A 72,089-nucleotide genomic window follows, 5' to 3' on the forward strand; every position below is an offset into this window, starting at 1 on the left:
TCTTAAATGATCTCTAACCTACTAAGAAAGTCACTAGTGCGTTGCTGTACTCTTTCTAGTTACAACCTGTTTTTGTCCCCATCAGAACCCAAAATATAAGATGTATTACTCTGCTGTTTGTAAACAAACAGGCTATATAGCCTCAAAACATGGTTAAAGTCCCAGTGCAGTCAAAAACATCAATTATGGTGCTTTATATATTTCCACACGATAAGGTTGACATAACAAGGCAGTAAATGAGATAATAGACTAATAAGAAAGAGAGTTCCAAACCTGTCTGCCAATAACAGACCATTTTCAGCTCTCTGTATTGAACCATTTTCTAATGTGACCAACAGGCCTGAAACCCTGCTTCTTCTTTAATGCCAAATATCACTCCTCCATGTGCACTTGGTAAGATGTTATAATATATTATAAAACCTTATTCACATGATTTGGATGGCCTACTTTAAATAACAAGTTGTCTTTCACAAATGTAAATTCTAGGGGTTGGTTTTCCTCAGGTCCAGAACACTAACTTCTTCCTCAGGATACATTTAGCAGGCTGTTGGACTAGATTACCAGAACAAAATTCAAATGTTATAAGATGTATATTGGTCTTCACCGCCCTCTAGTGCAGGGATCATCAACTAGATTCAGCCACGTCTCACAATTCTTTCTTGGAGTGGATGGTCAGGGGACATAATTAAATATCATCTGTAGACTGCAAATTGACTGCAAGAAGCAGAAAATATTTGACTAAAACATAATAATTTCAAACCTTGATTACATTTATGTACGATTATACTTATCTCCTTAATATGTGTGGGAATACTTTGGAACAGATTTCCAAAATTAAAACCACTTTGAGCTAATTGTCTGGTGTTTTTGAAATGTTTATGTCCTAAAACAATTCAAAAGGAAAATGTTTTTGTTTCTCAGAAAACGTGGGGCCAAATAAAATCAGCCAAATTCCAGCCCATGGGCCACCAGTTGGGGAACCCTAGTCTAGTGGCAGTTTTATGACACAATCTTTACATTCACATATTCTGATCTTCAGATGAGTGAACTGAAATGGAGTCAGGTTATAAATAATAATTTAACCTGGCTTGGGCAGGGGGTGGTATTTTCACATCCGGATGAAAAGCGTGCCCAAATTAAACCGCCTGCTACGCAGGGCCATAAGCTAGGACTTGCATATAATTAGTAGATTTCGATGGAAACCACTCAAAGGTTTCCAAAACTGTTAAAATAATGTGAGTATAACAGAACTGATATGACAGGCGAAAACCCGAGGAATATTCAACCAGGAAGTACTATTATTTTGAAAGGCTGTTTTTCCATTAAAAGCCTATCCACCATACAAAGACTTAGGACCCAGTTCACAATCTCTATGGCTTCCTCTACATGTGACCAGTCTTTAAGCATTGTTCCAGGCTTTTGCTCTGAAAAATTAGGGAGATACACCTCTTTCAATGAGTGGACAGTGGAAATTTCCAGACATGAACCAAGCATGTGATCGGGAGCTCGCATTTCTTGTTTACCTTTTCTTTTGACAAAGCTTTTGTCAAGTTTTCAAACGACACTACAAAGGTAGGCTTGATTACCAACAATGACGAGACTGCCTACAGGGAGGAGGTGAGGGCCCTCGGAGTGTGGTGTCAGGAAAATAACCTCACAGTCAACGTCAACAAAACTAAGGAGATGATTGTGGACTTCAGGAAACAGCAGAGGGAGCACCCCCCTATCCACATCGATGGGACAGTAGTGGAGAGGGTAGTAAGTTTTAAGTTCCTTAGCGTACACATCTTAGACAAACTGAATTGGTCCACCCACACAGACAGCATCGTTAAGAAGGCGCAGCAGCGCCTTTTCAACCTCAGGAGGCTGAAGAAATTCGGCTTGTCACCAAAAAAACACAAACTCTACAGATGCACAATTGAGAGCATCCTGTCGGGCTGTACACCGCCTGGTACGGCAACTGTTCCGCCCCACAACCGTAAGGCTCTCCAGAGGGAAGTGAGGTCTGCACAACGCATCACCAGAGGCAAACTACCTGCCCTCTAGGACACCTACACCCACCCGATGTCACAGGAAGGCCATAAAGATCATCAAGGACAACAACCACCCGAGCCACTGCCTGTTCACCCCGCTATCATCCAGAAGGCGAGGTCAGTACAGGTGCATCAAAGCTGGGACCGAGAGACTGAAAACAGCTTCTATCTCAAGGCCATCAGACTGTTAAACAGCCACCACTAACATTGAGTGGCTGCTGCCAACACACTGACTCAAATCCAGCCACTTAATAATGGGAATTGATGGAAATTGATGTAAAATATATTTTGAAGTAGTGATAAAGATATCAATTCAACAAAGGTTGATGTCTATGACACGTCTTTTCTTTTCACTGTTTAACTTGGTGTGGACACCTGTTTAACTTGATGAGGACACCTGTTTAACTTGGTGTGGACACCTGTTTAACTTGATGAGGACACCTGTTTAACTTGATGAGGACACCTGTTTAACTTGTTGAGGACACCTGTTTAACTTGATGAGGATACCTGTTTAACTTGATGAGGACACCTGTTTAACTTGTTGAGGACACCTGTTTAACTTGGTGAGGACACCTGTTTAACTTGGTGAGGACACCTGTTTAACTTGATGAGGACACCTGTTTAACTTGTTGAGGACACCTGTTTAACTTGGTGAGGACACCTGTTTAACTTGGTGTGGACACCTGTTTAACTTGATGAGGACACCTGTTTAACTTGGTGAGGACACCTGTTTAACTTGGTGAGGACACCTGTTTAACTTGGTGAGGACACCTGTTTAACTTGGTGTGGACACCTGTTTAACTTGATGAGGACACCTGTTTAACTTGGTGAGGACACCTGTTTAACTTGGTGAGGACACCTGTTTAACTTGATGAGGACACCTGTTTAACTTGTTGAGGACACCTGTTTAACTTGTTGAGGACACCTGTTTAACTTGGTGAGGACACCTGTTTAACTTGATGAGGACACCTGTTTAACTTGTTGAGGACACCTGTTTAACTTGTTGAGGACACCTGTTTAACTTGGTGAGGACACCTGTTTAACTTGATGAGGACACCTGTTTAACTTGGTGAGGACACCTGTTTAACTTGGTGAGGACACCTGTTTAACTTGGTGAGGACACCTGTTTAACTTGGTGTGGACACCTGTTTAACTTGATGAGGACACCTGTTTAACTTGGTGAGGACACCTGTTTAACTTGGTGAGGACACCTGTTTAACTTGATGAGGACACCTGAGGACACCTGTTTAACTTGTTGAGGACACCTGTTTAACTTGGTGAGGACACCTGTTTAACTTGATGAGGACACCTGTTTAACTTGGTGAGGACACCTGTTTAACTTGGTGTGGACACCTGTTTAACTTGATGAGGACACCTGTTTAACTTGGTGAGGACACCTGTTTAACTTGGTGAGGACACCTGTTTAACTTGATGAGGACACCTGTTTAACTTGTTGAGGACACCTGTTTAACTTGTTGAGGACACCTGTTTAACTTGGTGAGGACACCTGTTTAACTTGATGAGGACACCTGTTTAACTTGGTGAGGACACCTGTTTAACTTGGTGAGGACACCTGTTTTACTTGGTGAGGACACCTGTTTAACTTGGTGTGGACACCTGTTTAACTTGATGAGGACACCTGTTTAACTTGGTGAGGACACCTGTTTAACTTGGTGAGGACACATGTTTAACTTGGTGTGGACACCTGTTTAACTTGGTGAGGACAACTGTTTAACTTGGTGAGGACACCTGTTTTAATTGGTGAGGACACCTGTTTTACTTGGTGAGGACAACTGTTTTACTTGGTGAGGACATCTGTTTATCTTGGTGTGGACACCTGTTTAACTTGGTGTGGACACCTGTTTACTTGGTGAGGACACCTGTTTAACTTGGTGTGGACAACTGTTTTACTTGGTGAGGACATCTGTTTATCTTGGTGTGGACAACTGTTTTACTTGGTGAGGACATCTGTTTATCTTGGTGTGGACAACTGTTTTACTTGGTGAGGACAACTGTTTTACTTGGTGAGGACATCTGTTTATCTTGGTGTGGACAACTGTTTTACTTGGTGAGGACATCTGTTTATCTTGGTTTGGACAACTGTTTAACTTGGTGAGGACACCTGTTTTAATTGGTGAGGACACCTGTTTTACTTTGAGGACAACTGTTTTACTTGGTGAGGACATCTGTTTATCTTGTTGGACACCTGTTTAACTTGGTGTGGACACCTGTTTTACTTTGGTGAGGACACCTGTTTAACTTGGTGTGGACACCTGTTTATCTTGGTGAGGACACCTGTTTTACTTGGTGAGGACACTTGTTTTACTTGGTGAGGACACCTGTTTAACTTGGTGAGGACATCTGTTTATCTTGGTGTGGACACCTGTTTACTTGGTGAGGACATCTGTTTATCTTGGTGTGGACACATGTTTTTTGAGGACATCTGTTTATCTTGGTGTGGACACATGTTTTACTTGGTGAGGACATCTGTTTATCTTGGTGTGGACACATGTTTAACTTGGTGAGGAAACATGTTTAACTTGGTGAGAAACCTGTTTAACTTGTTGAGGACACCTGTTTAACTTGTTGAGGACACCTGTTTAACTTGGTGAGGACACCTGTTTAACTTGATGAGGACACCTGTTTAACTTGGTGAGGACACCTGTTTTTGAGGACACCTGTTTAACTTGTTGAGGACACCTGTTTAACTTGTTGAGGACACCTGTTTAACTTGGTGAGGACACCTGTTTAACTTGATGAGGACACCTGTTTAACTTGGTGAGGACACCTGTTTAACTTGGTGAGGACACCTGTTTAACTTGGTGAGGACACCTGTTTAACTTGGTGTGGACACCTGTTTAACTTGATGAGGACACCTGTTTAACTTGGTGAGGACACCTGTTTAACTTGGTGAGGACACCTGTTTAACTTGATGAGGACACCTGTTTAACTTGTTGAGGACACCTGTTTAACTTGTTGAGGACACCTGTTTAACTTGGTGAGGACACCTGTTTAACTTGATGAGGACACCTGTTTAACTTGGTGAGGACACCTGTTTAACTTGGTGAGGACACCTGTTTTACTTGGTGAGGACACCTGTTTAACTTGTTGTGGACACCTGTTTAACTTGATGAGGACACCTGTTTAACTTGATGAGGACACCTGTTTAACTAGGTGAGGACACATGTTTAACTTGGTGTGGACACCTGTTTAACTTGGTGAGGACACCTGTTTTACTTGGTGAGGACACCTGTTTAACTTGGTGAGGACACCTGTTTTACTTGGTGAGGACAACTGTTTTACTTGGTGAGGACACCTGTTTAACTTGGTGTGGACACCTGTTTTACTTGGTGAGGACAACTGTTTTACTTGGTGAGGACACCTGTTTTACTTGGTGAGGACAACTGTTTTACTTGGTGAGGACACCTGTTTAACTTGGTGAGGACAACTGTTTAACTTGGTGAGGACACCTGTTTTACTTGGTGAGGACAACTGTTTTACTTGGTGAGGACGCCTGTTTAACTTGGTGAGGACAACTGTTTAACTTGGTGAGGACATCTGTTTATCTTGGTGTGGACAACTGTTTTACTTGGTGAGGACATCTGTTTATCTTGGTGTGGACAACTGTTTTACTTGGTGAGGACATCTGTTTATCTTGGTGTGGACAACTGTTTTACTTGGTGAGGACAACTGTTTTACTTGGTGAGGACATCTGTTTATCTTGGTGTGGACAACTGTTTTACTTGGTGAGGACATCTGTTTATCTTGGTGTGGACAACTGTTTAACTTGGTGAGGACACCTGTTTTAATTGGTGAGGACACCTGTTTTACTTGGTGAGGACAACTGTTTTACTTGGTGAGGACATCTGTTTATCTTGGTGTGGACACCTGTTTAACTTGGTGTGGACACCTGTTTTACTTGGTGAGGACACCTGTTTAACTTGGTGTGGACACCTGTTTATCTTGGTGAGGACACCTGTTTTACTTGGTGAGGACACCTGTTTTACTTGGTGAGGACACCTGTTTAACTTGGTGAGGACATCTGTTTATCTTGGTGTGGACACCTGTTTTACTTGGTGAGGACATCTGTTTATCTTGGTGTGGACACATGTTTTACTTGGTGAGGACATCTGTTTATCTTGGTGTGGACACATGTTTTACTTGGTGTGGACACATGTTTAACTTGGTGAGGAAACATGTTTAACTTGGTGAGGAAACCTGTTTAACTTGGTGAGGCACCTGTTTAACTTGGTGAGGACACCTGTTTAACTTGGTGTGGACACCTGTTTATCTTGGTGAGGACAACTGTTTTACTTGGTGAGGACACCTGTTTTACTTGGTGCGGACACCTGTTTAACTTGGTGAGGACATCTGTTTATCTTGGTGTGGACACTTGTTTTACTTGGTGAGGACATCTGTTTATCTTGGTGTGGACACCTGTTTAACTTGGTGAGGACATCTGTTTATCTTGGTGTGGACACATGTTTTACTTGGTGAGGACATCTGTTTATCTTGGTGTGGACACATGTTTAACTTGGTGAGGAAACATGTTTAACTTGGTGAGGAAACCTGTTTAACTTGGTGAGGACACCTGTTTAACTTGATGAGGACACCTGTTTAACTTGGTGTGGACACCTGTTTAACTTGGTGTGGACAGCTGTTTAACTTGGTGTGGACACCTGTTTAACTTGGTGTGGACACCTGTTTAACTTGGTGTGGACACCTGTTTAACTTGGTGTGGACAGCTGTTTAGCATAGCGTGCTACAGACTCAGATGCATGGATTACAGGCAGCACCACTACTGGCAAGAAACTCTGCTGCAGGTAAAGGTGATAAATGAAGTAGTCTGTAACATTATTTAGAAGGAAGGCTGTCGGCTAAAGTCATTTGGAATGTCAACGGGAAGAGCTGGTGGCTATGGTAAACTAGGCCTTCTACTGCTTCAAATTCTTTATTTTGTCATAGAAATTCTGAGTAGGCTTTCAGAAAAAGGACAGATAAATCTATATTTTCTGCTAACTAGAAGAAGGTTGTAAATTAAATAGGGACAATGCATTCATGCTTTACCTTACATTGTGGAAGCGTAGCCTGAAAAAACCTGTAAGAGACAAGTTGGAAGTACTGTATTTTTATTAGTTTATTTAAAAACAGTTTTAGTAATTAATATACATTTTAGAATAAGCATTGTGCTCATTTTAAGTCTGCTTAGGACACAACTTATTAATTAAACAAAACCAAGGAATTTCTCCATGCTGACGTCATTCACAATGGACAGCAAAAATGTAAAACATCAACCAAGGTTTGCTGATATTTGAATCCCTACTACATAAAGGTCTTTAAAAGATACTAAAATAAGAGAACACAACTACAAATTAATACATCTTCCACACTATGCACTAAAATAGATGAACATCAGCTTTAAAAACATGTATAATGTCCTCTGTTACTGAATCAATAAAGCTATAGACAGTTTGAAAGTCTTAGTCCAGCACAGGGAGAAGAGTGAGGAACAGGGGGTCATTCCTCCAGGACATGAATCTCAATACCAGAGGCTTCTTCTATACAGAGAACAAAACAACACATTAGACAACATGTCTCACCATTCATTCTATAGCAGATCATAAAGATGAACTAGTTAATAGAGGATTAGATGGACAAGATGACTACGTCAAAGGACTATTCATGACCTGATTCCATTTCAGTTCACACGTCTGAAGATCAGAATATGTGAATGTAATGTGTTGTTTGCTCCATGTGTTCTATGGAGGATGGTAGGTTGGTGGTTGAAGATATCCCTCTAGTGGTGTGGGGGCTGTGCCTTGGCAAAGTGGGTGGGGTTATATCCTTCCTGTTTGGCCCTGTCCGGGGGTGTCCTCGGATGGGGTCACAGTGTCTCCTGACCCCTCCTGTCTCAGCCTCCAGTATTTATGCTGCAGTAGTTTATGTGTCGGGGCTAGGGTCAGTTTGTAATATCTGGAGTACTTCTCCTGTCCCTTTCGGTGTCCTGTGTGAATTTAAGTATGCTTTCTCTAATTCTCTCTTTCTCTCTTTCTTTCTCTCTCTCGGAGGACCTGAGCCCTAGGACCATGCCCCAGGACTACCTGACATGATGACTCCTTGCTGTCCCCAGTCCACCTGGCCGTGCTGCTGCTCCAGTTTCAACTGTTCTGCCTCATTATTATTCGACCATGCTGGTCATTTATGAACATTTGAACATCTTGGCCATGTTCTGTTATAATCTCCACCCGGCACAGCCAGAAGAGGACTGGCCACCCCACATAGCCTGGTTCCTCTCTAGGTTTCTTCCTAGGTTTTTGGCCTTTCTAGGGAGTTTTTCCTAGCCACCATGCTTCTACACCTGCATTGCTTGCTGTTTGGGGTTTTAGGCTGGGTTTCTGTACGGCACTTTGAGATATCAGCTGATGTACGAAGGGCTATATAAAATACATTTGATTTGATGGAACCATTCATAATGTTTAGGTCTATACAGTCCTTTCAGATCTGTGAACTCTGATGTTGTGGGAGGAGTTAGGAACCTAAATGGAACTGGACCAATGCCTGTGACTCTCACCTGCTTGTGGGGGCAGAGCCTTGGGTGGGCGGATCCTCCTTGTGTGAATAGTGACTATGGCAGCCATGATGGTCAGTGTCACAAAGAGCATGATGTGACTGATGGGCAACTTAACAGCATTACTGGTACCTGGACAATGAGACAGACAGTGATTAAACACAGTCAATCATTTAGATTGATTTAAATGAAAGTAAAGTTTGTATCACACACCGGTCAATAGAGGATGCTGAGGACCAATATCCATCAGCCAAACAACTTCACCTCTGTCTGAACACCATCGATCTAGCTGAGTGTTTTAATTTGTGTGTAATGGATTATGATTGTTCACACCATCCACTAAATAATTGAAAGGTTATATAACACCTTCAACCTGGAGTATCGGTATTTGGCTTCACAGAGAAGCAGGAATTCACACAGGAAGAGAGAAGTGTGAACGGCACCACAGCCAAGTAGAAGAGGCTGTACTTCCTGGATAGTAGTGTCGTGGACAGACATATTTGAATAGTGTATATACAGTTTATTATATATACATCACATTCAACTTGTAAAAAGACCATGGAATTAGCCTATTATAATGTAGATCTGACTCCATAAGATAAATAGTAACATGCAAGAGAAAATGGTTGAACATTATGCAACAATTATTAGTTGTTTAGCTGACTAAGATGAAATAGTTGTCATGAGATTGGAATTCTAACTAGAATTATGTTTAATTACTTTGTAAAATTACTGGTTTCACATACAAGGCACCAAGCTGAAGTTTCAAAGCATTAAGTAGCATTACAATACATTATTCTAAGCATGGAGAGAGAGAGAGAGAGAAAGGGAGGGAGAAAGAGGGCGAGAGAAAGGGAGGGGGAGAGGGGGAGAGAGTGTGAGAGAGAGGGAGAGAGACAGAGAGAGAGAGACACAGAGAGAGGGGAGAGAGAGAGGGAGAGAGAGGGAGAGAGAGAGAGAGAGAGAGAGAGAGAGAGACACAGAGAGAGGGAGAGAGAGGGATAGAGACACAGAGAGAGGGAGAGAGAGGAGGGAGAGAGACACAGAGAGGCGGAGAGAGAGAGGGAGAGAGACAGAGAGAGGGGGAGAGAGAGAGAGAGGGAGAGAGACACAGAGAGAGGGAGAGAGAGAGGGAGAGAGACACAGAGAGAGGGAGAGAGAGAGGGAGAGAGACACAGAGAGAGGAGAGAGACAGAGGGAGAGAGACACAGAGAGAGGGAGAGAGGGAGGGAGAGAGACAGAGGGAGAGAGACACGGAGAGAGGGAGAAAGAGGGCGAGAGAAAGAGAGAGGAAGAGAGGGAGGGAGAGAGAGAGGGAGAAAGAGGATGAGAGAGAGCGAGAGAAAGAGAGAGGAAGAGAGGGAGGGAGAGAGAGAGGGAGAGAGACAGAGAAAGATAGAGGAAGAGAGGGAGGGAGAGAAAAAGGTAGAGAGACAAAGATAGAGCAAGAGAAAGATAGAGGGAAAGAGAGAGGGAGAGAGACAGAGAGAGAGCAGAGAGAGAGGGAGAGAGATAGGGAGAAAGAGAGACACAGAGAGAGGGAGAAAGAGGGCGAGAGAAAGAGAGAGGAAGAGAGGGAGGGAGAGAGAGAGAGCAAGAGAAATAGAGGGGGAGAGAAACACAGAGAGAGGGAGAGAGAGAGGGAGAGAGACAGAGAGAGAGAGGGAGAAGGAGGGCGAGAGAAAGGGAGAGGGACAGAGGGAGGGTGAGAGAGAAAGAGAGAAAGAGAGAGGGAGAGAGAGAAAGAGAGAGAGAGAGAGGGAGAGAGAGAAATCATAGCCTGAAAGGCCATTTCCCAAAAGTCCATGGGGTGGAGAGAGAGAGAAAATATCCTCCGTGTACAACGTAGAACACCAAATAATGCATGCAGAGCAGAATTCGGCCGATACCCACTAATTATCAAAATCCAGAAAAGAGACGTTAAATTCGATAACCACCTAAAAGGAAGCGATTCCCAAACCTTCCACAACAAAGCCATCACCTACAGAGAGATGAACCTGGAGAAGAGTCCCCTAAGCAAGCTGGTCCTGGGGCTCTGTTCACAAACACACCCTACAGAGCCCCAGGACAGCAGCACAATTAGACCCAACCAAATCATGAGAAAACAAAAAGATAATTACTTGACACATTGGATAGAATTAACAAAAAAACAGAGCAAACTAGAATGCTATTTGGCCCTACACAGAGAGTACACCGCGGCAGAATACCTGACCACTGTGACTGACCCAAAATTAAGGAAAGCTTTGACTATGTACAGACTCAGCGAGCATAGCCTTGCTATTGAGAAAGGCCACCGTAGGCAGACATGGCTCTCAAGAGAAGACAGGCTATGTGCTCACTGCCCACAAAATGAGGTGGAAACTGAGCTGCACTTCCTAACCTCCTGCCCAATGTATGACCATATTAGAGAGACATATTTCCCACAGATTACACAGATCTACAAAGAATTCGAAAACAAATCCAATTTTGAAAAACTCCCATATCTACTGGCTGAAATTCCACAGTGTGCCATCAGAGCAGCAAGATTTGTGACCTGTTGCCACGAGAAAAGGGCAACCAGTGAAGAACACGCACCATTGTAAATACAACCCATATCTATGCTTATTTATTTTATCTTGCGTCCTTTACCATTTGTACATTGTTAAAACACTGTATATATATATAATATGACATTTGTAATGTCTTTATTGTTTTGAAACTTCTGTATGTGTGATGTCTACTGTTAATTTTTATTGTTTATTTCACTTTATATATTATCTACCTTACTTGCTTTGGCAATGTTAACACATGTTTCCCATGCCAATAAAGCCCTTGAATTGAATTGAATTGAGAGAGAGGGAGAGAGACACAGAGAGAGGGAGACAGAGGGCGAGAGAGAGAGAGAGAGGAAGAGAGGGAGGGAGAGAGAGAGGGAGAAAGAGGATGAGAGAGAGCGAGAGACAGAGAGAGGAAGAGAGGGAGGGAGAGAGAGAGGGAGAGAGACAGAGAAAGAGAGAGGGAAAGAGAGAGGGAGAGAGACAGAGAGAGCAAGAGAGAGAGGGAGAGAAAGGGGAGAAAGAGAGCGAGAGAGAGCAAGAGAAAGACTAAGGAAGAGAGGGAGGGAGAGAGAGAGAGGGAGGGAGAGAGAGAGGGAGAGAGAGAGAGAGTGAGAGAGAAAGAGAGAGAGAGAAAGAGAGAGAGAGAAATCATAGCCTGAAAGACCATGCCCATGGGGTGGAGAGAGAGAGACAGAGGGAGAGAGACACAGAGAGAAGGAGAGAGTGAGATAGAGAGGGAGGGAGAGAGAGAGTCTCACCACAGCAGTTCAGGATCAAAAAAGAGAATAAACAGTGAAACCTTTTTAAAAGCATCTGAGATGTTGACCAATGGCATTAACGGCCGTTCCACAGGTGCATGTTCATTAATTGTTTATGGTTCATTGAACAAGCATGGGATACAGTGTTTTAGCAGATGAGATGTAGTCGTTGTTTGTGTTGTTCGTATGTTTATATCTCATGTGTAAAATGTGTAATATATATATATATTTATTACTATTATTATTATTATTATTGTTTGGTGGGATACTTTTAGCCTTCCATAATGACATCACCATGCTGTAAAATAGTTAATAGACAGAGTTCCAAACCTTTCTGCTAATATTAGACGTTTTCAAATTTATAGAGCATAAAAGTCAGGTGAACAAGTATGTGTGTGTAATTTTATATTTATTTCATTCAAGTAGCGATAATGTAGTTCTGTTGTGATAATGACGTTAGTTGTGTTGTGTCAGAGTTAAGGCCTGGGCCGTCCACCAAGACAATACCTGTAACGATTATGATAAAATATAGGCTACATAACTATAAAACGTTGGTGAGCATCCACACGAGATGAAAGTTGATCATGTATCGTTCTACAGTCCTACTCCTGTCAGTCGACTGATCAACGCATCCTACTGCAGAGCTGCCTATATAAACAGGACCTTTCACAAGGTTTCTTAACACACAGATACTGGTTCAGACCATTCAGTGCTTTCATGGTGTGTTCATTGTCATAGTGACAACTGCAAATAATACTTCAATGTACATGTAGGACTAATGAAAAATAATATAGTAACTTGTATTTAAATGTAGCAATTCAACAACAAATGCCATTTAGCCTGCTCATCTATTACAGCATGTCATTGCATCGTTGTTCAAGTGGTTTGCAAGTGATTTCCATTTTTCTAATGGTTGTCAATTCCTTTGGTTCTTCTTTTTCACTGTGAACATTTCTGTATGTCCTGTGAAACTATTTGCAATTCATCAGTGCAACAATGTTATCATGGCTGGCGAGTTTTACATTCAGTAATTAGCAAGAGCAAGCCTGCTTTATAGTATAAACAATGATACAAGTAAATATCATATAGCTTTTGTAGCCTATAGCTTTTCCTGGGATTTCACGAGAAGAGGAATGGCCTATTCTGGAGAGGCTTGAGTAGCCTGTTGCCTATGGAAACAGCTGGAAGAGAGAGGCAAGTGATGTGTAGCTGAAGTAAAAGCGAAATATTAGCTAGATATTAGGCCATTCACTAGCTAAATATTAGGACTACAGGCTAAATATTTACCTGTCAGAGTGCAAGAAAAATAATGTAACAGATTATGAAATGGCAGCTCTTCGCTCGGTTGTCCGCTTCGTGGGCGTAGAAGTGAACCAATTCAAATAAGTAAATACATTTTGAAATGTTAAACTGTCTATTATTAGCTAGCAGGCCACTGTGTGTAGGTTAATGGGATACCAGCAGGTCTGCAATCTCCCTGGAAGATGGAAGCTTGGAGAGGGGAATGAAGTGAGCTGCTTGGAAAATCTGTTGATGATGGTGAGGATGACTGAGTTATGCTGAGCCTGGCGAATATGGGACTCGATCTCCCAGGAGACAGCGGCAACGATGCAGGTGGATGGCATAATGTTCTCTGGCATGGAACCTGTGTTGTCGTCATTGAACTGACGGGAGAGGACGTCAGGCTTGGTATTCTTAGATCCGGGGTGATAAGTGAGTATAAAGTTGAATCTTCCAAAGAACAATGCCCACCTGGCCTGCCGGGAGCTCAAACGTTTGGCAGTCTGGATGTATGACAGGTTTTTGTGATCCGTCCACCCAATAAAGGGGAGAACCTGAGCCCTCCGACTAGTGACGCCACTCCTCAAGACCCAGCTTCACAGCCAGAAGTTCCTGGTTACCTTTGTCAAAATGTCCTGCTGCAGGTGAGAGTTTGCAGGACAAGAAGGCACATGGGTGGAGCTTCTGATCAGAGGAGGGACGTTGAGACAGAACCTACCCTATTGTGTTGAGGCATCCACCTCGACGACGAACTGGAGTTCTGGGTTCGGATCGGAGCAGAAGTGAAGCTTGAGTTCCCGGAACGCTGCCTCTTCCTCAGGTGTCCAGTGGAACTGAGTGGAGGTGAGAGTGGTGAGGGTCTGCCATACGGCTGTAGTTACAGATGAATCGTTTAAAAAAAATGGCAAACCCCAGCTGTTGGAAATCTTGGTGAATGTGTTGCTGGTCCTTAGAAAATGTCTATATCATCCACATAGACAAAAACGAAGCGTCCAGTCACATCCCACATAACATCATTAACCAGGCTCTGGAAAACAGCAGGAGCGTTAGTGAGACCAAAACGGCATGAACACCGTTGAACGCCGTTTTGAACGCCATGTTCCACTTGTCACCCTCTCTGATGCAGACAAGGTGGTAGGCATTCCGGAGGTCCAGTTTAGTGAACACCGTGGCACCATGGAGGGGGGCAAAAGCAGAACTGGTGCGTGGCAAGGCATACTTGTTCCTAACAGTGAAACTATTCAGCACACGGAAGCCTATGCACGACCTCAGTGACCCAAAAAAACAGCCCCTACCTGAGAGGAAGAAGGCCCACAATGTCCTGCAGCCAGGGAATCCTGGATGTACCCCTCCATAACCTCTTGCCCAGGGTGAGGGAGGTTATACAACCGGCTACAGGGGAGAGGAGCTCCAGGCTGGAGGTCAATAGCGCAGTCGTACGGCCGATGAGGCGGCAGAGACAGGGTGTGGAGCTTGCTGAACACGAGCTAGATCGTGATACTCTAGAGGAATTGATGACAGGTCCGAGGGTACTGGAATAGACTGGGACAAGGCAGAGGGAAGGGCAGAATGTAGACACTTAGAGTGACAAAATGTACGCCTAGTGGTTACCCTTCCAGCAGTCCAGTCGATCTCTGGGATGTGCAGCTTTAACCAAGGATGGCCAAGAACCAGGAGAGAGTGAGTGCAGTCGATTATGTGGAGACTAATCCTTTCCTGGTGATTCCCAGAGAGAAGCAGGATGACCGGCACAGTCCTCCCACTGACACGGACGAGGAGCTGTGCATTGAGAGCGTTGGCATCGAGGGTGAATTGAGTGGAACAGTGTCCAGACCCAACTGGGCAACACCTCGGGCCAGGTAACTCTCATCAGCACCCGAGTCGATGAGGGCAGGTAGAGAAAAGGCCTGGCTTTGCCATACAAGAGTGCTGTCGAGCAAGGGTCTGGGGAATGATGGACCGGCGCTTTGACTCAGCAGTATATCCCCCACAACTTCCGAGCCACCCCCTTTAGCTGGCCGCAGCGAACAAGTGGAGACAAAGTGACCAACCTGGCCTCAGTATAGGCAGCTCCTGGTGCTGACTCGCCTCTGCCTCTCCTCAGGAGAGAGACGTGCCCGGTCGAGCCGTGTGGGTTTAGGTTATGCCTTCTCTCCGACGCTCAAGGAGATGGTTGTGGAAGCAGATGGCGAGAGAGATGAGCTCTTCAAGTCCATCAGGCTTTTGCAAACAAGTTAGATTATTTGTACGTTGTTTAATTATATTTTGATTAATTCAATGTTGATTTATTGAAGAGTTTAAATGTGTTTTAATTGTTAACTTAAAAACATTATTCAAGTTGAAGTAGTGTCAATGTTCATTCATCACAGATCATAAATCAGTCTCATAATTCAGTCTCTAAAGCTTGTCTGTGTTTGTAGCTTTCTCATAATTCAGTCTCTAAAGCTTGTCTGTGTTTGTAGCTTTTTCAAATGACATGACCTTTTGTCCAGTTGTGAGGTCACCAGTCAGTTGTATTTGACTGTCACTGTCTCAGGATATCAGCCATGTGAACCCATCTTGCAGCTTATCATACAGTTATGCATCACCAAGGCAGCCACAGACCTACAGTATGATAACTGGCCTAATGGGCATGTGCACCTTGTCATTGTACATCTGAATCAGAAAATAGCTAAACTCACACATCATTTGCATATTGATGAGCTAGCTATATGTTCTCAATAGTATATGAGATTAACCATAAATCCAATTTTAGACACTATTTTTCAGACATGAAATTGTTTAGTGCAAATGCAACCCTTGTATTCTAGGTACTGTATTGTACATGAAAATAAGGAGCAGGCAATTTGTAGGCTAATTAAAAATGTCGAAGGAAAATAATATGGCTTGGGGAGTGTGGGTATTCTACCTTGTTTATTTGATGAGGATGATTTTAGAACACAAAGATAAATGGATTCGGCTAATGGATTCGGCTATTTCAGACAGACCCGTTGCTGACCCGTTGCTGACAGGTGTATAAAATCGAGCACACAGCCATGCAATCTCCAACGTAAAACATTGGCAGTAGAATGGCCCGACTGAAGAGCTCAGGGACTTTCAACGTGGCACCGTCATAGGATGCCACTTTTCCAACAAGTCAGTTGGTCAAATTTATGCCCTGCTAGAGCTGCCCTGGTCAACTGTGCTGTTATTGTGAATTGGAAACCTCTAGGAGCAACAACGGCTCAGCATGAAGTGGTAGGCCACACAAGCTCACAGAACGGGACCGCCGAGTGTTGAAGTGCGCAGTGGGTAAAAATCGAACACTCGCTACCGAGTTCCATACTGCCTCTGGAAGAAACATCAGCACAATAACTATTCACCGGGAGCTTAATGGAATGGGTTTCCATGACCGAGCAGCCGCACACAAGCCTAACATCACAATTCACATTGCCAAGCTTCGATTGGAATGGTGTAAAGCTTGCCACAATTGGACTCTGGAGCAGTGGAAACGCGTTCTCTGGAGTGATGAATCATGCTTCACCATCTGGCAGTCCAACAGACAAATCTGGGTTTGGTGGATGCCAGGAGAACCCTACCTGCCCCAATGCATAGTGCCAACTGTAAAATTTGGTGGAGGAGGAATAAAAGTCTGGGGCTGTTTTTCATGGTTTGGGCTAGGCCCCTTAGTTCCAGTGAAGGGAAATGTAAACGGGACAGCATACAATGACATTCTAGATTATTCCGTGCTTCCAACTTTGTGGCAACAGTTTGGGAAGGCCATTTCCTGTTTCAGCATGACAAAGCCCCGTGCACACATGGATATTGGTTTTTGGTGGGGAAATTTCACAATTCAATTTGCTCAACACATTCACAAAAGGTGGCTACAGTATGATCACAGTTATGAGGTTTAGGATGCTTGATGTTGATAGTTAGCTCGCAGCACAACCAAACATTGTTGTGCAAATCTCTCTTCACCCACCATCATCAACAACAATCTCTGCACTCCTCCTCCATGCCATTGACTATGATTTTGTATCTGTATTCCAGCAAAGCAAAATCATATAGAATTGGAAAACCAGACACAGCGAAAATTGGCTTTCCTCCATCTCTTTTGGCTGCAATGACAGGCAGAACTACAGTAGCCTACCCAAAGACACTTTTTACATCATGCAGGTTTCTCTGACCAAATAGCCTACCCAAAGACACTTTTTACATCATGCAGGTTTCTCTGACCAAATAGCCTACCCAAAGACACTTTTTACATCATGCAGGTTTCTCTGACCAAATAGCCTACCCAAAGACACTTTTTACATCATGCAGGTTTCTTTGACCAAATAGCCTACCCAAAGACACTTTTTACATCATGCAGGTTTCTCTGACCAAATAGCCTACCCTAAGACACTTTTTACATCATGCAGGTTTCTCTGACCAAATAGCCTACCCAAAGACACTTTTTACATCATGCAGGTTTCTTTGACCAAATAGCCTACCCAAAGACACTTTTTACATCATGCAGGTTTCTCTGACCAAATAGCCTACCCTAAGACACTTTTTACATCATGCAGGTTTCTCTGACCAAATAGCCTACCCAAAGACACTTTTTACATCATGCAGGTTTCTCTGACCAAATAGCCTACCCTAAGACACTTTTTACGTCATGCAGGTTTCTCCTATCAAATATTCTAACCTAAATGGCACCCAATCAAATAAAAAATGTACTGTCAAACAATATTTTCTAAAAACAGGACAGGTCAAAGTAAAATGGACAATACGGAATTGACAATCACCCCATTGTCACCCCATTGTTTCACCCCATTGTTATCATCAGTGGTGTCAAGTTTGTATCCGTCAATTTTTCACAAGCTGATTATAGCGAAAAATAAAATACTTCTGCCTTTCCCACTGTGTAAACACATTGTAAATAGTGTCATGATAACTTGATAAAGTTGGGTAGCTGATATTCGGGGCTTAAATAGCCAAACTGATTAGTCTCAGGAATCAGGACTAATAATGCCAATGCAACAGCCTGTTTTACAAATTGTGGGCCTCCCACATGGATGGATGGGCATGCTTAAAATTCCATTTAGGGCCAACATGGTAGACTGCACCCCAGTAAGCACGAGCCAATATCTTTTTCTGGTTCTTTCCAGACTGGACATTTTTTGGGGTGTTTTACATACAGTAGGCTAAAATTCAATTTCAGGCAACACTGTAGGCTACACATCAGTAAGCACGAAGTGACACAGAGGGCCTTTTGAACATTAAAAAAAAAATGTTGCAGTCTGGACCGGCCTTGATTTCCACATCCATGGACATTAGTTTTTGGTCCAGATCTGACCAGTCATAGTTTGACTGGTTTGATTGTATGTTTGATTAAGATTTTTTCCGGTCTGGCCTTGATTACATCTTTTCAACTTTCATTCATAACAAAAAATGTCCTTGATTTCAACAGCAGGAAAAAAAATACATATTTTCAACATCTGTAAACTTCAACGTCCTAACGTCAACGTCTGGTAAATACGTCTTTAAGACGTCTTTTCAACCTCATTTTGAATACTGGGACTCTAACAGTTTTGCTGGGAGCCATTTTTTGGTCTTGCCTGAATGGCAAGGACCTGCCTGCTTTTCTCCAGGCTGCTCTCTGTAGTCCCTGGAATGCAAAGCCAATAACTTGACAATCATAATGTTAGGCCTACGTTTTTAGACAAGAAAATGATTGGGCTGCAACAACACAGTGCAATGAGGAATGTATTATTGAGAATACACAGTTATTGTCCATCGGCTGTAAAATGCAGTAATATATAGGCTAATTTGAAAAAACACTCATATCCTGTTTTGTTTCTGTCTACGTGTCACGCCCTGGTCGAAATATATTGTGTTTGTCTTTATTTATTTGGTCAGGCCAGGGTGTGACATGGGTTTATTGTGGTGTGTTTTGTCTTGTTTTTTTTAGGTATTGGGTGTGTGGTTTAGTGGGGGTGTCTAGCATAGTCTATGGCTGTCTGGAGTGGTTCTCAATCAGAGGCAGGTGTTTATCGTGGTCTCTGATTGGGAACCATATTTAGGCAGCCATATTCTTTGAGTATTTCGTGGGTGATTGTTCCTGTGTCTGTGTTTGTTGTCACCAGATAGGCTGTATAGTTTTTCACGGTCCGTTTGTTGTTTTTGTTTGTTTTCTTCGTCATTAAACATGTCTCAAAAATACCACGCTGCATTTTGGTCCGCTTCTCCTTCGACAGACGAGAACCGTTACACTACGCCCGATTATGCAACTATTTGGATCAGTTTGGGTCTATTGTAGACCGTTTAGAAGGTTCAGAAAGGTACATTAGCAGGCCAGTAATGTTTTAGGCCTATTTTGTCAGGATGTAGGCCGGTGTTAAGATAGGCCTACTATAGGAAAACTCTCTGCCCGTTAATGCTGTAGCCTACTTTATATTCAGCAAGGAAGAGCAAGCCTATATCTCTCCTCCTATTAGTAGGCTAAAGAAAATTAATTGAAGTAAGTGTCCATCAAGCTTTTGTAGTCTGGATTTTCCTGGCCTGGGACTCCACTAGACTTAAAAGGAATAGTTGTGGCAGCGGAGAGGTGCATAATAGCACTGCAGAACAATGAAGACAGACAAGATTGAGATGTAGCCTATAGCCAAACTTAGAAGGGTAAGAATATTAGCCTATAATTCATTAAAAACCTCTTGGGGATAGGCATCCCGTGAACGGGACAGTTGTAAATCATGCAGCGCCGTGTGTCACGATCGCAGATTTTTAGAAAAACAACAAATGTTGGTACATATAAGAGTGTTATATTGGCTGAAAGCTTAAATTCTTGTTAATATAACTGCGTGTCCAATTTACAATAGCTACTACTGCGAAAAAATGCCATGCTATTGTTTGAGGAGAGCTCCTAACAACAAAACACTTTTTTTCACTGCGATAGGTTTGATAAATTCACCTCTGAAGATAGAATGTGGACTTACATTCTGAAATCTTGCTCTGATTTATCGTCCAAAGGGTTCCAGAGATAGCATGAACTTTTGTTTTGTTAGATAAAATCCTTTTTCATATCCTAAAATGGTTCATATAGCATGCACGATCGATTTTGTATTTCCACTCGTTCAATTATCAAATAAAGGAATCTGTGAAAATCTAACTCTAAATGGTGTTTCAACCAATCAAACCACATTCACATTCATTCCTCAGAGATCCTAGACTGTAACCAGACTTCACTATATCATTTGGAGTGCAGTATATCCTATAGGACACCAAATTTGGTCAGAGAGCGACGCCTCCACGGCACGCCGATGACGCGGATGTTCTTCACTTGATTGACTGTAACTTTGTGAAATAAGCACCAATCGGGGTCAAACAAAGCTAGCTAGATAGACAATGAGCTGGGCTTTATGGGAACCCCTGTTTTTGTCGCAAAATGTAGCTGCTAACCTTGTGCGACAGCAAGTCTTTTCCTTTTGGACAAAAATCAGAAGAATGTGGAGAGTTATGAAGTTGTGAAAACTGGGTGTTTTGCAAATGTTGAACTTACAATATGGCTACTAATACTGGAAAGCTAAATGAAAGTCCAAGTATACAGATTTGACAATATTCTTGTAGAAAAATGTAATGTGAATGTAAATATCTCCTTCACAATTTGCCTAAATGTACCTGGGTGACTTCACACTAAATGTCATGTAGTTTGATCATACTTTAAAACGTCTTGGTGACAGGGGGCAGTAACACAGATCATCCCGTCTTCAATTTTATCGATAATTTACGTAAAAAATACCTACAGTTGTATTACAAAAGTAGTTTGAAATGTTTTGGCAAAGTTTACAGGTAACTTTTGAGATATTTTGTAGTTACGTTGTGTCTTTCTGGATCAAACGCGCCAAATAAATGGACATTTTGGATATATATCGACGGAATTAATCGAACAAAAGGACCATTTGTGATGTTTATGGGACATATTGGAGTGCCAACAAAAGAATCTCGTCAAAGGTAAGGCATGAATTATATTTTTATTTCTGCGTTTTGTGTCGTGCCTGCAGGGTTGAAATATGTTTTCTCTCTTTGTTTACGGAGGTGTTATCCTTAGTTAATAGCATCGTTTGCTTTCGCCGAAAAGCATTTTTGAAATCTGACATGTTGGCTGGATTCACAACAAGTGTAGCTTTAATTTGTTATCTTGCATGTGTGATTTCATGAAAGTTTGATTTTTATAGTAATTTATTTGAATTTGGCACCCTGCATTTTCCCTGGCTTTTGGCCAGGTGGGATGCTAGAGTCCCAAATATCCCAGAGAGGTTTTAAATCTGAAACTTTGCACATACACTGCTGTCATCGGAATTACAACCAGAGTGATGGCTAGATTTGGAACCTTTCTGTTGCATTTCAAAGATGGTGGTAGAAAACAAACGGTTGTTGTTTTCTTCTTTGTATTATCTTTTACCAGATCCATTGTGTTATATTCTACTACATTCAATTCACGTTTCCACAAACTTCAAAGTGTTACGCGGGACTAGGTGTGTGTGCAGGAATCAGACGCAGAGAGAGAGTAAAAAAAGTGCTTTACTATTGCACACCTATCTGATAAGCCCAATACAATGCAGGGCACTATACCAGACAACCCAAAACCACAGGGTGTCCAGTATAGAAAATAAAATACACTATGACCTAATATGTACACACGTAACAAAAGACAAACACGCACAAAACAAGGGCGGGTCAAACTACTACATATAGGGAAGCTAATTAAACCAAAATACACACAGGTGAAACTAATAAGACCAAACCAACAGACAAACGAAAAAGGGATCGGTAGCGGCTAGTAGGACGGTGACGACGACAGCCGAGCACCGCCCGAACAGGCAGGGGAGCCAACTTCGGCGGAAGTCGTGACAGTTACCTTTCAAATGGTGCCAACAATATGCATATCTTTGCTTTAGTGCCTGAGCTACAGGCAGTTAGATTTGAATATGTCATTTAGGCAAAAATTGAAAAACGAAGTTTTTAACTCAATGTTAGGCTTCATACTGCAGTGAATTTATCCAGTCAATTTACACAGTGAAAGAAAAAAAAGTGTACCATTTACACTATGTGCACTACGGGAGCTGCGCTGAGTGAGCTCACTCACAATCCCTGGGTATGCCGTTCAAAAAGATACCTGCCTGACTGGGCAACCATTTGGATCAGTTTTTTTTCCTCTACAAGGTCCATGCACATTAGCAGAACAGTAATATCACTGATACACCCATATTTAGTAATATGGTATATTCTAGTGGCATGCATATGAATTATGATTATGCGCAAGCGCAGAGGAAGTTGTATCCATAGTGGATAGAGCCCCACCACTAAAATAATCTTTGGGCCCGCAGTGGAACACTATAAGACCCATACAACATAGCAGTCAAACATGTAAATTGTTCAAATCGTTTATTCACCATTCATTTTTTTACCATAGGGGATTCCAGAAACAGGTCTTTCACTTTCACGTCGTCCTTCAATCTCACACAAATTATCAAGGAACCTACCAGGTACAACCCTAAATCCGTAAACACGGGCACCCTCATAGATATCATCCTGACCAACCTGCCCTTCAAATACACCTCGGTTGTCTTCAACCAGGATCTCAGCGATCACTGCCTCATTGCCTGCGTCCGTAATGGGTCCGTAGTCAAACGACCACCCCTCATCACTGTCAAACGCTCCCTAAAACACTACAGCGAGCAGGTCTTCCTAATCGACCTGGTCCGGGTATCCTGGAAGAATATTGACCTCCTCTCGTCAGTAGAGGATTCCTGGTTGTCCTTTAAAAGTGCTTTCCTCACCATCTTAAATAAGCATGCCCTATGCTAAAAAGGTAGAATTAAGAACAGATATAGCCCTTGGTTCACTCCAGACTTGACTGCCCTTGACCAGCACAAAAACACATTGTGGCGTACTGCATTAGCATCGAATAGTCCCTGTGAAATGCAGCTTTTCAGGGAAGTTAGGATCCAATATACACAGGCAGTTATGAAAGCAAAGGCTAGCTTTTTCAAACAGACATTTGCATCCTGTAGCACAAATTCCAAAAGATTTGGGACAAAGTAAAGTCCATGGAGAATAAGAGCACCTCCTCCCAGCTGCCCACTGCACTGAGGCTAGGAAACACTGTCACCACCGATAAATCCACGATAATCGAGAATTTCTAGAAACATTTTTGAAACAGTTTTCCCCAGGCTGGCCATGCTTTCCACCTGGTTACCCCTACCCCAGCCAACAGTTCTGCACCCCCCGCAGAAACTTTCCCAAGCCCCCCTTGCTTCTCATTCACCCATTTCCAGATAGCTAATGTTCTGAAAGAGCTGCAAAATCTGGACCTCTTCAAATCAGCTGGGCTAGACAATCAGGACCCTCTCTTTCTAAAGTGAACCACCGTAATTGTTGCAACCCCTATTACCAGCCTGTTCAACCTCTCTTTCGTATAATCTGAAATCCCTAAAGATTGGAAAGCTGCCGCGGTCATCCCCCTCTTCAAAGGGGGGGAGACATTCCAGACCCAAACTGTTACAGACCTATATCTATCCTACCCTGCCTTTCTAAGGTCTTTGAAAGCCAAGTTAACAAACAGATCACCGACCATTTCAAATCCCACCGTACCTTCTCCGCTATGTAATCTGGTTTCCGAGCTGGTCATGGGTGCACCTCAGCCACGCTCAAGGTCCTAAACGATATAATAATCGCCATCGATAAAAGACAATACTGTGCAAACGTATTCATCAACCTGGCCAAGGCTTTCGACTCTGTTATTCGCCACATTCTTATAGGCAGAGTCAGCAGCCTTGGTTTCTCAAATGACTGCCACGCCTGGTTTACCAACTACTTCTCAGACAGAGTGTGTCAAATCGGATGGCCTGTTGTCCAGACCTCTGGCAGTCTCTATGGGGGTTCAGGGTTCAATTCTCAGGCCGACTCTTTTCTATGTATACATCAATGATGTCGCTCTTGATGCTGGGGATTCTCTGATCCACCTCTACGCAGACGACACCATTCTGTATACTTCAGGCCCTTCTTTGGACACTGTGCTAACTAACCTCCAGACAAGCTTCAATGCCATACAACTCTCCTTCCATGGCCTCCAACTGTTCTTAAATGCAAGTAAAACTAAATACATGCTCTTCAACCAATCGCTGCCCACACCTGCCCACCTGTCCAGCATCACTACTCTGGACGGTTCTGACTTAGAATATGTGGACAACTACAAATACCTAGGTGTCTGGTTAGACTGTAAACTATCCTTCCAGACTCCAATCCAAAATTACATCTAGAATCGGCTTCTTACTTCGCAACAAAGCATCCTTCACTCATGCTGCCAAACATACCCTCGTAAAACTGACTATCCTACCGATCCTTGACTTCGGTGATGTCATTTACAAAATAGCCTCAAACACTCTCCTCAGCAAATTGGACGCAATCTATCACAGTGCCATCTTTTTTCTCACCAAAGCCCCATATACTACCCACCACTGCGACCTGTATGCTCTCATTGGCTGGCCATCGCTTTATATTCATTGCCAAACCCACTGGCTCCAGGTAATTTATAAGGCTTTGCTTGGTGAAGCCCCGCCTTATCTCAGCTCACTGGTCACTATAGGAGCACCCACCCGTAGCATGCGCTCCAGCAGGTATATTTCACTGGTCACACCCAATTCCAATTCCTTTGGTTGCCTTTCCTTCCAATTCTCTGCTGCCAATGACTGGAATGAATTGCAAAAATCACTGAAGCTGGAGACTCATATCTCCCTCACTAACTTTAAGCACCAGTTGTCAGAGCAACTCACAGATCATTGCACCTGTACACAGTGTAACGGCTTTCTTTATGTGAAGGAGTTTCGGACCAAAATGCGGCGTGGCTATTGAGATTCATGTTTAATAAAACAAAGGAAACACGAATCAATACAAAAACAATAAACGTAACGTGAAAACCGAAACAGCCTAAACTGGTGCAAACTAACACAAGAACAGGAACAATCACCCACACTAAAGAATATGGCTGCCTAAATATGGTTCCCAATCAGAGACAATGATAAACACCTGCCTCTGATTGAGAACCACTTCAGGCAACCATAGACTTTTCTAGATAACCCTACTAATTCACAATCCCAACACCTACAAAAAAACAGACAAAACACACCACATAATAAACCCATGTCACACCCTGGCCGGACCAAAATAATAAAGAAAACATAAAATACTCAGACCAGGGTGTGACACACAGCCCATCTGTAAATCGGCATTCATTCAACTACCTCATCCTCATATTGTTATATTTTTTGTTGTTGCTCATTTGCACCAGTATCTCTACTTGCACATTCATCTTCTGCATATCTATCACTCCAGTGTTTAATTGCTAAATTGTAATTATTTCGCCACTCTGGCCTATTTATTGCCTAACCTCCCTAATCTTACTACATTTGCACACACTGTATATAGATGTTTCTATTGTGTTATTGCCTGTGTTTGTTTATCCCAGGTGTAACTCTGTGTTGTTTGTGTCACACTGCTTTGCTTTATCTTGGCCAGGTAGCAGTTGTAAATGAGAACTTGTTCTCAACTGGCTTAACTGGTTAACTAAAGGTCAAAATAATAAATAAAAAAACAGGAACAGTACTCATTTATGTATCTAGATGGCACATGGAAGATGTACTATTTCTGATTTAATTTTTCCTGAGGCGTTGAAGGTGACGTCACCACCATCTTCTGTGCCCTTTAATATTTAGTTCAGGAGGAGAAAAACATCCTCTTTTAAATAACTCTTCATCATCAGACACATACAGTAGAGTGCAGGGTGCTTGTTCACTCATCACTGATATCAGGAGTTTACTTTGGCGTGGGATGTTACATAGACAAGCAGGGATTCATATGGGAACAGAGAAGTGTGAAATGCACCACAGCAAATGTGAAGAACAAAACATAAGTTGGACTGCATATACTGTATATGCTTTGTGTTGACCAAGGTAATACATCTGACTTTGGCCCCATGCTGTACCACTCATACAATCTACAATACAACTGAGAAGGGATATAGTATGAAATACAATACCAGCAGAAGATGGGGAGGTGGTTGACAAGGCTGGTCTTGCAGTAGAGGCTGTACTTCCTGGATAGTAGTTGAAAAAAGAGTGACCACTTTTCATTGGTGAGTAATGGTGACATCACAGTACAGAATGCATCCACATCCAGTGACTCTGTGTTGCCTGTTGAGTTTTCTCTACTCAATCTGTTAAATCTTTCTCCAATCTCTAGAGCACTAGACAAGCAGTATTTCCTATAAATATGTTTGGGGCTGTTTTTAAATCAAATCAAATCAAATTTTATTTGTCACATACACATGGTTAGCAGATGTTAATGCGAGTGTAGCGAAATGCTTGTGATTCTAGTTCCGACAATGCAGTGATAACCAACAAGTAATCTAACTAACAATTCCTAAACTACTGTCATATAAACAGTGTAAGGGGATAAAGAATATGTACATAAAGATATATGAATGAGTGATGGTACAGAGCAGCATAGGCAAGATACAGTAGATGGTATCGAGTACAGTATATACATATGAGATGAGTATGTAAACAAAGTGGCATAGTTAAATTGGCTAGTGATACATGTATTACATAAAAATGCAGTAGATGATATAGAGTACAGTATATATGTATACATATGAGATGAATAATGTATGGTATGGAAACATTATATTAGGTAGCATTGTTTAAAGTGGCTAGTGATATATTTTACATCATTTCCCATCAACTCCCATTATTAAAGTGGCTGGAGTTGAGTCAGTGTGTTGGCAGCAGGCCTTCAATGTTAGTGGTTGCTGTTTAATAATAGTCTGATGGCCTTGAGATAGAAGCTGTTTTTCAGTCTCTCGGTCCCAGCTTTGATGCACCTGTACTGACCTCGCCTTCTGGATGATAGCGGGGTGAACAGGCAGTGGCTCGGGTGGTTGCTGTCCTTGATGATCTTTATGGCCTTCCTGTAACATCGGGTGGTGTAGGTGTCCTGGAGGGCAGGTAGTTTGCACCCGGTGATGCGTTGTGCAGACCTCACTACCCTCTGGAGAGCCTTACGGTTGTGGGCGGAGCAGTTGCCGTACCAGGCGGTGATAAAGCCCGCCAGGATGCTCTCGATTGTGCATCTGTAGAAGTTTGTGAGTGCTTTTGGTGAAAAGCCGAATTTCTTCAGCCTCCTGAGGTTGAAGAGGCGCTGCTGCGCCTTCTTCACGATGTTGCGCCTTCTTCAGGATGCTGTCTGTGTGAGTGTACCAATTCAGTTTGTCTGTGATGTGTATGCCGAGGAACTTAAAACTTACTACCCTCTCCACTACTGTTCCATCAATGTGGATAGGGGGTGCTCCCTCTGCTGTTTCCTGAAGTCCACAATCATCTCCTTAGTTTTGTTGATGTTGAGTGTGAGGTTATTTTCCTGACACCACACTCCGAGGGCCCTCACCTCCTCCCTGTAGGCCGTCTCGTCGTTGTTGGTAATCAAGCCTACCACTGTTGTGTCGTCCGCAAACTTGATGATTGAGTTGGAGGCGTGCGTGGCCACGCAGTCGTGGGTGAACAGGGAGTACAGGAGAGGGCTCAGAACGCACCCTTGTGGGGCCCCAGTGTTGAGGATCAGCGGGGTGGAAATGTTGTTGCCTACCCTCACCACCTGGGGGCGGCCCGTCAGGAAGTCCAGTACCCAGTTGCACAGGGCGGGGTCGAGACCTAGGGTCTAAAGCTTGATGACGAGCTTGGAGGGTACTATGGTGTTAAATGCCGAGCTGTGGTCGATGAACAGCATTCTCACATTGGTATTCCTCTTGTCCAGATGGGTTAGGGCAGTGTGCAGTGTGGTTGAGATTGCATCGTCTGTGGACCTATTTGGGCGTTAAGCAAATTGGAGTGAGTCTAGGGTGTCAGGTAGGGTGGAGGTGATATGGTCCTTGATGACGGAAGTGAGTGCTACGGGGCGGTAGTCGTTTAGCTCAGTTACCTTAGCTTTCTTGGGAAAAGGAACAATGGTGGCCCTCTTGAAGCATGTGGGAACAGCAGACTGGTATAGGGATTGATTGAATATGTCCGTAAACACACCAGCCAGCTGGTCTGCGCATGCTCTGAGGGCGCGGCTGGGGATGCCGTCTGGGCCTGCAGCCTTGCGAGGGTTAACACGTTTAAATGTTTTACTCACCTTGGCTGCAGTGAAGGAGAGTCCGCATGTTTTCGTTGCAGGCCGTGTCAGTGGCACTGTATTATCCTCAAAGCGGGAAAAAAAGTTATTTAGTCTGCCTGGGAGCAAGACATCCTGGTCCGTGACTGGGCTGGTTTTCTTTTTGTAGTCCGTGATTGACTGAAGACCCTACCACATACCTCTTGTGTCTGAGCCGTTGAATTGAGATTCTACTTTGTCTGTATACTGACGCTTAGCTTGTTTGATAGCCTTGCGGAGGGAATAGCTGCACTGTTTGTATTCGCTCATGTTACCAGTCACACCTTGCCCTGATTAAAAGCAGTGGTTCGCGCTTTCAGTTTCACGCGAATGCTGCCATCAATCCACGGTTTCTGGTTAGGGAATGTTTTAATCGTTGCTATGGGAACAACATCGTCAACGCACGTTCTAATGAACTCGCACACCGAATCAGCGTATTCGTCAATGTTGTTGTCTGACGCAATACGAAACATATCCCAGTACACGTGATGGAAGCAGTCTTGGAGTGTGGAATCAGCTTGGTCGGACCAGCGTTTGACAGACCTCAGCGTGGGAGCTTCTTGTTTTAGTTTCTGTCTGTAGGCAGGGATCAGCAAAATGGAGTCATGGTCAGCTTTTCCAAAAGGAGGACGGGGCAGGGCCTTATATGCGTCGCGGAAGTTAGAATAACAATGATCCAAGGTTTTGCCAGCCCTGGTTGCTCAATCGATATGCTGATACAATTTAGGGAGTCTTGTTTTCAGATTAGCCTTGTTAAAATCCCCAGCTACAATGAATGCAGCCTCAGGATGTATGGATTCCAGTTTGCAAAGAGTCAAATAAAGTTTGTTCAGAGCCATCGATGTGTCTGCTTGGGGGGGAATATATACGGCTGTGATTATAATCGAAGAGAATTCTCTTGGTAGATAATGCGGTTGTCACGCCCTCGCCATAGTTTACTTTGTATGTTTCTATGTTTTGGTTGGTCAGGGTGTGATCTGAGTGGGCATTCTATGTTGGATGTCTTGTTTGTCTATTTCTGTGTTTGGCCTGATATAGTTCTCAATCAGGGGCAGGTGTTAGTCATTGTCTCTGATTGGGAACCATATTTATGTAGCCTGGGTTTCACTGTGTGTTTGTGGGTGATTGTTCCTGTCTCTGTGTTTTGCACCAGATAGGGCTGTTTAGGTTTTCGCACGTTTGTTATTTTGTTAGTTTATTCGTGTATAGTCCCTCGTCTCTTGATTTAAATAAAATGAATCACAACCACGCTGCATTTTGGTCCGCTCCTCCTTCCCACAAGGAAAACCTTGACAGAATCACCCACCACAACAGGACCAAGTGGCGTGGTAACAGGTAAAAGCAACAGCAGGAGCAACAAAAAAAAGGAATGGACATGGGAGGACGAATTTGACGAAGGACCCTGGGCTCAGCCTGGAGAAAATCGCCGCCACAAGGAAGAACTGGAGGCGATGAAAGCGGAGAGGCGCCGGTATGAGGAGGCAGCACCGCGACGCGGATGGAAGCCCGAGAGTCAGCCCCAAAAATTTCTTGGGGGGGGCTCAGGGAGAGTGTGGCAGAGTCAGACCTGAGTCCACTCTCCCTGTTTATCGTGAGGAGCCAAGGAGGAGACCAGAACCAGAGCCGGTGTTGGAGGTGAGCGAAACAGAGACTGTGAAGGAGTTAATGGGGAAATTGGAGGAGAGAGTAATGAGGGAGTTGCTGTGTTGGTGCTTTAAATATGGTATTCGCCCGAATGAGCGTGTCGGGGATTTGATGGCACCTGGGTCAGCGCTCCATACTCGTCCTGAGGTGCGTGCTAGTCGGCTGGTGAAATTGGTGCCAGCCTCACGCACCAGGCCTCCTGTGCACCTCCCTAGCCTTGCATGTCCTGTGCCAGCACTGCTCTCAAGATCTCCAGTACGCCTTCACGGTCTAGCCCATCCTGTGCCACCTCCACACACCAGCCCTCCGATGGCAGCTCCCCGCACCAGGCTTCCTGTGCATGTCCTCGGCCCAGTACCACCAGTGCCAGCACCACTTATCAGGCCAAGAGTGCGCCTCGCCTCTCCAGCGCTGCCGGAGCCTTCCTCCTCTCCTGCGCTGCCGGAGTCTCCCGCCTGTTCAGCGCAGCCAGAGACTTCCTCCTCTCCTGCGCTGCTGGAGTCTCCCGCCTGTTTAGCGCTGCCAGAGCCTTCCGCCTCTACAGCGTTGCCGGAGTCTCCTACCTGTTTAGCGCATCCAGAGCTGCCAGCCTGCATGGAGCAGCCAGAGCTGCCATGCTGCATGGAGCAGCCAGAGCTGTCAGTCTGCATGGAGCAGCCAGAGCTGTCAGTCTGCATGGAGCAGCCAGAGCTGTCAGTCTGCATGGAACAGCCAGAGCTGACAGTCTGCATTGAGCAGCCGGAGATGCCAGTCTGCATGGAGCTGCCAGTCTGCATGGAGCAGCCAGAGCTCTCAGTCTGCATGGAGCAGCCAGAGCTGTCAGTCTGCATGGAGTAGCCAGAGCTGTCAGTCTTCATGGAACAGCCAGAGCTGTCAGTCTGCATGGAGCTGCCAGTCTGCAAGGAGCTGCCAGCTTGCAAGGAGCTGCCAGTCTGCAAGGAGCTGCGAGTCTGCAAGGAGCTGTGAGTCTGCAAGGAGCTGTCAATCTGCAAGGAGCTGTCAGTCTGCAAGGAGCTGCCAGTCTGCAAGGAGCTGCCAGTTTGCAAGGAGCTGCCAGACCTCCAGTCTGCATGGAGCAGCCAGAGCTGCCAGTCTGCAAGAAGCCGCCAGAGCTGCCAATCTGCATGGAGCAGCCAGAGTCGCCAGTCTCTGGAAGCCTGGTGCGGGGAGCTGCCACCGGAGGACTGGTGTGTGAAGGTGGCACAGGATGGACTAGACCGTGAAGGAGTACTGGAGAGCCTGAATGCAGGACTGGCACAGGACATGCAAGGCTAGGTAGGTACACAGGAGGCCTAGTGCGTGAGGCTGGCACATTTTTCACCAGCCGACTAACACGCACCTCAGGACTAGTATGGAGCGCTGACCCAGGTGCCATTAAATCCACGACACGCTCCGTCGGACGAATCTTGTACCTAAAGCACCAAACTAGCAACTCCCTCATTACTCTCTCCTCCAATTTCCCCATTAACTCCTTCACAGTCTCTGCTTCGCTCACCTCCAACACCGGTTTGGTCTCCTCCTTGGCTCCTCACGATAAACAGGGAGAGTTGGCTCAGGTCTGTCTCCTGACTCAGCCACTCTCCCTCTGAGCCCCCCCCAATAATTTTTTGGGGCTGACTCACAGGCTTTCCTCTGCACCGTCGTGATTGCCTCTCCAACTCCATTCTCCTATAGCCCTCTTCGCACTGCTCCAGCGAATCCCAGGCGGGCTCCTGCACTCTCTCTGGGTCGACCGCCCCCCTGCCTATTTCATCCCACGTCGTATACTCCATGCTTCTGCTGTCCATAACGACCTCCCTTCGCTGCTCCTGCTGTCGCTGCCTGTTAACACGCTGCTCGGTCTGTGTGTGGTGGGTGATTCTGTAACGGCGTTCTTCGTTTGTAGAAAGAGAGTCGGACCGAAATGCAGCGTGTTAGTTACTCATGTTTTTTAATGAAACAAATGACGATTACATGAAAATACTGAGACAAATACAAAACAACAAAACGGAACGTGAAACCTATGTACAGCCTATCTGGTGAAACTACACAGAGACAGGAACAATCACCCACGAAATACACAGTGAAACCCAGGCTACCTAAATACGGTTCCCCATCAGAGACAACAAGAATCACCTGACTGATTGAGAACCGCCTCAGGCAGCCAAACCTAAACTAAACACACCCCTAATCAACCACAATCCCAATGCCTACAAAAACCCCAATACGACAACACAATAACATAAACCCTTGTCACACCCTGGCCTGACCAACTAATTAACTAAAACACAAAATACTAAGACCAAGGCGTGACAATCAAATTCATCATCAATCACTAATATCGCTAATATCAGGAGAAAGGATCAGGTATGATATTCAACTTTAATATCATCACAGATCTTGTGAACTCATTCAGATTATAGCATAACAAGAACACATACCTGAGAACGTGGAGGTGAAGTCAATGGAGATCTTCACGTTTCCCTTTTCAGTCAGCGTGCAAGTCCACTTCCTGTTGTTGTCCTTCTTCTGGAGTGGCACAGTCAGAGTGATGTCACAGGAAGAATACTGTGTGACCTGGGCATTAGTACCTGTTTTAAGGACCCAGCTGAGACTAAATACTGACGAGCACGTTCCATTTCCCCTTTCGGTGAGCAGAGAACACCGTAAACTCATATTTACATTAGGCTTCAGATCTGTCAACGGTGTGGTAGAGGAGACTGAGAAAGAGAAAACGGTATACAGAATTTGTTGTTTGTTTTCACATTACATATGATTATTAACACCACACTTATACACAGTGACATTTAAACTCTGATTTAAACAGTAATACTCACTAGTTAGAACAGACAGATCAACAGCAGCATCACCTCCATGTTGTGGTCCTGTCTCTGTAACGTATTGTCGACAGGTGTAGAGTCCAACATCCTCAGCTCTGACATCACTAACATGTAGAGAACAGTTAGACCCCACACTCAGTCTGTCTGCTCTCTCTGTCTGGTCACTTTTGCTCTCCCCCAATGTGACCTTTCGAATACTACCATAGGATCCTTTTATGCTATACATCCATGTAGTAGAGGAGCAGTTTGGATAAACCACATTGTTACACGGCAGACTGACATCATCTCCCTCTCTGGAGAACATAGAGAGAGTTTCTCCACTGACACCTGGAAGGAGCATGACATCAGATAATTATTAACTGGTAATACAGATGACATTATATTTCATAGGTATTCTTATTGATATTCTTCAGTGTGCATAATAGTGTAATATACTGTCTATTATACAATAGTGAAGATAAGAGTAAACAGATACACAACAGAAATGTCATCATAATGTTAGTCAAATGTAAACTGAACTAGTTTGGCCGTGTGAAATAAATGTGTTCTATGATCTCTAATGACATATTCTTACTCTCTCTCCCCTGTCTTACCTGATAGCAGGTACAAAACGGTCACAAGCAATCCCAAAAATGACTGAGGGACATCAGCCATGATCCTCTCTCTCTCTCTCTCTCTCTCTCTCTCTCTCTGTCTCTCTCTCTCTCTCCTTTGTCTCTGTGTCTGTCTGTCTCTCTCTCTGTCTCTCTCTGTCTCTGTGTGTGTGTGTTTCTCTGTCTCTTTCCTCTTTCAGAGTGTCTCAGCACTATGAGTTTCTCACCATACAGCAGCATCTCTATTCACCACTATAGCATCACTTCCTCAAAGTGGTCATGGTTTTAATCTAGTTTCTGACACCTTGGTGAGAATCCTCCAGCTCACCAGCAGTTGAAGGCCTTCTACACATGTATGTGAGTCTGTATTAGTGATGCAGGGATTTGGCATTAATGTGGTCATTTTCAAGTGGTGGTCGGTGCTGTTAATTGGATGATTCATTCATATTCCAGTCACCCAGCTCAGTGTAACATCGATAAGTTTATGCTACTACATGATACCAGAATGAATACACCCCTGATCACATGCAAATTAACAAAATACATATTGTTAATTCCTTCTCGCATCTACACTCTCATCCTTTCACCTTGTGGGATCCAGTGCAAAACATCTCCGCTGTCTGTGTCTAGGTGACTAAACCTTTCCAAGCTGACCGTGTCAGCCTGCATTGCTCCCGGTTTGCCACTGGAGTCGCTAGAGTACGATGAGATGAGGACAACCAGGCAAACCTAACCCAAATAAGTCAAATGACATAGTCAAGTGACATAGTCAACACGTCAACATGACATATCAGTGTAATCAAGTCTCTTGTCTCTCCAGGATTGGAAGTCATTCAGAGATGCTGCTGCCACATCATTGGCACTTCCTACAACTCCCTCCCAAGGCCTTCAAAGTGCTCCTGCACAACCACCAGTCCTCTGAACAAGTTTATGTTAGGAAAATTATGATTAAATGACTGAACAAATCATTTTAAATGGAACTGTAACTAAGTAAACTTATACTCTGTTTTATTATATCTGATTAACAATATGAGTTCATAAGAAGGGATTGTGTGACACGGACAAGGAGTAATTAAAGTTAATGAACACCATTCCAACTAGGCAGAAACTAATGGGTTGTGGATTAAGTAAGCAGATAAGATAGTTAACCTATGGTTGAACCGACGAAACTGAGCTCTGGGGTGTTTTAGATAAGGCTGTGAGTGCATTTCTAGGTTTTCTGTTAATTAGAACTGTCAGCTAAGTGGTGATAAATAATGTTGAGGGGTCAACAGTTAATTCAGTTATGTTGTGTGACCTGTGAGTGTGTTAGTGAGTTAGAATGAACTTTTAACCTCACTTGATTCTAGGTCGGGAGGAGGGGATTCATTTTAGGAGCAATGAAATGACGTCATGTTATTATATTTAAACTGTTGCTCGTGGTAACGTGGCAGCGCGCTCCGAGAATAAATTCTGTTACCTATTATTGATAAGACTGGTCTCCGTCTATTTTATGCAAACAAGAATCTTACAAATTCTCATAAAATAGATTATAAAGGGAATTCAATTAATGAAAACACATTGGTATATTTAAATTACAGTAACAGTTTCTAACCCTTACACAGCAACAGTATGATCTGAGGAGTTCAATGTAACAAGCGGTACTACCAAACACCACAGATCATTCTTGACAAGAGCTCTCAAACTATGCAAATGGTTTTCTCCATCACTAAAGACATTTAATATGACTATTTATTGATTTGGTGGTGTGTCTATTTGTTGTGTGACTTTGATGACCCACTGTCCTCGTATATTAGGACAGATTCTACCTGTTTGTGTATGACATCACATGTTATGTTTCTACATATGTACCAATATGTTCTAAACCTGTCAAGGGCTGAAGTGAACATCCAATCACGTTCCTGTAATACCAGGGTATATTCCTCTTACCAGATTATTGAAGCAGCACATAACTGTGGTTGTAAAGAATCAGTATAAAAAAGGACAGATGAGTGAATTTCAAATGTTAGAGAGGTGAATGTAACTGCAACCAATGATGTAGATATACACAGGAGAATGAAAATGAATGTCTATATCTGCGACTGCTCCTTCTTTTAGTGGTTATTTCAGCTCAGACCACTTCTGTTTTTCTGAGGCTGAGCAGAGAGTGAGAGAAATAAGTCATAGTGATGGGTTGTCTTTTCATTTTACCACAGAATATTACTTCACCCTAAAAATAACACAGCTGGTCATTTCACACCTTCAAAAGAAGAAGAAAACAACACAAAGATACCGTGGGAACAGTGGACTGTACTGTTTGTATGGGAGTTGACAGAAACACTGTTTTGGGGTTTTTACTCGATGGTACTACTAGATGGTATACAGCTATGGATGGAAATATATTTCTCGTAGCAGGTTAGGAGAACGTACAAAGCAGGTTAGGAGAATTAGGATACGTTTGGGAAAAGGGTTAGGTTAATCTTAAATAATATCCTAACCTGCTAAGAAAAGTCACTTCCCTCAATTGCTGTACTCCTTCTAGTTACAACCTGTTTTTGGCTGTTGGGTTTGATGTAAATGTAAATATTTCAATTGTTATAAACATGAATGTAACTGCAGTAAATTATGTACATGAACAGAATAATACGTATGTCTATGTCTGCAACTGGTCCTTTTTTCAGTGGTTATTTCAGCTCAGACCACTTCTGTTTTTCTGTTGCTGAGCAGAGAGAGAAATTGATAATGAGAGGAGAGGAGAGAGGAGAGGAAAAGAGAGGAGAGTAGAGAGAAGAGAGCGGAGGAGATGAGGAGAGAGGAGGAGAGGAGAGAGGAGAGGGGAGAGCAGAGGAGATGAAAGGAGGGGAGAGAGGAGGAGAGTAGAGTAGAAGAGAGAGTAGAGTAGAGTAGAGTAGAGTAGAGTAGAGTAGAGAAGAGTAGAGAAGAGAAGAGAAGAGAAGAGAGTAGAGTGGTTGAGACAGAAGTGTAGAAGAGAGAGGAGAGCAGAGCAGATGAGAGTCGAGTCGAGTAGTGGAGAGGAGAGCAGAGAGGAAGGGAGAGAGGAGGAGAGGAGAGGGCAGAAGAGAGAGGAGACTAGAGTAGAGGACAGTATAGGAGAGTAGAGAGTACAGCAGAGTGGAGTAGCGAGGGCAGCAGAGTAGAGGAGAGTAGATGAGAGTAGAGGAGAGTAGAGGAGAGGAGGGGAGAGGAGATTAGAGCGGAGTAGAGGAGAGTAGAGGAGAGAGAAGAGGAGGGTAGTGGAGTGAGGAGACGAGAGAAGAGGGCAGAGGAGAGAGGAGGGTAGAGGAGAGAGGAGATGACAGTAGAGGAGAGTAGAGGAGAGAGGAGAGAAGAGAGCAGAGGAGATGAAAGGAGGGGAGAGAGGAGGAGAGGAGAGTACAGTAGAAGAGAGAGTAGAGTAGAGTATAGAATAGAGTAGAGAATAGAAGAAAGTACAGTGGTGGAGAGAGAAGTGTAGAAGAGAGAGGAGAGCAGGGAGCAGGGAGAGAGGAGAGCAGATGATAGTCGAGTAGAGGAGAGGAGAGCAATGTAGAGGAGAGTAGAGAGGACAGCAGAGGAGAGTAGAGGAGGAGAGCAGAGAGGAAGGGAGAGAGGTGGAGAGGAGAGGACAGAGGGGAGAGAAGACGAGGGTAGTGGAGAGGAGATTAGACACTGAGAGGAAAGGAGAGAGGAGAGGACACGAGAGGAGAGAGGAGATTAGAGCAAAGTAGAGGAGAGTAGAGAGGACAACAGAGGAGAGGACAGGGGCGAAGAGGAGAGGAGAGTAGAGGAGAGCAGAGAGGAAGGGAGAGAGGAGGGAGAGGAGAGGGCAGAGGAGAGAGGAGATTAGAGTAGAGGAGAGTAGAGAGTACAGCAGAGTGGAGTAGCGAGGGCAGCAGAGTAGAGGAGAGTAGAGGAGAGTAGAGGAGAGGAGAGGAGATTATAGCGGAGTAGAGGAGAGTAGAGGAGAGAGAAGAGGAGGGGAGAGAGGAGATTAGAGGAGAGAGGAGATGACAGTAGAGGAGAGTAGAGGATAGAGGAAATGACAGTAGTGTAGAGAAGGAGAGCAGAGTAAAAGAGAAAGGAGAGGAGAGTGCAGTGACAGGAGAGTAGAAGAGATGGAAGAGGAGGGGATAGATTAGATCAGAGGAGAGGAGAGTAGAGAAGAGTAGAGGAGATTAGAGAGAGGAGAGGAGATGACAGTAGAGGAGAGGAGAGAAGAGCAGTGGAGAGAGGAGAGTAGTGGAGAGAGGAGAGTAGTGGAGAGAGGAGAGTAGAGCAGCATAGAAGAGAGAAGAGGAGAGCGAAGGAAGGGAGAGTAGTTTAGAGGAGAGGGAAGAGGAGAGAGGAGATGAGAGTAGAGCAGAGTAGAGTAGAGAGGACAGCAGAGCAGAGGAGAGGGCAGAGGAGAGAGGAGAGTAGAGGAGAGTAGAGAGGACAGCAGAGTAGAGGAGAGGACAGAGGAGAGAGGAGAATAGAGGAGACTAGAGAGGACAGCAGAGTAGAGTGGACAGCAGATTAGAGGAGAGAGGAGAGAGGCGCGAGGAGAGAAGAGGAGACCAGAGAGGAGGGGAGAGTAGTGGAAATAGGAGACAAGAGGAGAGAGGAGAGAACAACAGAGTAGTGGAGAGAGGAGAGAAGAGCAGCATAGAAGAGAGGAGAGGAGTGTTGGGGAGTGTATATGAGAGTTGAGCAGAGTTGAGCAGAGGAGAGTAGAGCAGGGTATAGCAGAGAGGAGATGAGATGAGAAGAGATGGAAGAGGAGAGATGAGATTAGAGGTTTGTAGAGGAGAGGAGAGGAGAGGAGAGGAGAGGGAGAGGAGAGGAGAGGAGAGGAGAGGAGAGGAGAGGAGAAAAGAGGGAAGAGCAGAGGCTTGTAGAAAAAGAGTGGAGGAAAGAGTATATGAGAGGACAGTAGAGGAGAGTAAAGAAGAGTTGACTAGAGGAGAGAAGAGAAGAGGAGAGGAGAAGGAGAGGAGAGGAGAGCGGAGAGGAGGTGAGAGTAGAGAATAGTGGAGAGAAGGAGAGAAAGATGAGAGAGGAGAGTATAGTAGAGGAGATAGGAGAGAGGAAGAGGGAGGATAGAAGAGAGTAGAGGAGAGAGGAAAGTAGAGGAGAGAGGAGTGAAGAAAGTAGAGAGGAGAGGAGAGGAGAGGAGAGGAGAGGAGAGGAGAGGAGAGGAGAGGGAGAGGAGAGGAGAGGAGAGGAGAGGGAGGAGAGGGAGAGGAGAGAGGAGGAGAGGAGAGTATAGTAGAGGAGATAGGAGAGAGGAAGAGGGAGGATAGAAGAGAGTAGAGGAGAGAGGAAAGTAGAGGAGAGTGGATGAGAAGAGAGAAGAGAAGAGGAGAGAGGAGTGAAGAGAGTAGAGAGGAGAGGAGAGGAGAGGAGAGGAAAGTAGAAGAGAGGAGAGGAGAGAGGAGAGTATAGTAGAGGAGATAGGAGAGAGGAAGAGGGAGGATAGAAGAGAGTAGAGGAGAGAGGAAAGTAGAGGAGAGTGGATGAGAAGAGAGAAGAGAAGGGGAGAGGAGAGAGGAGTGAAGAGAGTAGAGAGGAGAGGAGAGGAGAGGAGACGAGACGAGAACAGAGAGGATATTAGAGGAAAGAGGAGAGGAGAGGAGAGATTAGAGGTTAGTAGAGGTTAGTAGAGGAGAGTAGAGGAGACAAGATGGGACAGCAGAATAGACATCAGGAGATGAATGGAGAGGAGAGGAGAGGAGAGGAGAGGGGGAGGGGAGGGGAGGGGAGAGGAGAGGAGAGGAGAGGAGAGCAGAGGAGAGGAGAGGAGAGGAGAGGAGAGGAGAGCAGAGGAGAGGAGAGGAGAGGAGAGGAGAGGAGAGAGGAGAGTAGAGCTGTGTAGAATGGAGAGGAGTGGAGAGTAGAGGAGAGTAGAGGAGCGGAGAGGAAGAGAGAGTATAGGAGAGTAGAGAGGAGAGGAGAGTGTCCTCATCCAGGGCAGATAATAGTCTTGCTGGAACAGACTCATCATGGCTGGTTTCCCCTATGTGGGCGAGTGAGTAGTCAAACTGTGTGTGACTCTGGGAAGAACTGCAGGTGGGACTACAGGTAAGACTACAAGTGGGACTACTGGTGGGACTACAGGTGGGACTACAGGTGGGACTACAGGTGGGATTACTGGTAAGACTACAAGTGGGACTACTAGTGGGACTACAGGTGGAATCAAAGGTGGACTATTTATGGGACTACAGGTGGGATTACTGGTGGGACTCTATGTGGGACTACAATAGGGACTATAGGTGGGACTACTGGTGGGACTACAGGTGGGACTACTGGTGGGACTACAAGTGGGACTAGAGGTGGGACTATAGGTGAGACTACTGGTTGGACCATAGGTAAGACTACAGGTGGGACTACAGGTGGGACTAGAGATGGGACTACTGGTTGGACTAAAGGTAAGACTAAAGTGGGACTACTGGTGGGACTACAGCTGGGACTAGAGGTAAGACTACAGGTGGGACTACAGGTAAGACTACAGGTGGGACAACAGGTGGGACTACATGTAAAACTACTGGTGGGACAACAGGTGGGACTACTGGTGGGACAACAGGTGGGACTACAGGTAAAACTACTGGTGGGACTACAAGTGGGACTACTGGTGAGACTACAGGTGGTACAACAGGTAAGACTACTGGTGGGACTACAGGTGGGACTTCAGGTGGGACTACAGGTGGGACTACAGTTGGGACTACAGGTAAGACTACTGGTGGGACTACTGGTGGGACTTCAGGTGGGACTACAGGTGGGACTACAGGTTGGACTACAGGTGGGATTACAGGTGGAACTACAGGTGGGACTACTGGTGGGACTTCAGGTGGGACCACAGGTGGGACTCTAGTTGGGACTACAGGTGGGACACAGGTGGGACTACAGGTGGGAGTACTGGTTAGACTACAGGTGGGACTACAGGTAAGACTACCGGTGTGACTTCAGGTGGGACTACTGGTGGGACTACAGGTAAAACTACTGGTGGGACTACCGGTGGGATTACTGGTGGGTCTACAGGTGGGACTCCAGGTGGGACTACAGGTTGGACTACAGGTGGGATTACAGTTGGAACTACAGGTGGGACTACTGGTGGGACCACAGTTTGGACCACAGGTGGGACTCTAGTTGGGACTACAGGTGGGACCACAGGTGGGACTAGTTGGGACTACAGGTGGGGCCACAGGTGGGACTCTAGTTGGGACTACAGGTGGGACTACAGGTGGGACTACATTTGGGACTACTGGTTAGACTACAGGTGGGACTACTGGTGGGACTTCAGGTGGGACCACAGGTGGGACTCTAGTTGGGACTACAGGTGGGACCACAGGTGGGACTCTAGTTGGGACTACAGGTGGGACTACAGGTGGGACTACAGGTAAGACTACCAGTGTGACTTCAGGTGGGACTACTGGTGGGACTACCGGTGGGATTACTGGTGGGTCTACAGGTGGGACTCCAGGTGGGACTACAGGTGGGACTCAAGGTGGGACTACAGGTTGGACTACAGGTAGGATTACAGTTGGAACTACAGGTGGGACTACTGGTGGGACTTCAGGTGGGACTACTGGTGGGACCACAGGTGGGACCACAGGTGGGACTCTAGTTGGGACTACAGGTGGGACCACAGGTGGGACTCTAGTTGGGACTACAGGTGGGGTCAAAGGTGGGACTCTAGTTGGGACTACAGGTGGGACTACATTTGGGACTACTGGTTAGACTACAGGTGGGACTACAGGTGGGACTACTGGTTAGACTACAGGTGGGACTACTGGTTAGACTACAGGTGTGACTACAGGTGGGACTACTGGTTAGATTACAGGTGGGACTACAGGTGGGACTACAGGTGAGACTACAGGTGGGACTGCAGGTGGGACTACAGGTGAGACTACAGGTGAGACTACAGGTGGGACTACAGGTGGGACTACAGGTGAGACTACAGGTGGGACAACAGGTGGGACAACAGGTGGTACTACAGGTGAGACTACAGGTGGGACTACAGGTGAGACTACAGGTGGGACTACAGGTGAGACTACAGGTGGGACTTCAGGTGGGACTGCAGGTGGGACTCCAGGTGGGACTACAGGTGGGACTTCAGGTGGGACTACTAACTTTCATACCATTATTATTCATATTACACTCACACACCAGCTGACCTTGCTAGTAGTACCCAAGAACAAGTCATCAATCAGAGCTTAAATTTCACTGCACAAAAGTGTAGTTTTTACGGTCATATGCAATATAAGCAGTACATTAAGATATTTCTCTTTTTCAGTCTCCTCTTCAACACCAGTGAAGCCTGACAGACCAGTAACATTAAGGTGCTCTCTGCTCACATTTGACAGAACTAGAACATGTTCCCCAGGTATTAACCAAGATGTTAGTCTGAGCTGGCTGTGACTGGATGATGCAGATTGAGGCAGGTGGTGAGCTTCAGTATATGGTAGCCCTACCATTTGTAAAACACCAAAAAAAGACGTCCTAGAGACATCAGCGCCAGTCCGTGCTTACTGGGGTGTAGTCTACTGTGTCGGCCCACAGTGGAATGTTATGAATGCTCTTCCATGAGGTCGACACACCGTTGCATTGGCTTTATTAGTCCTGATTCCTGTGACTAATCATTTAGTCTATTTAAGCCCTGAATATCAGCTACCCAACTTTATCAGGAGTTCTTCTGAGCCGTTTGCAATATGTTTACACAGCGGGAAATGCAGAAATATTGAATTGTTTACTATAATCAGCTCGTCAAACTTCTGTTCAGCAGATGTCAGTAGCCTGATTGTCAATTCCATATTGTCCATTTTACTTAAACCTGTCCTGTTGTTAGGATATGTTATTTGTTAAAAAGTCAGTGGATTTTTTATTTGATTGGGTGACATTTAGTTTAGGCTTTTTGATCTGAGAAACCTGCATGATATAAAAAGTGTCCATCTCATTATATTGTCATACATTTAGTCTCCAGTCTGTAAGTTACAGAAAAGGCCACCTACTCTCTTTCTACCATATGTTATATCTGCTACATGATTGATGTTAGATATTTTTTTTGGACTGAAATTTGGTCGAGTGCCGCAGCGTTATGTCTCTCCAACAACACACTGGAGGGGCATGCTGGGAATGGACAAGCAACATATTTGGCGCCCCTGCCTTTACCAAAGAGGGCACCGCTTATCACAGTGTGTCATCAGTGCTCACCTAAAATACCCATAAGTCACTGGTTGAGAGAAAATGTTGTTGTTTTGGGGCAGAATTATGTGAGGTTTTATGTGTTGTTGTTGTTGGTTTGTCTGGGTCAGTTTAGCTCAGAAAATTCCTCTCTCGTCATTCTGCCACCATAGGTGGACACCTAATCCTGCATAATGAGGGGCCGGCCCTGGCTGCAGAGAAACTCCAAACATCAGATCACACAGACGTCTGGCTGTGACATCACTCTGACTGTGACACTCCCGAGGGAGGAAGTGGAGGTGTCAGTTTACTGACAATGAGGGAGCAGTGAAGACCTTCATCAATTTCCCCTTCATGGTACCAGGTTAAATAAAACACTCCCATCTGTATGATGTGTGCACTGCAGACATAGTACATCTTCCATGTTCTGAGCCCTCTCCTGTACTCCCTGTTCTCCCACGACTGCGTGGCCACGCACGCCTCAAACTCAATCATCAAGTTTGCGGACGACACAACAGTGGTAGGCTTGATTACCAACAACGACGAGACGGCCTACAGGGAGGAGGTGAGGGCCCTCGGAGTGTGGTGTCAGGAAAATAACCTCACACTCAACGTCAACAAAACTAAGGAGATGATTGTGGACTTCAGGAAACAGCAGAGGGAGCACCCCCCTATCCACATCGACGGGACAGTAGTGGAGAGGGTAGTATGTTTTAAGTTCCTCGGCTTACACATCACAGACAAACTGAATTGGTCCACCCACACAGACAGCATTGTGAAGAAGGCGCAGCAGTGCCTCTTCAACCTCAGGAGGCTGAAGAAATTCGTCTTGTCACCAAAAGCACTCACAAACTTCTACAGATGTACAATCGAGAGCATCCTGTCGGGCTGCATCACCGCCTGGTACGGCAACTGCTCCGCCCACGACCGTAAGGCCTTCCAGAGGGTAGTGATGTCTGCACAACGCATCACCGGGGGCAAACTTCCTGCCCACCAGGACACCTACACCACCCGATGTCACAGGAAGGCCATAAAGATCATCAAGAACAACAACCACCCTAGCCACTGCCTGTTCACCCCGCTATCATCCAGAAGGCGAGGTCAGTACAGGTGCATCAAAGCTGGGACCGAGAGACTGAAAAACAGCTTCTATCTCAAGGCCATCAGACTGTTAAACAGCCATCACTAACAGTGAGTGGCTGCTGCCAACACACTGACTCAACTCCAGCCACTTTAATAATGGGAATTGATGTAAAATATATCACTAGCCACTTTAAACAATGCTACTTAATATAATGTTTACATACCCTACATTATTCATCTCATATGTATATGTATATACTGTACTCTATATCATCTGCTGCATCTTTATGTAATACATGTATCACTAGCCACTTTGAACTATGCCACTTTGTTTACATACTCATCTCATATGTATATACTGTACTCAATACCATCTACTGCATCTTGCCTATGCCGCTCTATACCATCACTCATTCATATATCTTTATGTACATATTCTTTATCCCTTTACACTTGTGTGTATAAGGTAGTAGTTTTGGAATTGTTAGTTAGATTACTTGTTGGTTATTACTGCATGGTCGGAACTAGAAGCACAAGCATTTCGCTACTCTCGCATTAACATCTGCTAACCGTGTGTATGTGACAAATACAATTTGATTTGATTTAGATTTGATTTGATGTGCCGTCTGGATACATAGAAATGAGTACTGTTCCTGTAAAGTAGTGTTTCCTAAATGTTGGGTGAGGGCTGGTCCCTCTAATGGATTCAGACTGGGTTGTGACATTTTGCCACACTGAAGTCAAGACACTTGAAATGATGTTTTTCAGACAGTTCTGATGGAACTATTCTGATTCCTGTCAGGACAACCATCAGCAGCCTTAGACTGGTAACGTCAAAACAGCCCCATACATATTAATAGGAAGTATTGTAGACAAGTTTATAGACATATTTATAGACAAGCCTTTTAGAGATTACAGTGGAGGAAAACTTTACAGGCTTTTCACTCTATAACTTTACAGAGTTAGTTAGTAAATATGATGTGTACTGTTCTGTCATGCTGGACTCACCTCTGCTAATCTTGTATGTTTTCTATTACTATCCAGGGAGGAAGGCCTCAACTGCAGGACCATCTTTCCCACCTTATTCTAGTATTGGTTAATATTCAATTTCAGTTCTATGGTAGATTATATGAGTGGTACAGCATTGGGCCAAAGTCAGATGTATTACCTTGGTCAATACACAGTGCATGTATTTCTACAGTGCCTTCACAATACTACCTGTCCTCCAGGACACCTACACCACCCGATGTCACAGGAAGGCCAAAAAGATCATCAAGAACAACAACCACCTGAGCCACTGCCTGTTCACCCCGCTACCATCCAGAAGGGGATGACAGACCCAATGTCTTGCCACTTTAATAATTAATAATTGGATGTAATAAATGTATCACTAGTCACTTAAACAATGCAACTTTATATAATGTTTACATACCCTACATTACTCATCTCATATGTATGTACTCTACTCTATACCATCTACTGCATCTTGCCTGTGCCGCATGGCCTTCGCTCATCCATATATTTATATGTACATATTCTTAATCATTCCTTTACACTTGTGTGTATAAGGTAGTTGTTGTGAAATTGTTAGATTACTTGTTAGATATTGCTGCATGGTCGGAACTAGAAGCACAAGCATTTCACTACACTCGTATTAACATCTGCTAACCATGTGTCAATAAAAGTTGATTTGATATATTCGTACCCCTTGACATTTTCCACATTTTGTTTTGTTACAGCCTGAATTCAAAATGGATTAAAAATAATAATAATTCTCAACCATCTACACACAACAATTTTTATTTTATTTTATTTTAGCATGTGCATGTTTAATGAAATACAGAAACATCTCATTCACATGAGTATTCAAATGAAAAACAGAAATGTCTCATTCACATGAGTATTCACACCCCTTAGATATGATCATCCTTGATGTCGCTACAGCTTGATTTGAGTCCTCCTGTGATCAATTAAATTGTTTGGACATGATTTAGAAAGAAACACACCTGTCTATATAAGGTCCTCTATTGACAGTTCATATCAGAACAGGAACTATACCATGAAGTCCAATGAACTGTCTGTAGATCTCTGAGATATAATTGTAATGAGGCATATACTGCATCTGAAGAACAGAATAAAAACATTTCTAGAGTGTTAAAAGTCTCCAAGTGCACAGTGGTCTCAATAATTGGTAAACTGAAAAAATATGGAACTACCCAGACTCTGCCTACAGCAACCGTCAGACCAAACTGAGCAACCGGGCAAGCAGGACCTTGGTCAGGGAGGAGACCAATACCCAATGACCACCCTGACAGAAATACAGAGTTCCTTGGCTGAGATGGGAGAACCTTCCAGAAAGACAACCGTCTCTACAACACTTCACCAGTCTGTGCATTATGGAGTAAGTGGCCAGTAGGAAGCCACTCCTTAGAAAAAGGCACATGACAGCAAGCCTGGAGTTTGAGAACGAATCAGAACATAAGGAAAAATATTCTGTGGTCTGATGAAAAAAAAATGTTACTATTTGGCCTGACCCAGACTTGAATCACATTGAAAATCTGTGCTGTTTAGTGCAACTCCCCATGTAACTTAACAGAGCTTTGAGAAAATATGCAAGCATACCCAAGACCACTCAAAGCTGATACAGACATACCCAAGACCACTCAAAGCTGATACAGACATACCCAAGACCACTCAAAGCTGATACAGACATACCCACGACCACTCAAAGCTGATACAGACATACCCAAGACCACTCAAAGCTGATACAGACATACCCAAGACCACTCAAAGCTGATACAGACATACCCAAGACCACTCAAAGCTGACACAGACATACCCAAGACCACTCAAAGCTGACGCAGACATACCCAAGAGCACTCAAAGCTGACGCAGACATACCCAAGACCACTCAAAGCTGACACAGACATACCCAAGACCACTCAAAGCTGACACAGACATACCCAAGACCACTCAAAGCTGACGCAGACATACCCAAGACCACTCAAAGCTGACGCAGACATACCCAAGACCACTCAAAGCTGACGCAGACATACCCAAGACCACTCAAAGCTGACGCAGACATACCCACGACCACTCAATGCTGTAATCACCACCATCGGTGCTTCTATAAACTATTGACTCAGGTGTGTGAATACTTACGTAAATGAGAGATTTATGTATTTTTAATAATTTTGAAAAAAAATCACAAAACATGTTATCACTTTGTCATTATGGGGTATTGTGTGTAGATGGTTGAGAAAAAAATTAATATTGTATCCATTTGAATTCAGGCTGTAACACAACAAAACGTGGGAAAAAGGTAAAAGTGTAAAGACACTTTCTGAAGGAACTGTACATTCATGACAATGTTTTTAACTTTTCTGTGGTGGAGAATTGAACACAGCATTTCACTACAACCTCAGTAACATCTGCTAAATATGTGTATATGACCAGTGCAATTTGATTTGGTCCACAGCACACTTTTTTCTTCCAATGTGAATTTCTGCTTGTCTAGGAAACATTGTCTTTTCTGATAAACAATGTGAGTAAACACTCTGCATCCTCTCTCTGTTCCTGTCAGGTCCTCCACTAAACCAGCCCCCATCCTCGCTCTGGTCCTGGCTGGTTCTCCTCCACTAAACCAGACCCTCATCCTCGTTCTGGTCCTGGCTGGTTCTCCTCACTTAACCAGAGCCCCAAACTCTCTCTGGTCCTGGCTGGTTCTCCTCCACTAAACCAAACTCCCATCCTCTCTCTAATCCTGGCTGGTTCTCCTCCACTAAACCAGACCCCCATCCTCTCTATGGTCCTGGCTGGTTCTCCTCCACTAAACTAGACCCCATCCTCTCTCTGATCCTGGCTGGTTCTCCTCCACTAAACCAGACCCCCATCCTCTCTATGGTCCTGGCTGGCTCTCCTCCACTAAACCAGACCCCCATCCTATCTCTGGTCCTGGCTGGTTCTCCTCCACTAAACCAGACCCCCATCCTCTCACTGGTCCTGGCTGGTTCTCCTCCACTAAACCAGACCCCCATTCTATCTCTGGTCCTGGCTGGTTCTCCTCCACTAAACCAGACCCCCATCCTCTTCCTGGTCCTTTCAGGTTCTCCACTTAACCAGAACCTTCCTGTGACTGTAGGAGTGGCTGTGGGAGCTGATGTGTGTTGTTTTTATAGTATGCAGAAGGAGAACATGCACATACTGACATTCATCATTTTCCTTTGATTTTAATCAAGTGCAATAATAACACAGTAATACACATGGACAGTTGTTCCATTGTATAAATTATTCAGTTGTTTGTTATTTTCAGAGAAATCAAGTGCCAACTGACAAAAACATGTCATTGATGCACTGTGGTTAAACAGTGTTTAATAATGTTGTTGTAAAATAACTAAGACTCCACTATATTTCTGTTAATTGAGTACCATTGTTACTCATTTATGTAACGTCTGAATGCAGTAAACCACTCCACCCCTAGTGAAAAATAATGTTGATCCTTGTTGAGTCAACCTGCTGACAGAGTCACCTGTACCTCAATTGACCTGTCACGTCCTGACCTTAGTTCCTTTTTTATGTTTCTATTTTAGTTTGGTCAGGGTGTGAGTTGGGGTGTGCATTCTATGTTTTGTTCTGTGTGTTAGATTTCTATGTGTTTGGCCTGGTATGGTTCCCAATCAGAGGCAGCTGTCAATCGTTGTCTCTAATTGAGAACCATATTTAGGCAGCCTGTTTTCCCACTATGGGTTGTGGGTTGTTGTTTTCTGTTTTGTGTTGCTGCACCTTACAGGACTGTTTCGTTTTCGTTTCACTCTCTTTGGTATTTTGTTTAGTGTTTCTGTTCCAATAAAATAACATGAACACTTACCACGCTGCTCATTGGTCCGATCCTTCCTCCTCCTCGTCAGAAGAGGAAGAAAACCGTTACATGACCCCTTCACTCAAAATCCTCCTCAGAGAGTTGATCTAAGTTAAGTTATAGTGAACATATTGTAATGGTATGACTCTCCCTCTTATACAGGGTTTAAAGCCTTTACTTGTTGTGTGTGTGTGGGTCCAGGGGGAAGATGCAGTGACATATTCCTCAGTTAAGCCCTCTACTACCAGAGGGAGAGAGACAGAGAACCCTGCTGACCCCAGCTCCATCTACTACACTGTCACCTAACCTCTCCAACAGCCAGTGAAAGTGCAGGGCGCCAAATTCAAAACAACAAATATCTCATCATTAAAATTCCTCCAGCATACAAGTATCTTACACCATTTTAAAGATAAAATTCTCCTTTATCCAGCCAGTGTCTGACTTCAAAAATGCTTTACAGCGAAAGCACCACAAACGATTATGTCGGTCACCACCAAGTCACAGAAAAATCCAGCCATTTTTCCAGCCAAAGAGAGGAGTCACAAAAAGTACAAATATAAATTAAATTAATCAATATCCTTTGATGATCTTCATCAGATGACACTCATAGGACTTCATGTTACACAATACATGTATGTTTTGTTCGCTAAAGTGCATATTTATATCACAATATCTAATTTTACATTGGCGCGTTACGTTCAGTAGTTCTAAAACATGCATTGATTTTGCAGAGAGCCACATCAAGTTACAGAAATACTCATCAAAAATGTTTACAAATTCAAGTGTTACACATGGAATTAGAGATATTCTTCTCCTTAATGCAACCGCTGTGTCAGATTTCAAAAATACTTTACGGAAAAAGCAAACCATGCAATAATCTGAGTACAGCTGTCAGACAACAAAGCAGCCAAAAAGATATCTGCCATATTGGGTAGTCAACATTAGTCAGAAAAAGCATTATAAATATTCACTTACCTTTGATGATCTTCTTCAGAATGCACTCTCAGGAATCCAAGTTCCACCATAAATGTTGGATTTGTTCGATAATGTCCATCATATATGTCCAAAAACCTTCTCTTGGTGTTTGGTAAACAAATCCAAATGCGTGTTCAGGCCCAGCCGAACGTCGGACGAAAAGTTCTAAAACTTATATTACAGGTCGTAGAAACATGCCAAACTAAGTACAGAATCAATCTTTAGGATGTTTTTAACATAATTCCTTTGTCTGTAGAAAAGCAATGGAACGAGAGCTAACTCTCTCGTGACCGCGCGTCATAAGCCCAAGGCACTCTGCCAGACCAAATCAAATCAAATTGTATTTGTCACATACACATGGTTAGCAGTTGTTAATGCGAGTGTAGCGAAATGCTTGTGCTTCTAGTTCCAACAATGCAGTAATAACTGACGAGTCATCTAACCTAACAATTACACAACTACTACCTTATACACACAAGTGTAAAGGGATAAGGAATATGTACATAAAGATATATGAATGAGTGATGGTACAGAACGGCATAGGCAAGATGCAGTAGATGGTATCGAGTACAGTATATACATATGAGATGAGTAATGTAGGGTATGTAAACATAAAAGTGGCATAGTTTAAAGTGGCTAGTGATACATGTATTACATAAAGATGGCAAGATGCAGTAGTTGATAGAGTACAGTATATACATATACATATGAGATGAGTAATGTAGGGTATGTAAACATTATATTAAGTGGCATTGTTTAAAGTGGCTAGTGATAAAAAAAATGTACATCAATTTCCATCAATATGTCGGCAGCAGCCACTCAATGTTAGTGGTGGCTGTTTAACAGTCTGATGGCCTTGAGATAGAAGTTGTTTTTCAGTCTCTCGGTCCCTGCTTTGATGCACGTGTACTGACCTCGCCTTCTGAATGATAGCGGGGTAAACAGGCAGTGGCTTGGGTGGATGTTGTCCTTGATGATCTTTATGGCCTTCCTGTAACATCGGGTGGTGTAGGTGTCCTAGAGGGCAGGTAGTTTTCCTCCGGTGATGCGTTGTGCAGACCTCACTACCCTCTGGAGAGCCTTACGGTTGTTGGGCGGAACAGTTGCCGTACCAGGCGGTGATACAGCCCGACAGGATGCTCTCGATTGTGCATCTGTAGAAGTTTGTGAGTGCTTTTGGTGACAAGCCGAATTTCTTCAGCCTCCTGAGGTTGAAGAGGCGCTGCTGCGCCTTCTTCACAACGCTCTCTGTGTGGGTGGACCAATTCAGTTTGTCCGTGATATGTATGCCGAGGAACTTAAAACTTACTACCTTCTCCACTACTGTCCCGTCGATGTGGATAGGGGGGTGCTCCCTCTGCTGTTTCCTGAAGTCCACAATCATCTCCTTTGTTTTGTTGACGTTGAGTGTGAGGTTACTTTCCTGACACCACACTCCGAGGGCCCTGACATCCTCCCTGTAGGCCGTCTCGTCGTTGTTGACCACTGACTCAAACAGCTCTATAATCCTCAAACCTGTTTCTAAAGACGGTTGACATCTAGTGGAAGCCTTAGGAAGTGCAACATAACCAATATCCCACTATATCTAACAAAGGGGATGAGTTTAAAAAAACTACACGCCTCAGATTTCCCACTTCCTGATTGGATTTGTCTCAGGTTTTCATCTGCCATGTGAGTTCTGTTATACTCACAGACATCATTCAAACAGTTTTAGAGACTTCGTAGTGTTTTCTATCCAATACTACCAGTAATATGCATATATTATCATCTGGGACAGAGTAGCAGGCAGTTTACTCTGGGCTCCTTATTCATCCAAGCTACTCAATACTGCCCCCATGTCACCAAGAGGTTGATGCTGCCACAGTGAAAGTCACAAACAGTAGTTACAATGGCCAAAATAAGACAAAGGGGCAGGGAGGGAAACGGAATGGAAGAAGATCAACAGAGGCCTGTTTTAGGTGTGGTGTTGAGGGTCATTGGAAAAGGGATTGTCACAACTTCAGTGGTGACAATTTTGGATTATTACTCAGAACTGTGTCCTTTTACCAACGGCCTCACAGGGATTGTAGGGTGGTACTGGAACCTGCTACTTTGGGAGGAAATGCGGCTGTAAAGCATTTGCATCTTTGTCAAAAGAGCAGCAGCAAACCCTCTTAAAAGCAGCAGGACAGTAACATTTTGTGTAGGAGTGCATGGCCTCCGGTCGATTAATAGTGGTTCATAGAGATGACAGTTTTTATGTGAACGGAGACGTAGGTCACGTCTCACACAACTTTCTAATAGATACAGGCGCTCAAATATCACTAATTCCATACAATGAAAAATTGGCTGAATTTTCAACTGAAAAGTTTCATGTTCAGCGGGGTAACAGGGGCACAATCTGTGGTGATACAGCTATGACCTATGTCATTAAACCTAGGACCAGTGACAATACCAGGATCATTTTACATGGCTACGGGAATAGAACCGAATTTGGGGTTGGATCATTTCTGAGAGATGCCGGGGAATGGATTCTGAAAGGTAACCAATTACAATTGGCAGTAAGAACGGCGAAAGCCGACCAATTGTTGTTTCAGGACCATCCATTGTGCGCAAAAGACGTATTAGATTGTGGGCTAATCAAAGGTTGCAAGCCTGTTGTGGTTGAGGGAGAACCACCGCCCCCAATGTAGCGATACCCTATTAAACCAGAGGCTGAGAAATCGGTGGCGGTGGACCTTCCAATATTACTTGAATGTGGCATAATGATCCGTGTCTCGATGCAACAGCCCTTTATACCCAGTAAAAAAGGACTAAAATGGTGTATTACTTTGGATTTCTGTGGCATAAACAAAGATGTAGTGAAAATCACACCAGTGTCAGCAGGTTTGGCAGACCTACTGGCATCTATTCCCTCAGACTATTTTGGTCTGTTCCGGTGGCTGAGGAGTCACGACACTGGTTCGGGTTTCCTTGCCAGGGGCTCAATTTACATGGGCTAGAGTACCAATGGGATTTACAAATAGTCCCACTTGGTATCATTCTGCATTGAAACAATCGTTAAAAGGGTGTACATTTGAAGGTCCTGTGTTGGTACAGTACGTGGATGATTTGTTATTAGCGTCAAAAGACAAAGAAACTCATAAGCGAGACCTCACCACATTGGTTGACTATTTGGCGGACCAGGGTCATAAAGTATCTTATGAGAAAGCACAACTTGCAAAGAAAGAGGTAACCTATTTGGGGGTGTCGATTTCTAAGGGAACGAAACACATTACTCGGGATCGGGTAGAAACCATGCATTCTTTGGCACGGCCAAACTCCTTGCACGCTCAGGAAAACGTTAGGAGTTTTCAATTATGTTAGACATTTTATTTTGTCATTCTCTGAAATCACTGAGCCACTTACAGAGTTGACGAAAGGGGGGAAGGGTCCCCATGAGTCGATAGAGTGGAATCAAGAGTGTGAGGAAGCGTTTGTCGAAAGAAGAAATTGTGTCAAGCGCCAGCATTGGGATTGCCAAACCTAAAATTACCCTTTAAAAGTTTTGTTCATAAACAAGAAGGACATTGTAGCGTGGTGGTTACGCAAAATCATGGGGGTAGAGAGAGACCAGTAATGTACTGGAGGAAATCGCTAGACTCGCAAAAGGAATGTCACCGTGCCTTAGGGGGGTACAGACGACTGAAATGGTGTTGCATAACATGGCTTCCATTACAATGGGTCAAAAATGTAGATTTGTATGTTCCACACTCAGTAACAACCATAGTGAACAGAATGAAAGCACAACATGTTACTAGTGCGAGATGGACAAAATGGGAGTTAACATAAAATGGGGAAAATCTACAATTTCATAAGATCGGTGCTTTGAATCCTGCGTCGTTAATGCCGTTACCTGGGAAGGTGAATCACATACATGTAACCCAGATCAGATTACTCCAAAACTTAGGCCTGATTTGCAAGAGACAGCACTAGAATCGGTTATTGTATACAGATGGCTCTAGTTACATGACAACAGCAGGGAAGAGAGTTACAGGTTACGCTGTGTGTGGCGACAGAGGAGTAGTCAAGGCTGGCCCAATGTCAGCCTCGGTGTCAGCCTCTGTGTCAGCCCAGGGGGTGGAGAAACATGCACTCGGTGTCAGCCCAGGGGGCGGAGATACATGCACTGGCCGAGGTGTAGGTTGTCGGAAGGGGAAAATGTAACAATACACACAGATTGTCGGTATGCATTTGGAGTAGTTCATGATTTTGGTACATTGTGGTCACAACGGGGCATGTTAACAGCGACAAGAACACCAATTAAAAATGGACTAGATGTAGAGGCATTATTAGAAGCATGTCAGTTGAAATGTGAAGCTCATTACTCGCACAGATAAAATAGCCATAGGTAATCGTAGAGCAGACTAAATGGCTGAAGCGGCTGTCTTGGTGAGAGAAAGTGTTAGAGAACCATATGTAAATATTGTGAATACAAAGGCTGGGATTGTGAGTCTAATAGATTTAGAGCAGCAAACTAACAAGAAAGTAGACAGTGAAGGGTTATAACCCTACCACTGGAAGGCCTGTGGCGCCAAGTGGGATACATGTTACTCTTTCTGAAATGTATCATGGACCAACTCATCAATCGGCTGTGAACATGTACTCTCAGTTCAAGACGACGTGGTGGGAAATGAGGGTGTAAGGAACAGTTTGGGACTGGGTTAAAAGGTGTGTGATATGTGCCCAACATAATATTGCACCAACAATGCCTACTCCTGCCCGACAGCAACCCTTGCAGGAAGGACCATTCACATCATTGCAGATTGACTTTATAGGGCCACTACCTCGAAGCAGGGAGAAGACCCATGCATTGGTGGTGGTGGACAGATTTTCAAGAATCCACAGAGTCAGCAAACTTTGTGGCACAAACTTTGATGAGGGAAGTGATACCGAGATGGGGCTTATTTCGGACATTAGATTCTGATCAAGGAAAGCATTTCACTTCTAAAGTGCTACAAGAGGTATGTAAGGCTTTGGGATTCTCCCATGCTTTTCATTGTCCATATAGATCGCAAGTGGCAGAATCGGAGCGTCAGAATCGTTCGATTAATGACAAATTGGCCAAGACTTTAGGAAAGACTGGGTTACGAATTTACCCAGTGTACTGATGTCAATCAGAGTGTCAACTAACACCACTGCTGGACTCACCACACGAAGTGGTGACTTGCAGACCGATGAGGGTTCCAGGGGCTATTATTTACATGTCACAAATGAGTGATTTGGCAATAATGGGAGAATCTATATTGTCATATTGTCAGAAAATGACCCAAGCATTGCAGTGTGTATATTCCCAGGTGAAAGCAGCACATGAGGAGCAGGCGCCAGGGGATAACCGAGAGAACGGGCTGACTCCTGGAGATCGAGTGTACATCAAAATCCACCAGGTGCGGGTGTTGGGGCGGCATTGGTCGGGACCACACACCGTACTACTAACTGCACCCGCAGCGGTGAAGACCACAGCCTCTCCTCGGTGGGTTCACACTTCTCACGTGAAGCGAGATCCCGCAGCATAATGGGTGAGCTAGAAGTCACCATGATAGCTGAAGCGGAGTTAAAAAGAGAGAGTCCACTGTAGACAAGCAGTTGGGGTGGGTCTGGGAGCGATTTTAATCATCACTATTTTAGTGTTGGTTGCTCTGATGGTTAATGAAAAGATGATAGATTGACTATTAACTTCTTGGATATAGGGGGCGCTATTTTAATTTTTGGATGAAAAACGTTCCCGTTTTAAACAAGTTATTTTGTCATGAAAAGATGCTCGACTATGCATATAATTGACAGTTTTGGAAAGAAAACACTCTGACGTTTCCAAAACTGCAAAGATATTGTCTGTGAGTGCCACAGAACTGATGTTACAGACAAAACCCAGATAAAAATCCAATCGGGAAGTGCCGCATTTTTAAAACCGCCTCATGGCAATGACTCCTTATATGGCTGTGAAGGAACTAGGAGTCAGCTTAAGTTTTCCACGATTTCTCCAAGGTGTCTGCAGCATTGTGACGTATTTGTAGGCATATCATTGGAAGATTGACCATAAGAGACTACATCTACCAGGTGGTCGCTTGGTGTCCTCCATCGCAATTATTGCGTAATCTCTCTTCGTAATCTCTCTTCTGATGAGAAGGCAACTGTCACCACTGATAGATTATCGAATAGATATGTGAAAAACACCTTGAGGATTGATTCTAAACAACGTTTTCCATGTTTCTGTCGATATTATGGAGCTAATTTGGAAAAAAAGTTTGGCGTTGTAAGTGACTGCATTTCCTGTGTTTTTCTTAGCCAAACGTGATGAACAAAACGGAGCTATTTCGTCTACACAAATAATCTTTTTGGAAAAAATGAACATTTGCTATCTAACTAAGAGTCTCGTCATTGAAAACATCCGAAGTTCTTCAAAGGTAAATGATTTTATTTGAATGCTTTTCTTGTTTTTGTGAAAATGTTGCCTGCTGAATGCTAGGCTTAATGCTATGCTAGGCTATCAATACTCTTACACAAATGCTTGTGTAGCTTTGGTTGAAAAGCATATTTTGAAAATCTGAGATGACAGTGTTGTTAACAAAAGGCTAAGCTTGTGTTTGAATATATTTATTTCATTTCATTTGCGATTTGAGGCTATGATTCCGCTCCCGGATACGGGATTGCTCGACGCTAGAGGTTAACATAGAATGGGTTGCCAATATGAAGACACGAGAATGCATTGGGGTAAAGTCGATACATTTACATTTAAGTCATTTAGCAGACGCTCTTATCCAGAGCGACTTACAAATTGGTGAATTCACCTTCTGACATCATACTAACGCTACGACTACTAGACAGGTCACTGATCATGATGACAGAGTGATATGGATGGAGCCGCCTTGATAACAGAACTAGCACATTGGACGTAGGTTGTTCTAAACAACGTGTGGTTTTATTACAGACAGGAGTGTGGAAGGAATGTAATAATACTGAGAGTTTACAAAACAAATCTAGATTTTCTCTGTTGCCACAGATAGACGTCATGTGCCAGGGTTCCAGATCAGCTGAAGCTCAGTTGATAACTTTCAGATTAATGTTACCCAAACTTAAAACATTTCAGAAGGTTGGTAGCGTGGACACAACCATTGCTGACGATGAAGCAGCAAAGGATAGTGTGGGGGAAGTATCTATCTCATAAAAGGAGGTTGTATTCACCAGTAATGTCCTTTAGTACTGCAACTAAGGAAGTGAAGTGGCCAGGGAATGTTTTGGACACCAGTAGACCACGAACCTGGGTAAAGTTAGCTTGTTGGAGTAATTATACTCTGGACAATATCCTAAGGGGGGAATATGGGAACCGGAATATTCTTACTGTCAAGTGACAGGGGGAAGACGATGCATATGAGCAGATGAAAGCATACTTACAGACTCATTTAGGGCCTGAACTAGTGACAGAGACAGACATACATCAATGTAGATGGTATGATGGAGGGGTTAAGGGTCAATCCTACAGAGTTTTTGTTGCAGATTCTGGTAGGACCGATATCAGTGCATTCTATGGGGTCCCAAAAACCAAACCATTAATGTTACAGGGAATTGGGAGAGCAGAATTTAATGACTGGGGCTGAAGTTTGTTTGGGTAGTAAGTTAAGGAAGTGGTTACTAGAGTCTCTGGGGAACGATACCACTCCTCTATGTATATTGGTACAGGAAATAGCTCGTAGGAAAGGGAGGACGGTGTGGTAGCAAAATCAGAATTCTTTAGGTAACATTGATAAATAAGATGTTTTTTTTTTAGTTTTTTTAGTATGCTTATGTGGGAAAGTCACTTGGGCCCAGAGAGGGGAGAGGTCGGGTTAGTCTTATCTGTGAATGTTGTGACGACCCTCCCACTCTGTCTGCCGTATTCTGTCTTTGTTCTTGTTTCCTTATTAGGATGCCGGTGGGCGGAGTTGGGGAGGGTCGTCAGCTACATGGGAAACACCTGGGCCAGGTGTGTCCCAGGATAAATAGACCTCTTCCACATTCATGGAGGAGACTCTCTCCATGCAGACACCTTTGTAGATTGTGTTGTGGTTCTTGGTGGCCTTTTGTTTGTTTGCATTAGCACCTTTCAACACCCTGCATTATCACATTCATGCAAAACACTCACTTACACTACTGATTACTGATTACACACACCATTGTATATTTTCCTTAGTTGCTTTGGTTAATAAATATATATTTTGTTACTCCTTATCTCCACGTTGTCTCCCTTTGTTACGGGCTTTGAGCCGGTTCGTGACAATGTGTCTGTAACTATTCCTAAACCATGTGAAGGGATGGTGTGATTAATGGGGAACCAGTTAGGTGGCTCCACAATGTCTGTGTGCCAGTCACTCCTCTCTGTAAGCTTGTCCAGGAGGGGTTGTATTTTTTATGGGATTATCTAGAAATTGACAATTTATATATGCCATTGGATAAGGTAATGTTTTGGTCCTAAATGGTACCAAGAACGAGATAGAAACTTTGCCTAAGAGGGCAAACTGAAGGATAATTTATAGCTAATGCTGTCTGGCTGTAGGATACAATTTTTTTTCTGGTAAAAGTTTCTTTGTTTAATGTTTCTAAGATTTGTTATTTGTCATGTGAGTTTAGATGGGTGTGTCTTTGCTATAAAGGATCTGTTGTCATTATGTTGACACTCTCAGATAATTAATTTAAAGACACTGAATTGATCTGAGAGTCACAGGGTTGTGGTGAAGCTCATATAATTAAAGATGGACTTTATGATAACTCTGACTTGTGTGTGGTTTGCTCTCTCATGATTTGGTAATACTGGAAATTTCCACGACAATGGCTAGTTGTGTACAATATAGGGAATATTATGAAGAGGAAGTGAACGTTACACATACTCAGATCATGCTGAAATTAGCAGAGAAAATGTTGTCAACTTTCAGAAATGAGTTTGTCACAGAAGGCATAAGACTTGAAAGAATAGCAACTGATCCCTGGATACAGGAGGCAACATCGCCAGAAGGACTAGCTACAGATCCCTGTATACAGGAGGCCATATCGCCAGAAGGACTAGCTACAGATCCCTGTATACAGGAGGCCACATCGCCAGAAGGACTAGCTACAGATCCCTGTATACAGGAGGCCACATCGCCAGAAGGGAAGTTTGCTGTGATAATAGCATCACATCTCCTGCAGAGTGTGATTAAGAAACATGTGACTCAGAGTTTTGTACGGTTGGAAACTCTTCCGATGCCACTAATCTCTCCCACATTTCTGAGAGCTAGTAAACACTTGACATACCTCCCAGTAGATTTAGGACCGACCCACAGTAAACGGAAAGTGTCAGAAGGTGGCTGCTTAACAACCATTGGGACCCAAAGTCTACACTGTAACAAGAGTGTTTACAAACGGGTGGGGGTAGATCGGCCTTGGGATGAGAGATGTGTACCTAACTTGAGCACAGGGATGTATTATCCGCAGGTACCCACTGTAGCAGAACACAGGGGGTCATTGAAGATGTTGGTGGCTAGAGACCAAGGGATAAACTGGGAAACAGGTAGGGGGTACCTGAAAGGTTCAGTCCTAGAACTGTCAGTAAACCACGAAGACAATAGGAGAGCAGGAGACAAATTCCGAGCAATAGTTATTCTCACGGCAGTCGTTGTAGGGACAGTAACTGAAGGAGCTGTAGGGACAGTAACTGAAGGAGCTGTAAGGACAGTAACAGATGGAGCTGTAGGGACAGTAACTGAAGGAGCTGTAGGGACAGTAAATGAAGGAGCTGTAGGGACAGTAACAGATGGAGCTGTAGGGACAGTAACTGAAGGAGCTGTAGGGACAGTAAATGAAGGAGCTGTAGGGACAGTGACCGAATGAGCTGTAGGGACAGTGACCGAAGGATCTGTAGGGACAGTAACTGAGGAGCTGTAGGGACAGTGACAGAAGGAGCTGTAGGGACAATAACTGAGGAGCTGTAGGGACAGTAACTGAAGGAGCTGTAGTGACAGTAACAGAAGGAGCTGTAGGGACAGTAACTGAGGAGCTGTAGGGACAGTAACTGAAGGAGCTGTAGGGACAGTAACTGAAGGAGCTGTAGGGGCAGTAACAGAAGGAGCTGTAGGGACAGTAACTGAAGGAGCTGTAGGGACAGTGACAGAAGGAGCTGTAGGGACAGTGACAGATGGAGCTGTAGGGACAGTGACCGAAGGAGCTGTAGGGACAGTGACCGAAGGAGCTGTAGGGACAGTAACTGAAGGAGCTGTAAGGACAGCGACAGAAGGAGCTGTAGGGACAGTAACAGAAGGAGCTGTAAGGGTAGTAACTGAAGGCGCTCTAGGGACAGTAACTGAAGGAGCTGTAGGGACAGTGACCGAAGGAGCTGTAGTGACAGTGACATAAGGAGCTGTAGGGACAGTAACTGAAGGAGCTGTAGGGACAGTGACATAAGGAGCTGTAGGGATAGTAACTGAAGGAGCTGTAGGGACAGTGACCGAAGGAGCTGTAGGGACAGTAACTGAAGGAGCTGTAAGGACAGTAACAGATGGAGCTGTAGGGACAGTAACTGAAGGAGCTGTAGGGACAGTAAATGAAGGAGCTGTAGGGACAGTAACTGAAGGAGCTGTAGGGACAGTAACTGAAGGAGCTGTAGGGACAGTAAATGAAGGAGCTGTAGGGACAGTGACCGAATGAGCTGTAGGGACAGTGACCGAAGGATCTGTAGGGACAGTAACTGAGGAGCTGTAGGGACAGTGACAGAAGGAGCTGTAGGGACAATAACTGAGGAGCTGTAGGGACAGTAACTGAAGGAGCTGTAGTGACAGTAACAGAAGGAGCTGTAGGGACAGTAACTGAGGAGCTGTAGGGACAGTAACTGAAGGAGCTGTAGGGACAGTAACTGAAGGAGCTGTAGGGGCAGTAACAGAAGGAGCTGTAGGGACAGTAACTGAAGGAGCTGTAGGGACAGTGACAGAAGGAGCTGTAGGGACAGTGACAGATGGAGCTGTAGGGACAGTGACCGAAGGAGCTGTAGGGACAGTGACCGAAGGAGCTGTAGGGACAGTAACTGAAGGAGCTGTAAGGACAGCGACAGAAGGAGCTGTAGGGACAGTAACAGAAGGAGCTGTAGGGGTAGTAACTGAAGGCGCTCTAGGGACAGTAACTGAAGGAGCTGTAGGGACAGTGACCGAAGGAGCTGTAGTGACAGTGACATAAGGAGCTGTAGGGACAGTAACTGAAGGAGCTGTAGGGACAGTGACATAAGGAGCTGTAGGGATAGTAACTGAAGGAGCTGTAGGGACAGTGACCGAAGGAGCTGTAGGGACAGTAACTGAAGGAGCTGCAGGGACAGTAACTGAAGGAGCTGTAGGGACAGTGACCGAAGGAGCTGTAGGGACAGTAACTGAAGGAGCTGTAGGGACAGTGACCGAAGGAGCTGTAGGGACAGTAACTGAAGGAGCTGTAGGGACAGTGACCGAAGGAGCTGTAGGGACAGTAACTGAAGGAGCTGTAGGGACAGTGAGAGAAGGAGCTGTAGGGACAGTAACTGAAGGCGCTCTAGGGACAGTAACTGAAGGAGCTGTAGGGACAGTGACCGAAGGAGCTGTAGGGACAGTAACTGAAGGAGCAGTAGTAGTAGCGCAGGAGGCTATAGTGACTGTATGGATCTGGAATACAGCGCAAATGAGGGGTATTGTGAGATATGCATCAGGAGTAGTGTTAGTAATAGCAGAGGTTATTTTGGTGATGTTGTAGGGATATCATGTGCTGAGGGCATTGATGTTAAAATGAATACAGAGTGTTGAGTTACCTCAAGATGAGGTAAAACTGATTAAGGCTACCGCACGTATAAATGGGGTGGCTATGGAGGTAAATGATGAGGAGCAAAGTGAGAATGACATGGCTTGGGAACACCTCTTGGATCCTGTAGTCTGACGGGGAAGACTGGGTGTAAGCATGAGGAAGCTTTTAGCGCTTCCATTTTTGCTCAGCTCAGCAGAAAAAGTATCCTGAAGACATAGTCAGGCTAAGAGAGAGTGGGAATTGTCATGTTATCAAACTTTAAATTGTCATACATATATAATATCTTGTTTCCTTCTTTCCCGTGGTGCCATAAACTGTAAGGAGGAAGAGTGTCTTAAGTAGGAGGCATTTAACCTGTGATGTCTGAAATGTTTAGTTGTCTGATTACAGCTGTACAGAACCTTTGGGGATGATTAAACTTGGTTAAAGCTTCTCTAGTGTCCGTGAGTTATTTACTTTGAAAAATAAGAACCCAGCAATATATATTTATTTATTTGTTAATCCCAGCCCCCGTCCCCGCAGGAGGCCTTTTGCCTTTTGGGAGGCCGTCATTGTAAATAAGAATTTGTTCCTAACTGACTTGCCTAGTTAAATATAGGTTAAATAAAGTAAACATTCCTACACAGCTTATAGAAGCAGCACAACTGTGTTTGTAGCTAAAAGGTCTAAAAGGGAAAGATTTGAGAAAGGTTATGTGTTTACAAACTAAATATACACAACATTTCCTCTAAAGGCTGATATCCCACCTTGGTAATGGAGGGAATTTTAAATGTTAGAGAGGTGAATGTAACTACATCCAATGATGTAGATGTACACAGAGGAATTAATATTAATGTCTATGTCTGCAACTGGTCCTTCTTTTAGTGGTTATTTCAGCTCAGACCACTTCTGTTTTTCTGAGACTGAGCAGAGAGAGAGAGAAAAATCTGTTCATTGGTTGTCTTTTGACCACAACATCTTACCACAACCTAAAATAACATAGCTGGTCATTTCACAACTTCAAAAGAAGTAGAAGAACACAAAATCTTGACGTATTTGCCTTTTGCAACAACAACACAAAGATACCGTGGGAACAGTGGCCTGTATTGTTTGTATGGGGATTGTCATAGAGACACTGTTTTGGCTGTTTTACTAGATGGTATTACTAGATGGTATACAGCTATGGATGGAAATACATTTCTCGTAGCAGGTTAGGAGAAACTCCAGGGCAGGTTAGGGGAATTAGGATACGTTTGGGAAAAGGTTTAGGTTTATCTTAAATGATCTCCTAACCTACTAAGAAAAGTCACTTCCGTGCGTTGCTGTACTCTTTCTAGTTACAACCTGTTTTGTCCCCATCAGAACCCAAAATATAAGATGTATTACTCTGCTGTTTGTAAACAAACAGGCTATATAGCCTCAAAACATGGTTAAAGTCCCAGTGCAGTCAAAAACGTCAATTATGGTGCTTTATATATTTCCACACGATAAGGTTGACATAACAAGGCAGTAAATGAGATAATAGACTAATAAGAAAGAGAGTTCCAAACCTGTCTGCCAATAACAGACCATTTTCAGCTCTCTGTATTGAACCATTTTCTAATGTGACCAACAGGCCTGAAACCCTGCTTCTTCTTTAATGCCAAATATCACTCCTCCATGTGCACTTGGTAAGATGTTATAATATATTATAAAACCTTATTCACATGATTTGGATGGCCTACTTTAAATAACCAAAGTTGTCTTTCACAAATGTAAATTCTAGGGGTTGGTTTTCCTCAGGTCCAGAACACTAACTTCTTCCTCAGGATACATTACTAGCAGGCTGTTGGACTAGATTACCAGAACAAAATTCAAATGTTATAAGATGTATATTGGTCTTCACCGCCCTCTAGTGCAGGGATCATCAACTAGATTCAGCCACGTCTCACAATTCTTTCTTGAGTGGATGGTCAGGGGACATAATTAAATATCATCTGTAGACTGCAAATTGACTGCAAGAAGCAGAAAATATTTGACTAAAACATAATAATTTCAAACCTTGATTACATTTATGTATGATTATACTTATCTCCTTAATATGTGTGGGAATACTTTGGAACAGATTTCCAAAATTAAAACCACTTTGAGCTAATTGTCTGGTGTTTTTGAAGTATTTTATGTCCCAAACAATTCAAAAGGAAAATGTTTTTTGTTTCTCAGAAAACGTGGGGCCAAATAAAATCAGCCAAATTCAGCCCATGGGCCACCAGTTGGGGAACCCTAGTCTAGTGGCAGTTTTATGACACAATCTTTACATTCACATATTCTGATCTTCAGATGAGTGAACTGAAATGGAGACAGGTTATAAATAATAATTTAACCTGGCTTGGGCAGGGGGTGGTATTTTCACATCCGGATGAAAAGCGTGCCCAAATTAAACCGCCTGCTACGCAGGGCCAGAAGCTAGGACTTGCATATAATTAGTAGATTTCGATGGAAACCACTCAAAGGTTTCCAAAAATGTTAAAATAATGTGAGTATAACAGAACTGTTATGACAGGTGAAAACCCGAGGAATATCCAACCAGGATGTACTATTATTTTGAAAGGCTGTTTTTCCATTAAAAGCCTATCCACCATACAAAGACTTAGGACCCAGTTCAAAATCTCTATGGCTTCCTCTACATGTGACCAGTCTTTAAGCATTGTTCCAGGCTTTTGCTCTGAAAAATTAGGGAGATACACCTCTTTCAATGAGTGGACAGTGGAAATTTCCAGACATGAACCAAGCATGTGATCGGGAGCTCGCATTTCTTGTTTACCTTTTCTTTTGACAAAGCTTTTGTCAAGTTTTCAAACGACACTACAGTGGTAGGCTTGATTACCAACAATGACGAGACTGCCTACAGGGAGGAGGTGAGGGCCCTCGGAGTGTGGTGTCAGGAAAATAACCTCACAGTCAACGTCAACAAAACTAAGGAGATGATTGTGGACTTCAGGAAACAGCAGAGGGAGCACCCCCCTATCCACATCGATGGGACAGTAGTGGAGAGGGTAGTAAGTTTTAAGTTCCTTAGCGTACACATCTTAGACAAACTGAATTGGTCCACCCACACAGACAGCATCGTTAAGAAGGCGCAGCAGCGCCTTTTCAACCTCAGGAGGCTGAAGAAATTCGGCTTGTCACTAAAAACACAAACTTCTACAGATGCACAATCGAGAGCATCCTGTCGGGCTGTATCACCGCCTGGTACGGCAACTGTTCCGCCCACAACCGTAAGGCTCTCCAGAGGGAAGTGAGGTCTGCACAACGCATCACCAGAGGCAAACTACCTGCCCTCTAGGACACCTACACCACCCGATGTCACAGGAAGGCCATAAAGATCATCAAGGACAACAACCACCCGAGCCACTGCCTGTTCACCCCGCTATCATCCAGAAGGCGAGGTCAGTACAGGTGCATCAAAGCTGGGACCGAGAGACTGAAAAACAGCTTCTATCTCAAGGCCATCAGACAGTTAAACAGCCACCACTAACATTGAGTGGCTGCTGCCAACACACTGACTCAAATCCAGCCACTTAATAATTGGAATTGATGGAAATTGATGTAAAATATATTTTGAAGTAGTGATAAAGATATCAATTCAACAAAGGTTGATGTCTATGACACGTCTTTTCTTTTTCACTGTTTAACTTGGTGTGGACACCTGTTTAACTTGGTGAGGACACCTGTTTAACTTGGTGAGGACACCTGTTTAACTTGGTGAGGACACCTGTTTAACTTGATGAGGACACCTGTTTAACTTGATGAGGACACCTGTTTAACTTGATGAGGACACCTGTTTAACTTGATGAGGACACCTGTTTAACTTGATGAGGACACCTGTTTAACTTGATGAGGACACCTGTTTAACTTGATGAGGACACCTGTTTAACTTGATGAGGACACCTGTTTAACTTGGTGAGGACACCTGTTTAACTTGGTGAGGACACCTGTTTAACTTGATGAGGACACCTGTTTAACTTGTTGAGGACACCTGTTTAACTTGTTGAGGACACCTGTTTAACTTGGTGAGGACACCTGTTTAACTTGGTGTGGACACCTGTTTAACTTGGTGAGGACACCTGTTTAACTTGGTGTGGACACCTGTTTAACTTGATGAGGACACCTGTTTAACTTGATGAGGACACCTGTTTAACTTGGTGAGGACACCTGTTTTACTTGGTGAGGACACCTGTTTAACTTGATGAGGACACCTGTTTAACTTGGTGAGGACACCTGTTTAACTTGTTGAGGACACCTGTTTAACTTGGTGAGGACACCTGTTTAACTTGGTGAGCACACCTGTTTTACTTGGTGAGGACACCTGTTTAACTTGGTGTGGACACCTGTTTAACTTGATGAGTACACCTGTTTAACTTGGTGAGGACACCTGTTTAACTTGGTGAGGACACCTGTTTAACTTGGTGTGGACACCTGTTTGACTTGGTGAGGACACCTGTTTAACTTGGTGTGGACACCTGTTTAACTTGGTGAGGACACCTGTTCAACTTGGTGTGGACACCTGTTTAACTTGGTGTGGACACCTGTTTAACTTGGTGTGGACACCTGTTTAACTTGGTGTGGACACCTGTTTAACTTGGTGTGGACACCTGTTTAACTTGGTGTGGACACCTGTTTAGCATAGCGTGCTACAGACTCCAGATGCATGGATTACAGGCAGCACCACTACTGGCAAGAAACTCTGCTGCAGGTAAAGGTGATAAATGAAGTAGTCTGTAACATTATTTAGAAGGAAGGCTGTCGGCTAAGTCATTTGGAATGTCAACGGGAAGAGCTGGTGGCTATGGTAAACTAGGCCTTCTACTGCTTCAAATTCTTTATTTTGTCATAGAAATTCTGAGTAGGCTTTCAGAAAAAGGACAGATAAATCTATATTTTCTGCTGACTAGAAGAAGGTTGTAAATTAAATAGGGACAATGCATTCATGCTTTACCTTACATTGTGGAAGCGTAGCCTGAAAAAACCTGTAAGAGACAAGTTGGAAGTACTGTATTTTTATTAGTTTATTTAAAAACAGTTTTAGTAATTAATATACATTTTAGAATAAGCATTGTGCTCATTTTAAGTCTGCTTAGGACACAACTTATTAATTAAACAAAACCAAGGAATTTCTCCATGCTGACGTCATTCACAATGGACAGCAAAAATGTAAAACATCAACCAAGGTTTGCTGATATTTGAATCCCTACTACATAAAGGTCTTTAAAAAGATACTAAAATAAGAGAACACAACTACAAATTAATACATCTTCCACACTATGCACTAAAATAGATGAACATCAGCTTTAAAAACATGTATAATGTCCTCTGTTACTGAATCAATAAAGCTATAGACAGTTTGAAAGTCTTAGTCCAGCACAGGGAGAAGAGTGAGGAACAGGGGTCATTCCTCCAGGACATGAATCTCAATACCAGAGGCTTCTTCTATACAGAGAACAAAACAACACATTAGACAACATGTCTCACCATTCATTCTATAGCAGATCATAAAGATGAACTAGTTAATAGGGGATTAGATGGACAAGATGACTACGTCAAAGGACTATTCATGACCTGATTCCATTTCAGTTCACACGTCTGAAGATCAGAATATGTGAATGTAATGTGTTGTTTGCTCCATGTGTTCTATGGAGGATGGTAGGTTGGTGGTTGAAGATATCCCTCTAGTGGTGTGGGGGCTGTGCCTTGGCAAAGTGGGTGGGGTTATATCCTTCCTGTTTGGCCCTGTCCGGGGTGTCCTCGGATGGGGTCACAGTGTCTCCTGACCCCTCCTGTCTCAGCCTCCAGTATTTATGCTGCAGTAGTTTATGTGTCGGGGGCTAGGGTCAGTTTGTAATATCTGGAGTACTTCTCCTGTCCCTTTCAGTGTCCTGTGTGAATTTAAGTATGCTTTCTCTAATTCTCTCTTTCTCTCTTTCTTTCTCTCTCTCGGAGGACCTGAGCCCTAGGACCATGCCCCAGGACTACCTGACATGATGACTCCTTGCTGTCCCCAGTCCACCTGGCCGTGCTGCTGCTCCAGTTTCAACTGTTCTGCCTCATTATTATTTCACCATGCTGGTCATTTATGAACATTTGAACATCTTGGCCATGTTCTGTTATAATCTCCACCCGGCACAGCCAGAAGAGGACTGGCCACCCCATAGCCTGGTTCCTCTCTAGGTTTCTTCCTAGGTTTTTGCCTTTCTAGGGAGTTTTTCCTAGCCACCATGCTTCTACACCTGCATTGCTTGCTGTTTGGGGTTTTAGGCTGGGTTTCTGTACGGCACTTTGAGATATCAGCTGATGTACGAAGGGCTATATAAAATACATTTGATTTTATGGAACCATTCATAATGTTTAGGTCTATACAGTCCTTTCAGATCTGTGAACTCTGATGTTGTGGGAGGAGTTAGGAACCTAAATGGAACTGGACCAATGCCTGTGACTCTCACCTGCTTGTGGGGGCAGAGCCTTGGGTGGGCGGATCCTCCTTGTGTGAATAGTGACTATGGCAGCCATGATGGTCAGTGTCACAAAGAGCATGATGTGACTGATGGGCAACTTAACAGCATTACTGGTACCTGGACAATGAGACAGACAGTGATTAAACACAGTCAATCATTTAGATTGATTTAAATGAAAGTAAAGTTTGTATCACACACCGGTCAATAGAGGATACTAAGGACCAATATCCATCAGCCAAACAACTCCACCTCTGTCTGAACACCAACAATCTAGCTGAGTGTTTTAATTTGTGTGTAATGGATTATGATTGTTCACACCATCCACTAAATAATTGAAAGGTTATATAACACCTTCAACCTGGAGTATCGGTATTTGGCTTCACAGAGAAGCAGGAATTCACACAGGAAGAGAGAAGTGTGAACGGCACCACAGCCAAGTAGAAGAGGCTGTACTTCCTGGATAGTAGTGTCGTGGACAGACATATTTGAATAGTGTATATACAGTTTATTATATATACATCACATTCAACTTGTAAAAAGACCATGGAATTAGCCTATTATAATGTAGATCTGACTCCATAAGATAAATAGTAACATGCAAGAGAAAATGGTTGAACAATATGCAACAATTATTAGTTGTTTAGCTGACTAAGATGAAATAGTTGTCATGAGATTGGAATTCTAACTAGAATTATGTTTAATTACTTTGTAAAATTACTGGTTTCACATACAAGGCACCAAGCTGAAGTTTCAAAGCATTAAGTAGCATTACAATACATTATTCTAAGCATGGAGAGAGAGAGAGAGAGAGAAAGGGAGGGAGAAAGAGGGCGAGAGAAAGGGGAGGGGGAGAGGGGGGAGAGAGTGTGAGAGAGAGGGAGAGAGACAGAGAGAGACACAGAGAGAGGGAGAGAGAGAGGGAGAGAGAGGGAGAGAGACAGAGAGAGAGAGAGAGAGAGAGAGAGAGACAGAGAGAGGGAGAGAGAGGGATAGAGACACAGAGAGAGGGAGAGAGAGAGGAGAGAGACACAGAGAGGGGGAGAGAGAGAGGGAGAGAGACAGAGAGAGGGAGAGAGAGAGAGAGAGGGAGAGAGACACAGAGAGAGGGAGAGAGAGAGGGAGAGAGACACAGAGAGAGGGAGAGAGAGAGGGAGAGAGACACAGAGAGAGGGAGAGAGACAGAGGGAGAGAGACACAGAGAGAGGGAGAGAGGGAGGGAGAGAGACAGAGGGGAGAGAGACACGGAGAGAGGGAGAAAGAGGGCGAGAGAAAGAGAGAGGAAGAGAGGGAGGGAGAGAGAGGGAGAAAGAGGATGAGAGAGAGCGAGAGAAAGAGAGAGGAAGAGAGGGAGGGAGAGAGAGAGGGAGAGAGACAGAGAAAGATAGAGGAAGAGAGGGAGGGAGAGAAAAAAGGTAGAGAGACAAAGATAGAGCAAGAGAAAGATAGAGGGAAAGAGAGAGGGAGAGAGACAGAGAGAGAGCAAGAGAGAGAGGGAGAGAGATAGGGAGAAAGAGAGACACAGAGAGAGGGAGAAAGAGGGCGAGAGAAAGAGAGAGGAAGAGAGGGAGGGAGAGAGAGAGAGCAAGAGAAATAGAGGGGGAGAGAAACACAGAGAGAGGGAGAGAGAGAGGGAGAGAGACAGAGAGAGAGAGAGGGAGAAGGAGGGGCGAGAGAAAGGGAGAGGGACAGAAGGAGGGTGAGAGAGAAAGAGAGAAAGAGAGAGGGAGAGAGAGAAAGAGAGAGAGAGGGAGAGAGAGAAATCATAGCCTGAAAGGCCATTTCCCAAAAGTCCATGGGGTGGAGAGAGAGAGAAAATATCCTCCGTGTACAACGTAGAACACCAAATAATGCATGCAGAGCAGAATTCGCCGATACCCACTAATTATCAAAATCCAGAAAAGAGACGTTAAATTCTATAACCACCTAAAAGGAAGCGATTCCCAAACCTTCCACAACAAAGCCATCACCTACAGAGAGATGAACCTGGAGAAGAGTCCCTAAGCAAGCTGGTCCTGGGGCTCTGTTCACAAACACACCCTACAGAGCCCCAGGACAGCAGCACAATTAGACCCAACCAAATCATGAGAAAACAAAAAGATAATTACTTGACACATTGGATAGAATTAACAAAAAAACAGAGCAAACTAGAATGCTATTTGGCCCTACACAGAGAGTACACCGCGGCAGAATACCTGACCACTGTGACTGACCCAAAATTAAGGAAAGCTTTGACTATGTACAGACTCAGCGAGCATAGCCTTGCTATTGAGAAAGGCCACCGTAGGCAGACATGGCTCTCAAGAGAAGACAGGCTATGTGCTCACTGCCCACAAAATGAGGTGGAAACTGAGCTGCACTTCCTAACCTCCTGCCCAATGTATGACCATATTAGAGAGACATATTTCCCACAGATTACACAGATCCACAAAGAATTCAAAAACAAATCCAATTTTGAAAAACTCCCATATCTACTGGCTGAAATTCCACAGTGTGCCATCAGAGCAGCAAGATTTGTGACCTGTTGCCACGAGAAAAGGGCAACCAGTGAAGAACACGACCATTGTAAATACAACCCATATCTATGCTTATTTATTTTATCTTGCGTCCTTTACCATTTGTACATTGTTAAAACACTGTATATATATATAATATGACATTTGTAATGTCTTTATTGTTTTGAAACTTCTGTATGTGTGATGTCTACTGTTAATTTTTATTGTTTATTTCACTTTATATATTATCTACCTTACTTGCTTTGGCAATGTTAACACATGTTTCCCATGCCAATAAAGCCCTTGAATTGAATTGAATTGAGAGAGAGGGAGAGAGACACAGAGAGAGGGAGACAGAGGGCGAGAGAGAGAGAGAGAGGAAGAGAGGGAGGGAGAGAGAGAGGGAGAAAGAGGATGAGAGAGAGCGAGAGACAGAGAGAGGAAGAGAGGGAGGGAGAGAGAGAGGGAGAGAGACAGAGAAAGAGAGAGGGAAAGAGAGAGGGAGAGAAAGGGGAGAAAGAGAGCGAGAGAGAGCAAGAGAAAGACTAAGGAAGAGAGGGAGGGAGAGAGAGAGAGGGAGGGAGAGAGAGAGGAGAGAGAGAGAGAGAGAGTGAGAGAAAGAGAGAGAGAGAAAGAGAGAGAGAGAAATCATAGCCTGAAAGACCATGCCCATGGGGTGAGAGAGAGAGACAGAGGGAGAGAGACACAGAGAAGGAGAGAGTGAGATAGAGAGGGAGGGAGAGAGAGAGTCTCACCACAGCAGTTCAGGATCAAAAAAGAGAATAAACAGTGAAACCTTTTTAAAAGCATCTGAGATGTTGACCAATGGCATTAACGGCCGTTCCACAGGTGCATGTTCATTAATTGTTTATGGTTCATTGAACAAGCATGGGATACAGTGTTTTAGCAGATGAGATGTAGTCGTTGTTTGTGTTGTTCGTATGTTTATATCTCATGTGTAAAATGTGTAATATATATATATATTTATTACTATTATTATTATTATTATTGTTTGGTGGGATACTTTTAGCCTTCCATAATGACATCACCATGCTGTAAAATAGTTAATAGACAGAGTTCCAAACCTTTCTGCTAATATTAGACGTTTTCAAATTTATAGAGCATAAAAGTCAAGTGAACAAGTATGTGTGTGTAATTTTATATTTATTTCATTCAAGTAGCGATAATGTAGTTCTGTTGTGATAATGACGTTAGTTGTGTTGTGTCAGAGTTAAGGCCTGGGCCGTCCACCAAGACAATACCTGTAACGATTATGATAAAATATAGGCTACATAACTATAAAACGTTGGTGAGCATCCACACGAGATGAAAGTTGATCATGTATCGTTCTACAGTCCTACTCCTGTCAGTCGACTGATCAACGCATCCTACTGCAGAGCTGCCTATATAAACAGGACCTTTCACAAGGTTTCTTAACACACAGATACTGGTTCAGACCATTCAGTGCTTTCATGGTGTGTTCATTGTCATAGTGACAACTGCAAATAATACTTCAATGTACATGTAGGACTAATGAAAAATAATATAGTAACTTGTATTTAAATGTAGCAATTCAACAACAAATGCCATTTAGCCTGCTCATCTATTACAGCATGTCATTGCATCGTTGTTCAAGTGGTTTGCAAGTGATTTCCATTTTTCTAATGGTTGTCAATTCCTTTGGTTCTTCTTTTTCACTGTGAACATTTCTGTATGTCCTGTGAAACTATTTGCAATTCATCAGTGCAACAATGTTATCATGGCTGGCGAGTTTTACATTCAGTAATTAGCAAGAGCAAGCCTGCTTTATAGTATAAACAATGATACAAGTAAATATCATATAGCTTTT

General features: G+C 43.9%; 1 protein-coding gene and 1 long non-coding RNA gene across 3 annotated transcripts in view; both read right to left on the reverse strand.

Moving 5' to 3' along the window:
* Positions 1–7,377: 7,377 nt before the first annotated feature.
* On the reverse strand, positions 7,378–33,631 carry LOC135532778 (uncharacterized). 2 transcript variants are annotated; one of them, XM_064960217.1, is made up of 6 exons: positions 33,444–33,631; positions 32,848–33,177; positions 32,452–32,730; positions 26,238–26,294; positions 8,605–8,733; positions 7,378–7,588 (listed from the first exon to the last, which is right to left on the reverse strand). In XM_064960217.1, the coding sequence occupies exons 1-6, from the start codon at positions 33,502–33,504 to the stop codon at positions 7,551–7,553; spliced, it is 894 nt and encodes a 297-aa protein (XP_064816289.1). In that variant the 5' UTR covers positions 33,505–33,631; the 3' UTR covers positions 7,378–7,550. The 2 variants fall into 2 exon arrangements, with proteins under 2 accessions (XP_064816289.1, XP_064816288.1); XM_064960216.1 differs by having other exon boundaries at positions 7,378–7,591.
* Positions 33,632–66,681: 33,050 nt separating this feature from the next.
* The window catches only part of LOC135532779 (uncharacterized), an 18,932-nt gene continuing 13,524 nt past the window's right edge, over positions 66,682–72,089 (reverse strand). The window contains exons 2-3 of the long non-coding RNA XR_010454391.1: positions 67,737–67,865; positions 66,682–66,726 (exon numbers count right to left, since the gene is read on the reverse strand). This is a non-coding gene — a long non-coding RNA (uncharacterized LOC135532779). The remainder of the gene's footprint in view (positions 66,727–67,736; positions 67,866–72,089) is intronic.

Source organism: Oncorhynchus masou, unplaced genomic scaffold, assembly GCF_036934945.1.
Source record: "Oncorhynchus masou masou isolate Uvic2021 unplaced genomic scaffold, UVic_Omas_1.1 unplaced_scaffold_2019, whole genome shotgun sequence".
In the NCBI taxonomy this organism is placed as follows: domain Eukaryota; kingdom Metazoa; phylum Chordata; class Actinopteri; order Salmoniformes; family Salmonidae; genus Oncorhynchus; species Oncorhynchus masou.

Bases quoted from the DNA above. Each gene is read 5' to 3' on its own strand.
- LOC135532778 (XM_064960216.1), bottom strand. From the start codon at position 33,504: ATGGCTGATGTCCCTCAGTCATTTTTGGGATTGCTTGTGACCGTTTTG. The intron at 33,178-33,443 runs GTAAGACAGGGG...TGCTCCTTCCAG, and splicing joins CGTTTTGTACCTGCTATCAG to GTGTCAGTGGAGAAACTCTC. The intron at 8,734-26,237 runs GTATTGTATTTC...CTCATTGTCCAG, and splicing joins CACCTCCCCATCTTCTGCTG to GTACCAGTAATGCTGTTAAG.